The sequence below is a fragment of the Magallana gigas genome, chromosome 3, assembly GCF_963853765.1.
Source record: "Magallana gigas chromosome 3, xbMagGiga1.1, whole genome shotgun sequence".
NCBI lineage: Eukaryota > Metazoa > Mollusca > Bivalvia > Ostreida > Ostreidae > Magallana > Magallana gigas.
In genome coordinates this window covers 49,628,246-49,700,334 of record NC_088855.1, presented here as the reverse complement: position 1 = coordinate 49,700,334, position 72,089 = coordinate 49,628,246, and the positions used below count along the sequence as shown (strand labels likewise).

At 32.5% G+C, this 72,089-nt stretch overlaps 5 protein-coding genes across 10 annotated transcripts; 3 read left to right on the top strand and 2 right to left on the bottom strand.

The window, feature by feature from the left end:
• Positions 1–22,128: 22,128 nt before the first annotated feature.
• Positions 22,129–33,833, bottom strand: LOC105330455 (protein IMPACT-B). Of its 5 annotated transcripts, none has more exons than XM_066080162.1 (10): positions 33,688–33,833; positions 31,886–32,008; positions 31,304–31,356; positions 29,270–29,332; positions 28,987–29,087; positions 26,084–26,200; positions 25,833–25,927; positions 25,072–25,239; positions 23,857–23,991; positions 22,132–22,929 (listed from the first exon to the last, which is right to left on the bottom strand). In XM_066080162.1, exons 1-10 carry the CDS (start codon positions 33,715–33,717, stop codon positions 22,888–22,890), a joined length of 927 nt encoding a protein of 308 aa, XP_065936234.1. In that variant the 5' UTR covers positions 33,718–33,833; the 3' UTR covers positions 22,132–22,887. The 5 variants fall into 5 exon arrangements, with proteins under 5 accessions (XP_034339053.2, XP_034339052.2, XP_065936234.1 ...); XM_034483160.2 differs by having other exon boundaries at positions 22,134–22,929; positions 26,084–26,215; XM_034483159.2 differs by having other exon boundaries at positions 22,135–22,929; positions 26,084–26,215; positions 28,978–29,087.
• A 125-nt stretch (positions 33,834–33,958) lies between these two features.
• Positions 33,959–47,824, top strand: LOC105335891 (uncharacterized). Its single transcript, XM_034483158.2, has 14 exons — positions 33,959–34,091; positions 38,870–38,957; positions 41,419–41,636; positions 41,890–42,091; positions 42,325–42,474; positions 43,113–43,255; positions 43,426–43,657; positions 43,881–44,021; positions 44,140–44,286; positions 45,413–45,522; positions 46,011–46,209; positions 46,297–46,416; positions 46,815–46,985; positions 47,109–47,824. Exons 1-14 carry the CDS (start codon positions 34,089–34,091, stop codon positions 47,372–47,374), a joined length of 2,190 nt encoding a protein of 729 aa, XP_034339049.2. The 5' UTR covers positions 33,959–34,088; the 3' UTR covers positions 47,375–47,824.
• An 841-nt stretch (positions 47,825–48,665) lies between these two features.
• LOC105335898 (coiled-coil domain-containing protein 90B, mitochondrial) lies at positions 48,666–52,347 on the top strand. Of its 2 annotated transcripts, none has more exons than XM_011440044.4 (7): positions 48,666–48,919; positions 49,465–49,599; positions 49,739–49,842; positions 49,962–50,063; positions 50,540–50,653; positions 51,252–51,366; positions 51,697–52,347. In XM_011440044.4, exons 1-7 carry the CDS (start codon positions 48,694–48,696, stop codon positions 51,753–51,755), a joined length of 855 nt encoding a protein of 284 aa, XP_011438346.1. In that variant the 5' UTR covers positions 48,666–48,693; the 3' UTR covers positions 51,756–52,347. The 2 variants fall into 2 exon arrangements, with proteins under 2 accessions (XP_011438346.1, XP_065936233.1); XM_066080161.1 differs by having other exon boundaries at positions 48,785–48,927.
• On the bottom strand, positions 52,041–71,810 carry LOC105335915 (ubiquitin-conjugating enzyme E2 C). The gene is made up of 5 exons (XM_011440061.4): positions 71,616–71,810; positions 58,674–58,701; positions 55,304–55,390; positions 54,740–54,944; positions 52,041–52,852 (listed from the first exon to the last, which is right to left on the bottom strand). The coding sequence occupies exons 1-5, from the start codon at positions 71,717–71,719 to the stop codon at positions 52,734–52,736; spliced, it is 543 nt and encodes a 180-aa protein (XP_011438363.2). The 5' UTR covers positions 71,720–71,810; the 3' UTR covers positions 52,041–52,733.
• On the top strand, positions 63,384–69,570 carry LOC117684572 (uncharacterized). Its single transcript, XM_034457268.2, has 10 exons — positions 63,384–63,584; positions 64,521–64,652; positions 65,030–65,230; positions 65,663–65,909; positions 66,468–66,623; positions 66,749–66,971; positions 67,285–67,350; positions 67,760–67,828; positions 68,037–68,278; positions 68,967–69,570. The coding sequence occupies exons 1-10, from the start codon at positions 63,409–63,411 to the stop codon at positions 69,123–69,125; spliced, it is 1,671 nt and encodes a 556-aa protein (XP_034313159.2). The 5' UTR covers positions 63,384–63,408; the 3' UTR covers positions 69,126–69,570.
• Positions 71,811–72,089: the final 279 nt, after the last annotated feature.

Sequence of the window (72,089 nt, the reverse complement as noted above, 5' to 3'; positions counted from 1 at the left end):
TATCTGACTTCAATTACCGACTGCTTAATAATATATTGTGTAATAATGCATATTTATGTAAATGGAAGGTAGATGTGAAACCAGAGTGCAGGATGTGTAACAAGATGGAAACAAGTTATCATTTGATCTATGAATGTAAAAATGTGCTATTGATATGGAGGTTATTAAGTGAATTTCTTTCTTTTGATGTTAAATGGAAACATATTATTATAGGTTTTTACTTAGAAAACAATAGAAAAACTGCAACATTAAATTTTTTAATATCCTTAATAGCATTGAGAATATATAAGTATAAAATGTATTGTAGATTAGAAAAAATAGATGAAAACGAAGAAGGTCTTAAGACGCATATCAAATCATCTCTGTTAAATTACGCATCTGTTTTACGTTTGAAGTACAAATCTAGAGCAAGTTATATCACTGATTTTGCTCGTATGTTGTAAAATATTACTATATGTAAACTTATGTTATATAAAATTATACATTTATAGATAAAATATCTACTGAGAGGAAACCAGTCCTCCAGTAGCGCTGTCTATAGGGTATGTGAATGAACTGTAACGAAGAAGTGGTGATCCCTATAGACAGCATATTTCTACGTTTTCTGTTAGAATTCTTCAAATTTATTTAGTAGTACTTGAATTTACATATATGAGTTTTGTGATAAACCCAATTATTATTATTATTATTATTATTACCACTTTTTCCTTTTTTAAAGCAATATACATGTACCGTAAAATGTAACTTTAAAAAAAATATGTCTATCATTTCATAAAGATGTATGCATACGACCTAATTTAGATATTTTATATTATTACCAGCGCATGTTCTGTGGCTACTTTTGTCAATGCTAATACTATCATTATAATCGCATCTATTATATTTTGATTGTTAAAATTTTGTTTATATGTTGTATTTAATGACAAGAAAAAATAAAATCTACAAAAAAAAAAAAAAAAAAAAAAAATTTCTTGTAGTATAAAAAATACAATTTATATATGGTATGCTTCTATGAATAGACGAGTGTCTTTAAAGTCGAGAATCACAAAGCCTTGGTCGATCATTTCCTTTTCCTCTTCAGGACACTTGATTTTAAGAGGGGTATTGTAATTATTAGTTCCCATATTAATGAAGAAAAAAACCATTTATTTTACATTGAGAAATCTTTATCACTATTATTAAGAAATATTTATTACATGATTTCAAAGAAAGAATTGTGTAAGATCTCTACCTTATGAATCTAATTCAATAATGTACGACAAAATGATTAAACACGATTTTTTTTTAAATCTGATTTCAACAACAAAGGAAGCATCACATCATAGATGTTATAATTCTGTTGCATCTTGTATCTATGATGTCAGATACGGGCGTAAGTAAGTTATTTTACCAATATAAAAATCAGATTCTCTTAAAGGAGTTGAAACTTGCATAACATAACATAATTATATTGCATATTGACATAATTATCTTGCATGTAGACATTATTTTCTGCATGTTGACATAATTTATCTTACATGTACGTGTCGGAAATATGCCACCATACCATTCCTTAAAGAGCGCATGTTTATCCTTTATACGTTTCATTTCTGAGAATCAGTTTGGGTTGAATGCTTGGATTCTTTCTTATAAATGTGTTTTGTCGTAAGTGATTGTCCAAAGGCTAAGTAAAGAAAAAACCCTAGACAACCATTTAAAACAGTATGCACAATATTAAACAACTGAAATCCAGTGAACTGCGCCAAAAATGCAAACATCCATGTTGCGCCAGTAATATTAGAAAGCCGGAAATATGCTTCCATTTTTTGATCATCTTTCCACACTTGAATGTCTACCCTTTTAGGAATTCTACACATCATGGCCGCAAACATTAACATATTAAAACATATCAACAATCCCACAGGCAGAGCAAAAGTGTACAGAATCATATCGGAGTAAGTGATATAGCAGGTATGAATAGAATAGCCCAGGTTGTCTCCATTACTTGTTACATAACTAAAGGTTACGTTGATAGCTACCAATGATGAACATATAATCAAATTCACTATCAATCGATATAAAACCCTGGAGATGACTTTCAATTTCATAATGCAGAAAGACTTAAATGAATGAAACATTTGAAAAAAAGATAAACTTATCCAGCAAACAACAGAAAGCCAGCAAACATGTACTAACATACCAACCGAAATACACATGGTTTGACTCAAGACAAAAAGCTGAGATACAACGCGAGCTGTATTGGCCAAAAATAGAAACACTGCCAGAATTATGATGTTGACATCAGCACTTTGACTGCACGATTTACTTGCAAGAAAAGTAAAGATTGTTGCTAATGAACCGAAGGACGAAAGAGAAAGACAAACTAAGGAAAAAGAAGCCATCAAGTTATCATCAGATGCAGGTAGATTACTTTTGATAACTTTAGTAGCCTGAAGATACTGTTCTAAGCATATCAAAACACTGTGTTTGTCTAAGGACTCTTTGAAATAGTTTGAAGCTATGCACGTTTGATAATCCAAAAGACATACCGAAAAATTTGATACATGAAGTCTTGCATCTGCTGAATTTATTTTCACTTTGGGACAACGGTACCAGTCAGCTACTATAGACATCATATGGCTACTTGAACAATACGGGTGCCGTTGATCATGTCTGTAAGGCACCATACTGATACATTGATATAACTTCATCTCTTTCCCATCCATTGGATTAACAAAAAAACGATTATCGCAATGTATTTCAAATAACTTGCTACCATAACTATGAAAGCGTTGTCCTACAGGTGTTAATGACACATTTATATTATTTTCAAGTGGTTCCAAAATTGGAATTTCAAACAGATGGTAGCTGTTGAATATTTCTAGTAAGTGCTCGATCATTTGATCAATATTGTGAAGGTAGTCAAAAGAAAGTTCGATCACGACTGCTATGTAAACCCTATCTGATTCAGATGGAATCAAATATGAAATCCTACATACAAAACGATCCAAATTGTTGTGCCTAATGATGTCTGTCAATGACTCTTCAATACTTATTAAATAGATATCAATTGGAGGTAAATCTTTTTCATCAACGGGAGATATAATAAGATTCATTTCGTAATTGTTTTCGTTAACCATTTGGTGGACAAGACTGCAAGATCGGTTGTGATACATGTATTCCGCTTCGCAGTGAATATCCAGGCACATGTTCTGAAATTGAAAATCAAAGTCGCTTGATGAAATTTCTCTGAAACATTCATTCTGTTGTAATAATGACAGAATATACAAACAAATATTTTTTAGAGACACTTTATAGCATAGTATTGTTTATACAAGTGCCAGAGAAAGAGGAATATGTGTTTGTATCATTTGTCCTTATAAGTAAAGGCTTACATGACTAATTCCTGTGAAAAGACGATCTTAAGTGATAGAGAAGAATAACTATAAAATATTGGTGTTTAACTAAAACATATTGATATTTATACTACTATATTAAAATAATAGACTCAAATTTTTTGGCTTTAACACCGATTAATCGGAAGAGTACTGTCTTTTGTTTTATATATTCTAAACATCATTGGTACTTGAAGAGTACCAATTTGTTTTTATTTTTTCTCAATCAAGCTTCGCTTATTAATAATCAACGAAAATTCCTCCAAAATTCCGGAAATCATCTGAATTTTTTGAATTTTAAAATCTTGTGCATGCGCATTACATTCACGCTAAATCACGGGAGGCTCTTTATTTTGTCTCCACAATATCACATTTGCATGGATAAACTCAGAGACGATAAAACAAATGCGTGTAAATTTTCATTGGTTTTTTTTTTCTGTTCATCAAAGAAAATACGGGAGATAACTCTAACACAGTGCATTTACTATAAAAAAAAAAATCCCGAGAGTTTCGAATGTCAACATGGTGTGTAAAAAACGTTGTTAAAGAAATGTTGAATTCTGCAATGATATAGAATTAAACTTTTCGAAGAAAGGTATTTACAACTTCAAAATGGTTTGTTATGAACAATTTTACTGTTATTTTCAGTGCAACTTATCATTTTTTCCAAAATGGTTTTGGAGCAATTCTGCAATTTTCTGCTACATTACGGGTATATGGGAGGCATTTTAACTGTGGTGAAGGCCTTTCCCCACACGGAGTTACATTATTCCAACTCAGCAGAGTGTAGTGAAATGAATAGCATTATTGTAGGCTTAAAGCTCGGTTATGCAAATGTCAACAATATATACGGTGTGGCGATGTATCTATTTCGTTAATGTCCAATACCATATGCTATGTAAACACGTGCAAGCACGGATCAAAATCTAGTTGTATTTGAAAAATCGTGAAAAGTCAGTATTAAAGCATGTTGTTGTAACTGATGGATATATAACTTTTGTTGTTTTTTTTTTAAAGAAAACACATACCATTTTAGTATCCTTAATTTGATTTTTTTCACACTCTAAATCATTCTTCGTTATGGGTTCATCTGAAATCTTCTTCAAATCAATAAGTGCCGAAAAGGATGTCGGGATTTCATTGTTATGCAGTTCTTCTAAATTATACTGAATAGGAAGATTTGTGATTTGATGCTCACATAATGCACAGTATATGTTTTTGTACACATTTTCTCCTAAGAAGTATGGTAAGTTAAACTCCCTGCATGCTGTGGTGAGATAAGAACTAGCTCTTTTTCTCTGAATATTTAACTTGTTGCATTTACCGTGATTTGTATATGCAACACATGATTGGACAACATCCTTATAAGATGTGGTGGGATAAAATTCAATGTTGCAAATCGGTGACGCGGCAAAGACTAACTGATAGAAAACATCGGTGTCTTCCTCGGTAAAGAGAGCAGATCGAACACTGCATGACTTTTTCTTTTCCCAACCAACTAGTTTGGATTTTTGTTCAAAGTTGCATAATGCACATTTTACATTACGATAGGTCCTATGAGTAACCAAAGACGTAACTGGAGTATTAATTGATATGTTTTTAGAGGGTGGTGATATACATTCAACATCATTTGGACACGATTGCACCATCCAGTACGACGTCCCGGACCTGATTCCTTCTGGATTCCACATGGGCTCCATGCATGACATAAGCGGTTCATTCGCTTTAACGTTAACATTCCGTTGATATTCAATGAAGTCTGGAGTGTCCGTCTGTCTGTAGAACTTGGAGGGACAGCAGGTGGATCGTCTAACGCAGGAATCGTCGCATTCACACGGTGTACAGGCGGGTTGTTGGGTGAAAGTGTAGTTTCGTTTAAACATCGGCCCAAGACACATGTCTTGTTCTGGACACAAAATAAGGTATTTTATAATCATATCTCGTGAAGTGTCGTTGTTGAACCATGATGTCAAACGGAACGCCTCATCTATATCGGCTTCCGTTGGAAAATTATTATTCCCGTAAAAACCAAGAATTGGACCGAGTGACGAGATTAAGATCAGCATTCGAGATACTAAACATTGAAGATTAATCTGTCAATTAAAGAAAGAAATAATAAAATTGTAAATGAACAAAATATAAAACAACATGCAAAAGTCATACATTATCAGGTGATTGACATCACTTGACTCGATTCATGAAGGAGAAGCCTCTTTACGTTCACCGTTCGCGATGATTTCAAATATTTTCAAAACTAAAAACTAAATAATATATAAAAACTAGATAATGTATAAACACCGGATCAAAACGTGGCAGCTACATCTTTGTATTTAAGATTTCAAGCCCGAGAAAGAACAATCTTGTCCGACGCAGCGGACGGTCTGTGAAGAAGTGCTTAAAGATAACGCGAACGAGTTAACTTGCTAATTGGGGGTTGCTGTTAATTAAGTTGTACTAGTAAGATAATTCGTAGTGAAAGTTTGTAGGGAAGATTGGCCATGTAAAAGACCACATAAATAATCATGAATGTAAAAACTAATGGAAGTTAAATAAAAAAAATAAAATGGATAGAGAACAATTAAAAATAACAAAACCGATTAAGGAACGAGCTGAAAATTTGAATAATTAACATGATTAATAGTTTGTACATGGACCCAAAAGGATGAGATTGGTGATATTGCTACGAAAACAAATCAGTACTTAGTTGATGTTCATTTTGGTGAAGTCACTTAATATGTTGATGCCGTCGGGGCGGAATGACTTCAGTCTATGCATCAAAAATAAAGAAAAATTTTGGATGCATAGACTGAAGAGATGTTCACCATGCAGTGCGCGTGTGTAATCCTGATTTAAAAATAGATCAGCATTCCACCATATCAGAACGGTGAAAAGGGTGAGGGGGTCATCGCAACAAGTTGTAACATATTGCCTATTACTATTAAATGTACATGTAAGTAATAATTGTTGTTGGAATATCATTATAACAAGTGTGTCATCAGTTTGGATTAAAACAAATATATATTTATACAGCAAGAATGTTTACTGGAGGAACTAAATCACCAAAGCGGGTTTTGACCCGATTTTCGTTCAGTTGGGCGATTTCATTAATCTTGAAAAAGGGGTTATAACTCGCGGGTCTTACTAAATGTACATTTCTACATTTAACAACTACTTATCAAGTGTGTTTAATAATTCAATAGATCTCTTCCAAAGTACATGTATAATATACATGTATGTAGCTATTACAAAACAAATTTCAAGAAATTCATCTGACCCCCTCCCCATGAATCTCTGCCAATGGATGAGTTCATCAAGATCTCAGCCGTTGCGTGAATGGTAAAGCAGGACTTCGCGCCATAATGTCTCATTCATAGTTTTTGCGCGCCGATTAGTGGACGAGTCCGTTGGGATCATGCGAATACCACAGAGCACACCTTGCTCTGTAAATATCACAGGCACGTAGCATCGGGGGTTTGGGTGGGGGTGGGGGACTGCTTTCCCCCTCCCCACTTTTTTTTGCAGCAGGCACTTTTCTTAACTTTTATATAATAAATTGAAATATCATGGATTTGCCCCCCCCCCCCCCCACCTCCACTTTTGTAGGAGCATGTAATAAATGAAACTGCAAATAAGGAATTGAAGTTAGTTAGGTTTTTTTCATGAATTTGAGAATTCACCCTTTTTTAATTGCTTGTCAAGATGATTTTGATGAAGCTGCCCCACACACATTCAAAAACAAAACGTGTTTGTATACCCTTTCATATTTTATATGGTTGGAAATTTTTTAAAACGCCTTTCAGTTGATTTTGCATCTTAATATAACAAATACAATTTTTAAAAATCTATTTAATCTCCAGCTTTCAAGCTGCACTTATATGATATGTGTACATTCCTTAAAAAATTAATTAATAAAACAATTGAATTTCAAGTGATACTAGTATATATGTACATGTTCTAGATCGAAAAAAGACTGACATTTCGTCTTAAATTTGCACGTTCCGTTTATAAATTTATGATCAGCAGCAAAAATTAAAATTCATTACTGATAAGATAGCCTAATTGTTACATGCATGCTTCCATTGAATAATTTTGTTAAGTCAGGCAAGCTTTTTGGAAAGCTATTACTTGTAATAACCTAACTTTGTACAACATACAATGCATAACAACGACATGTCTAAATGTAAAATAATTTCATGCTAACATTGTCTACTACACAAATGTGTCTACTGTCATATAATGTTGAGATTTTTACCTTATGCTGTGACAAAACAATGTTGATGATAAATCATAATGAATATCATGTGTTTGATTAAGAAACTGCAGAACCTGTTAATAAATAATAAAGAAAGCTTGTCGGCAAAATTTACTACTTTCGTGAAAGCCAAAATAATAAAGTGGTTAAAAATCGAAAATACGGCATATGAGATTTATTTAGATGAGAATAAATATTTAATATTAGAAAAACATTTACTATTAGATTTACAGAAAGTTTTTAGAGGATATCCACCGTACGTACCCCTGACAAAAGAAATTACCTTGAAAAGACTAAAACAAACACAGAGGCAGATGGAGCTTAAGTTGACAAGATAGTTAGAAGGGTGATACTGCCCATTTATCAGGATTTGTGGCAAGAGACAAGCCAATATACATGTAATTAGTTTTAGCTCTGTTTAAGAATCATGCTATACATTTTTTTTCTGTGAGGCTATGCTACATTTGTACACATGTCGACTTATAAATATTATGAATTAAACGATATTTTGTTTTCCCTTGGACCGAAATGTCACACTTTCATTGGTTTAAACATAGCACGTGATTGCCTCATATATCTATATTTATTCGGTGAGAAATAATATTAGGCAATATGGCCGTTACTGGCCGACGCCTCGCTTACTCATTTCGACATTTCATAGTATTTAATACATAAACCGTATGCCGTAAGTCTTAAAGTATTTGGAGTAGTTGCCCTTAAACATTCTTTAAAATTAGAGTAGTTGCCCTTAGAATATTGAAGTCAAATTCTTTTGTCTGGAGCAAAACAAAATGGCAGCGTCGACTCTCTGCTGAGGAAAGGGAGAAAACATTTAAAATTGAATAGCAACAAAACATTGAAAGTAAAAATGGGTGAAGCAAAGAGTTTTAAAGAGTATTTGAAAGGTGAGGTTGAAAATTTTAAAGAGTTTAAATGAGTTATATTGGACGAAATGTTAGGCATCTTGTAAATGGCTTTGCGTAGATCATCACTGTTTGTGAATAAATATGGCATTTGATAGTCCTCGGGAAAACAAAACACTTATTTGGTTAGTTACTGACTCACTACGGAAATATATTTCCGTAGTGAGTCAGTAACTAACCTATTAAGTAATAATGTGACTCGATTCTAATGATCACTTAAGTCTTATATTAACGAATAAAATCATATACAGCAAAACAGCCAGTTTATTCGAACGTTAGTAGTGCGAACTCTTCATCTCGTTTTGTCGTTGTGCAAAAATAAACCATTTGCTCAAATACTGACAAATAGTTTTAAATAGCAGAAACATTTTGCCAGTGTAAATATTTGTTTTTGAAGATCCATTTTGTCTCTGTTTAAATTAAGAAAATGCTTAGATGATTAGGACTCTACTTTAAGCCCAGTAAGGTTTAATGAGTCGTGAAGAATAAAAATTATTATTTTAATGCAAGCAGTTATTAGTAGTTGTGCATATTATATTTTATACCTGATTTGTTAAAGGTATATGTGGCGTATTTGGAGTAAAATTTTTGACATGAGTTTTAGTAAAAATAGACATCATGCTCTTATAATTAGACGTTTCACAAACTCTAGGCCCGTATTGCATGTTCTTTCTTTAGTTATTTGCCTCTAAACTTTGCTACACGTCTGATGAATATTAATGTGATCGGCCATTTGTAACGCCTTTGTGCATGAGTGCGGGAAAGTCGAGAATTGAAAACACGATGGAAGAACAGTTTGTTTACAAGTTAGAAACACGTTTTTCATGTCTTAAATAAGATAATTCTTATATCAGATGATACCCAAAGAGTTACTATTCCGTTATTCATTAATGTAGAACGATATAAATTGCTAATTATGTGTAATAAAGATGAAACATTATTTTAGCATCAACGACACGGTAAAATGAGTGAATACCCCTTCTCCTGAGGGATGCATGTACTGAGCGTGTTTATTTATTCTTTATTCAAAAAATTCTCTAAACAAAAATTCGGTAAAATGAGTGAATACCTCCTCTCCTGAGGGGTGCATGTACTGAGAGTGTTTATTTATTCTTTATTCAAAAATTTCTCTAAACAAAAATCCACTTGTGATTCATAACTTATAAAGACATGGAACACATGGAGCACGTACGAACCTGACTGGCAAAACCCCTACAACTTCATGATAAAAACTTATTAAACTTAAGTTTAATTCGGCTTTAATTCCTATTCCATTAATCTATATGGTCTCCGATGACAATCTTCCCTTTCTTCCTATCCTTGTCAGTCTGTCTCTTTTTTTCTTTCTTGGCCAAATCTGTCAAACCTAACGGTATTACGGGTAAACCTATCTTTCTCGTCGTCGCCATTGCTGTGATAAACTTACCGTGGTATCACGTGGCCGATTTAAGGCGGGGTTTATTCAAATGCTGTATTTATTGTGGACGCGAAAATAATTATATAAATTATTTATTAATTTCTATATCTTTTTAACCCGATTGATATAAACTGCGTAATTTATTGTGAAGATATATCTTTATATAACATATTTAAATAAATAAATCAATCAAATATTTCTTACCATGAAAAAATACGCTACATATACCTTTAAATTATTGGTTAAAATTCTAGCCTGATAAAAAATAAAGCAAAAATTTCTCGAAAGAACAGTTACCCTTATTAGACAGGATTAAAAGTTAAATTAGATGGAATTTTAGTTGCAAATTGCAAAACTATAAATGTGAAAATTGTTAATAATGCATGCGTGGATGGAATGTTATACCTTTTCAATTCTTATTATTAATAATAGCTTATAATGCTTGTTTTCTAATCATTACAAAGAAGACCTCATTTATACTGTTGCATATCTCACTGTGTACTATATTTCAAGAGCTGTGTACTTTATGTCAAGAACATTGAAATAATGCATGAAATAAAATGAGGTATGTAAACCTTTTTTACAGAAACTCCATGTCATAATGTAGGTTTTTTTTCAATATTACCAAATTAATTAATATACTTTAAAGCTCAAAAACCCTCGCAATAAATATATTTATTCAATAGTATGTTTAAAATAAATATATTAAACGAAAGTCTTTTAACAAAAACTTATACCAGCTTTCCATAGTGGAAGACTTGCTATACAGATAGTTTTTTTTTCGAGAAAATGGTGGGATAAGGGTAAAGGCACTGGATAGATTGGGGTATAGTCCGAGATATTTTCGCCTTGTCGTAGTCCTATTTCTGAACTGGTCTTTGATTTTCGTTTATGTAAAATGTATGCCATGTATGGTTATTTTTTTTTAGCAATTTATGCCGTGTAATTTGCATATAATAGACGTACCAAGTTTAAGTAGTTAAAGGGGCATGGTCACGATTTTGGTCAAAAATTATTTTTCTGGTTTTTATTTTTACAATGCTTCAGAAAGGCATTTTTAATAGGCAACCGAAATTTGAGTGTCATTTGTTGAGTTATAAGCGAGTTACAGAACCTGAAATTCTTCGCTATGTAAACAAAGCGTTTGTTTACATTTTGAACGTTGAAGTAAAAATTCCAGTTTTAAACCTAAAACGAATGTGTTAAACGTTAGGAACTGCTTATCTATGCTTAAAATACAAAAAAGATAGATAAATAAGCTGGAAAAAGGTTTTTTAATGGTATATTGAACCTATGTAAACAAAAACAGGGCACGAACCTTGTTTACATGACAGAGAATTGTGAGCCCCGTATCTTGCTTATAACTCTACAAATGACTCTCAAATTTTATTTGATCATTAGAAATGCATTTCTTAAGCATTGTAAATAATAAAAACATAAAAATAAAATTTGACCAAAATTGTGACCATGCCCCTTTAATTCCTTAAAACGATTAAAGGGAAACATTTATAACTTACCATGTTGATAGAATCCTCAAAACCTGATTAATGACTGGATGTCCTATTTTTATACCGTAAATGATACAGAACCTTTCACTTCTACTTAATTGAAATGCGAGTACTGTGACTAATCTATCTTAAATTTGATTAATTCAATCTATTTTTTATTAATCTGATAGGGAAATTACAGACAATCCTGTCAATTTACCTGTTTACCAAATCCAAAATGAAATGTCATTATTAATTTAATGCTTAGTAGAATATTTTTTTCGCATAGTGTGCCATTAGCAGGTATAACCATAACATGATGGCATGAACTGATATCCAATTAGCATTTTTGGCACCGCTATGTAGTGTAATATATTTATTTTGGGTTAATTAAAAAGTCTACTCTAAACAAGTACTGAAATTATATATTCACTTTCGACACGATGTATTTTTATGATACCTTCTACTTCGTTTGCTTTGTTCTACAATACATACAAGTTTAAGCAATAAGGAATGTAATGTTCATCACTGAAGAGTTTTCATTACTGACAAGACATTAAATGACACAAATCAAAATGTTTTGAGAAAAATACAAATATAATTTAACTAATAATTTCCATAACTGATATTTACAAATCTGTTAACACGGATCAGTATTTGTAATGCCGTTAAGACGTATACTTCTGTGTATACATTAACTTAGTTAGTGTTGGCAAAACAACTTTACTGAAAAACTGATAAAATATAAACAGTTTTTACTGTATTATTTAGTGTAACAACACGTTGTCTTTTGCAAAAATTTAGATTAATATTCGAAAATCAAAATTTGTACAAAACATCTAAAATTTTGTAAAAGACAATATGACGAAAAGCCGCGTTGTAATTTGAATGCAATGAACATTTCTCTCTACATTTAACAAACTTACTTATGTTAGTATCAAAAAGATTTAGTTATATCTCAAAAAGTCTAATTCTTGCAAACAAAAAACAAAACAAATACAAACTACAGTCTATAAAAGTTTTTATTAATGAAAATTTTTCACATGCAATTCACATATCAAATGATTTACATTTAGACTGCAATTTTATACAACAAATTCAATGTTTACAATTAAAAAGTGTTTAAGTCAGATTAGTTTGTAAAGGAGCTATGAAAGAGACAGACAGACAATCACACTATGTACATATATAAAACTGCTACATAATTACATATACATGCATGTTATAGGTATAAATTGTAATTTATACTTGGTTCAGACATAGTATCAAATATTCATTTCAGTATTTGCTTAGAAATATCAACGGAATTTGAAACTAAACAGAAGATTGGAAAAGGGGCATAAAAATGCCGTGGACTAAATTATTGTAATACTGAATCTCACTGTTTTAATAATTATTCTTTTCAATTGTTCAGTGTTTCTTTTCAAAGAATGTGTCCAAAACTTTGGTGCAATTAATCTTTTTTTCAGTTTTATACACCGTTTATCTAAATATTATTTCATTTGAAAGCTTTATTTCTAATTGTATTTTAATTTGGCGTGGTTTTTTTTTCTTGTTTTTTTTTTTTTTTTTTTTTGTTGGTTTGTTTGTTTGGTTTTTTTTTAAATTTCAGATCAATTATATTTTTAAGTTGCTCTCCATCGTAAAACCATTTTTTTAACAATTATGAAAACGACGACAATTCTACCTTAAAAATAAAGCCGTATTATCAAGGAAAATCCTATTTTTATACCGGTTTTGTTGCTAAACTAAACAACTTGAATCTTATTAACTAGATTGAGACACAAAAATGAAATGAATACATCTCAATTTTATCATTTTGAACCGCAAACTTTTATCTATCTGAAAAATATTCAACGAAAGGCAAAACAAAATTAAATTCCTTAATCTATTTCCGCAGAGTGTATTAGGTAACCTCGTGATATTATGGCAAACTAAACAACGAGCGCTAACTCAATGGTCATTTTCTCGTATCTGATAACCTTCGTAAAAGTACATATGTTATCTTTCTTTCTTTTCTTTTCTTTTTCAGATAAGCTGTTAATACGACTCGATTATTGGACAAAAATAGTTCACAATAGAAATGCTTAGTATGAGGTTTTGTTTTATTTAACTTACCAAAAAAGCATTTTATAAATGCTCTCATATAAGGAATTAATTTAGCACCACAAACTAAAAACAAATATATATCTTCCACCAGCTGAAGCAATGAAGACGAACGATTTTAATAGGCATCCATATTTCCCTTGGTGTTGTGTTTACATTATTTTTAATATATTTTTCACGATAATCAATTATGTCTTTTTTTATAATTATGAAAGTATAAATTTTTAAATTTAGTAACACGTTTTCGACATAAATCTTGACCGTGCTAAATTGTGAACTGTAGGTATGAAATACCTCTAGACTAAATGTATGAAGTACATTCAATGAGAAGTGTTCAGACATTTTTATCATTCATTTTAAAAATGGGCTCGATCCATAATGAGTCAAAATTTATATTTTCCTCAAAGCATCTCAATTTATTGCTTATCATTAAACTATTAAAGCTTTTCCCTCATTAGTTAATGTGTATCTACAGTGCAGCGAGCCAATACATAATCTATATTAGCAGAGAGTGTTCGAATCTCACTGCATGCTTCCAATATTTGCACTTACTCCCCGTGTGACTCTGAATACAAGGGTTATCATAATAACAAATTGAAATCTAAAGATGATGATCAAACTATATGTTAATATCCTGATTGCTAATGGCAATTTGAAATTCAAAGAACATTTGTGCGCGGGTAAATAGTTTAATTTTTCAACCAAAATAACAATGGGTCAACAATAGTAAATACCCCCCCCCCCCTTCATCCCAGGATAATTGATATTGAATTTCACATTTACCGTATGATTATAAAATCATTTATTCGATTCAACACATTGTAAGTATTATTCATGAATTATTTTACACATCACTTTAAAGAAGGATGTGCGGCCATCTTTTACATTTGAAAAGAAAAATGTAAACATTTCTTAAACTGGTTTGTTTCTGTCCAAAACTGGCGAAAACTGTTGTCAAAAGATACAAAAGCAATAAATATGACATTAAAAATGTTGTTTCGTATGCATATTACGCATACAAGGGTAGACCAATGCATTTTTAAATCACTTTGAACTGCGCAGCTACAGACTTAAATTTAAGATTTAAAAATGTGAAAAACTATGAAAGGAAGTTATTATTATCCACTTTACAACCATTTGTTGAGAAAAAGGCCAAATCTTGCTTATTTAAGTTGTAACTTTGTCTCAGTGTTCTTTAAAAAAGTCTCAAAAACCATATATTTGCTCGAGATACTTTTGTCTGTGTTTATGGAGGTACATTAGAGCTATATTGTCATTGAAAAATATATGTATATTTTTTTTCTTTTAGGCAATTAATTTTTTGGACCCCAATCCTACTTCTAAAATATTACAGAGATGTCCGTCATATTCAGTCCAGATTGTTTTGAATCGATATTTATTCTTATCGATGAAAATATAACGTCAATGTGCCTTCATAGACACGGGAGTTCGAAGTATAATCTGCAGTTTTCTTATTCTAAAAATAAATCCCATGCCGATTGATAAAAAGGGTGCCCTATTTTGAGGCAAAGTTTTTACATTTATGTGCAAAATTCAACCTTTATCTCAACAAATGGTTGTAGAGAGGACACCAATGAACCCCCTTCATATTTTTGCAGATTTCTAAATTTTCAAAATAAGTCTAAAATTGTATAGATATATCTGTCACATTCAGTCCAGATTTTTTTGAATTGATATTTATTCTTATCGATGAAAATGTAACGTCAATGTGCCTCCTTAGACACAGGAGTTCTCAGTATAACCTGCAATTTTCTTGTTTTGAAAAAAATCTCATGCCGACTGATAAAAAAAGGTGCTCTATTTTGAGGCAAAGTTTTTACATATATGTGCAAAATTCACCCTTTTTCTCAACAAATGGTTGTAGAGAGGACACAAATGAACCCTCTTCATATTTTTTGCAGATTTCTAAATTTTCAAAATAAGTCTCTAGCTGCGCAGTTTGACACTATTTTAAGTGATTAAAAGGCATTGTCCTGTTCTTATATGCATAATTCGCATACAAAACAACGTGCAGAATCTCATGTTCAGTGCTTTTGTATCTTTTGGCAACAGTTTTGGTCAGTTTCGGGCAGAAACAAGCCAGTTCGAGAAATATATTCATTCTTATCCTCAAATGTAAAAAATGACCGCACATACCTCTTATAGAGTTTGGCTAATCAAAACAGAATAAACAAGACAACATGGCACATATAACAAATTTACAACATCATTACACATTTACTTTTTTCAATTTGTCAAACTTGCCTTAGGAGGTTGGATGGTCAACAAATTTAATCATCAGATCTGTCATAAACTTTTAAACATGATATTTTTGGCCACAAAGTATCATTAAGTAAAAATGAACCATTGGCCAAAAATGGCCAGACCAGCCCTCTTAACTGGTATAGTATAGTAGTATGTAGTAATAGTTCTCAATAACGTTCACTGCTCTCGACGGATTTCGATGCATGTGAACGAGATACAATTGATTTTATATTCGGCAGGGGGGCCCCAAAAGCAAGGTAAAGAAAAACACCCTGTCCACCATTAAAAAGAGTATGCAAGATTGAAAAGAATTGAAATCCAGTAAACTGATCCAAAAATCCAAATATCCATGTCGCTCCAGCGATTGTTGAGAGACGAAAGTATGCTCCTGTCCTTTCTTTATCCTTTGACTTTTGGACGTCTACTTTATTTGAAATTCTGAACACCGTTACAGCAAGCATAAATATATTGATACAGACGAGCAATCCAACAGGCAGAGTAAAGGTATACAAAATCATCTCGGGGTCAGCGATATAACAGGTAAGTACAGAATAGCCTAGATTCTCTCCATTACTTGTGACATAGCTTTGAATTACATTTGTAGCTACTAAAGATGAACATATAAATAGATTTACCATCAAGGAAGTTAGAACCCTGGGAATTACTTTTACTTTCGTCAAGTTAAAAGACGTAAAACTGTGAAATATTTGAAAAGAAGATAAACTCATCCAGCAGATGACAGAAAGCCAGCAAAAATGCACCAACATACCAACCCCTATGCACAAAGTTTGACTCCAGAGAAAATATTTAGATACGGTGTGAACTGTGTTCGCAAAAATAAGGATTGCTGCTAGAATTATAATATTGACATCTGCAATTCGACTGCATGGTCTATTGAAAATGAAATTAAATATTGTTGCGAGTGAACCAAGGGACGAAAGGGAAAGACAAGCTAGAGAAAGAGGGGCCATCAAGCTATCATCCGCTGCCCTGATAATACCCTTCGTAGCCTCAACAGCTTTTAAGTACTGGTCTAAGCATATATAAACACTGCGTTTATCTAAGGACTCTTTAAAATAATATGAGGCAAAGCATGCATCGTAATCGATTAGGCATACTGTGAAGTTCGATACACCAATCTTTGCATCTGCTGACTTTATTTTTACTTTTGGACAACGATACCAATCAGCTACTGTGGACATCATATGACCACTGAAACAATGAGAGTGCTGTGAATTATATCCGTCATATGCCAAATTCTCACTTTGATAAACTATCAATTCTTTTCCACTCATTGGATTTATGTATAAACGATTATTCAATGATTTCTCAAATAGTGCACTACCGTACACATGAAAGCTCTGTCCAACTAATGACAAAGAAAGATTAACTTCGCCTATCAATGGTTCAACAATTAACGCCAACTTCTGGTGGCTGTTGAAAATATCTATTAAGTGCTGGATCATATTATCTACATCGTGAAGATGTTGTATGGAAAGTTCTATTACTACAGCAAGAAAATTACCATCTGAATAATCTGATGGAACTAATGCTACCATTCTACATAAATAGTCGGTCAAATTGTACAGCTGTAATACGCCTTGCAAAGAATCCACGACACTCGTTGTATATATTTCCACTGATGTGTCATCAGCAGAAGTAACAACGAGATTTACCTCATAGTTCATTTCTTCTAACATTTTATGGATGAGGCTGCATGCGGAGTTTTGATAAATGTACTCCGCTTCACATTGAATATCAAGGCATTTATTCTGAAAGAAAATTGACCATAAGTGGATATTTGTCCGAACAAAACTACTACATAATATATGTACCAAACTATTGAATAAATAAAAATCAAATATACTTCAGTGTTCATAAAAGTATTTACTTGGTTAAAGATTTATAATCGTAGTCATTCACCCAATGTTCTGGAAGTGAATCAGTTCTAGTTTTAGACAACTAAATAAATGTGTTTAGGACGTTTAATTGAAAAATACAAATAAACAATATATTTCCAATTTTTTCCTGCAATGCTAAACAAGAATAGCTGAACTGCTCAGGACTTACCAATTTTCCGTCAAAAATCTGGTTTTCTTTACATCTACTGTTCTTTGTGCTTGGTGCTTCTACAACCTGTTGAAAATTCATAAGAGCTGAAAAAGGAGTAATGATGGAATCATCAAAAATTCCCCTGTCTCCGTACTGAATGTTTAGATCAAAAACATTAAACTCACACAGGGCACAGAAAACGTTTTTGTAGAGTTTACGATTAGAATAGTATGGTAGATAATTCTCCTGACACGCCTTCGTTAAATAAGATATATCAATCAGAATTCGCAGTTCGACGTCGTTGCAATTAACATCATATGTATAAGTAACGCATGGTTTGACTACATGCTCAGTCGATGTAGGAGGGTAAAATCCAACATTGCAAATCGGAGACTCAGAAATGACGGACTGATAAAGAGTACTGATATCCTCGGGGGACATGAGATCAGATCTCATAATACAAATCTTTTTCTTCTCCCAAGTTACAAGATTAGGTACCTCTTCTTGGTTGCACAATGCACATTGCATGTTACGATAGGTTTGATTGGTAGCCAAAGAAGTTACAGGGGTAGAGCTCGAAACATTTACAGAGGGTGGTGAGATACAAATAACTTCATTAGGACACGTTTCCACCATCCAGTACGACTTTCCAGTCTTGATTCCTATTGGGTTCCAAAGCGGCTCCGCGCATGACAAAGGCACATCATTCTCTGTAACGTTTACATTATGTTGGTATTCAATGAAGTCTGGAGTGTCCGTCTGTCTGTAGAACTTGGAGGGACAGCAGGTGGATCGTCTAACGCAGGAATCGTCGCACTCACAAGGTGTACAGGCAGGCTGTTGCGTGAAAGTGTAGTTTCGTTTAAACATCGGCCCCAGACACATGTCCTGTTCTGGACACAGGATAAGGTAATCTGTAAGGATAAATTTTACAGTTTCGTTGCTGATCCATGAGGTCAAACGAAATGCTTCATCAAAATCTGTGACAGTCGGCCATTCGTCACTTGAAGGCAAGTCAAAGCCGTAAGTTGAGAAAGGCAAAATAAATATGAACAAGTACTTCTGCAAAAAAAAGAAAGTTCAACCAAATGACTTCTGTAATGTATGTGATGGTAGAGTTGTCGTCTTGAAATCACAAATTTTGAAGAAGAAAACACACTTCTACACTTACCATTTTTCTTCACAGAGTATTATTTGTTATTTGAAACATGTTCCAATGGGCATTGGAAACGACCAACATGTTGTAGTATTTATATTAAAGAGGGTTTAATGTCTCCGAACTGGGCGGAGCAATGCTTTATAGATATGAACAACATCGATGATTTCTGTGATACCATTTTCATAATATGTCTGATATGAATTTATTCAAATGAGCAATATACCGAGACACTGTGCATATATTAGCTTTTGAATATAACAATATACTTCTTGATTCCTTTTTTATTTATTAATAAATTTATTCTATTTCAAAATTTATTATCGTGGTCAATTGACTATGTGTTTTGTGCAATGTTAAACTCGTTAAACAACATCTTCGCTAGCCAAGGGATTTCGGACCACTTTGCTCCCCATTTGTTTATGGGGAGCAAAGTGGACCGATAACCCTTGGCTAGCGAAGATGGTTAAACAAAGAATGTCATGTATTTTAAAATCATGCAGATTCCTTTGCCTCTTCAATAGATAAAGAGTAGCACGTATTGCTTTACGTGAAAGGAATTTTAGACATTAGACATTTAGACAAAATCGTTCTATCTTGATTCTGTATTGTTTTTATATTTCCCCGCTAAATTATTGTACAGTATCTACTGGTGTGCGTAGTACCACTTTTTTCTCAAGTTGTTATTTTCTTAATATTGTATGAAATTATTCATGAAAACAAATATACTTAAATGCATTGTTTTCAGTAATTGACTTCTGACCTTGTTCGAATTAATAACAGTTTGGATAGAGAATTTTTTTTATAAATAATGTATATAGTATCTGTGATACGAATAGTTAAGCATCAATGTGTTTTGAAAGTATGTACAGTTTTACTCGGTAGATGTAAATGTCTAAAGCTAAAAGTGATAGCATTCCGTTGAGTGGACAATGGCAGTATTCTTTTAAGTCCTTAAAATTGATAATTAGTAAACGGTTATCACGTATGATGGTAAACCCTGACCCTACATTTAAACAAATTAAAAGCCTTTTATCTTATGTCTAAAGTTTGGTTAAAATTGGCCAAGTAATTCTAGCTAAGAAGATGGTTATTTGAGAAGTTAACAACAGCAACGACAAACAATTTTTTCTCAGAAAAGTTCATTTGGGCCTTACTTTGACTTAGGTGAACTAAAACTAGTGTAGTTGTCTTGCCTAGATTGTTAAACCATAATTATTCACCCAATTGTCTACGGACTTACCCGGATTTTCCCCCCGATTGCGACAAAGAGCACACAGCGGGTGTGACCGGTCAGCAGAGGATGCTCACTCCTCCTGGGCACCTGATCCTACCTCTATCTTTTTGGAGGTCCGTGTTGCTCTGCTTTGAATTTGTATTTCGTTCTATGGATTTTTGAGATGGTAGACAGTTTGTTATTGTCATTTTTTCATCTAGATAAAACTAAAGAACACATATATATGGCGATTTACTAGTATTTCTGAAAAAATACAATTCCATTTTCATAAGGCATTGGCTTTGTCTCATTATAATCCCGATCTTCAAAGAGTGATTTTTCCTGTAATTGGCAATAATCTCTGCTCTCATTTCTCTCTTTGATTTGCTTAGATTGAACGTCTTTGTAAATAATAACTGATAATTACGAGGATTGTTCGGATGTTATCGAGACATTTCTTTAGAAAAATAGATAAACCCTTGGAAATTCACCACAAAGATTATTAAGGTGGGAGCTTTTCTTGCCCATTACATTATTTGATCGACCCTGGTAAGCTGCTATTAAGTCCCTGTGTTTGCATTTTAGTTATAGTATTAGTCAAAAAGCCTGATAAACTATGGCTCTTGGTCCCTTTTTATCGTAGTTTTTGTTAGTTATCGAGACATTTCTTTAGAAAAATAGATAAACCCTTAGAAATTCACCACAAAGATTATTAAGGTGAGAGCTTTTCTTGCCCATTACATTATTTGATCGACCCTGGTAAGCTGCTATTAAGTCCCTGAGTTTGCATTTTAGTTATAGTATTAGTCAAAAAGCCTGATAAACTATGGCTCTTGGTCCCTTTTTATCGTAGTTTTTGTTTTAGCAGTAGCTTTGACTGAAAATGTCTTCTTCCGAGAGGTTAACATCTTATACATTGTACATTCGTTGCTCCGCCTTGACGTTAAAATTCAAAATGTCCTCGTCATGAGATCTCTATGGCTTGACAAGTATACGCATATCTCAGTATATATCAACTTAAACACAAGGGAACCTTCACAAAAGTAAGTCGCCAAAAGAGCAAAATGAGCAGACATAGTTTGATTTATTTTATTATTATCTTTGGGTATAAAAGTAGAAGTTTAGGTTTTCTAATCTCTGAGTAAATATGTCTGCGCCGGGTACCCCAACCATCTCATTTATGTACCGTCAAGAACAAAATAGTACAATTTTTAAATAATACTTTGGTTAATTATTTGTTGGGGTTTGTTTAATGTCTATGACAATTTTCAATAAAATCCGTCACTTAGTGTAGACAGGAAAATATATGGGTTACCTGAGTAATTTCCAATCGACCGTCGTATACTAAGTATTCAGATCTGCAAAATTTATTACGACTGTCATCATTAGGGGTTCATCGAAAGGTGGTGAAAATTCTTTTGAAAAATAACACAGAAAGTACGCATAATATTTGTGAAAATATAGGGGCATGCAAGTCTGTAACTGCTAGGATCAAATACAGGTCACTATTGGGGGGTGTTGTCTAATTATCATTTTCTTGGAAATAATCATAAGGAAATAAAGAAATTAATACTAAATAGCTATCTAGTGTGAAGAAGTAACATTTCCAAGTTTATTTATATGCAAAAAAAAAATGAAATTCCGATATTTTCTTTGTCATTAAATTCGTGGGTTTTATTTAATATCATATTTGAAGTTTTTTTTAACAACGACCTCCTGGATTGGGAAAGAGGCTGAAATAGCGTTTAAAAAGATGTTTAGAGAAACCCTCTGAGTGGAGAAGAGTCTTAAATATTTCTTGATTTTTTTTTTTTTGAAAACACGACCCTTGAGGGATAAAAAATGTACAAAAATTTCGATGAAAATATGTTATATTTTATAGGTAGTATTTTCAGAGAAGAATTTAAATAATTAAATCGTCAAATGTCTACTGGTAACAAATGACAATATAGGCAAACAATGAAAGAGGAACTAGCTAGGTGACCTGATATATTCCTCACACAGGGGTCAAGCCCGTTTTAACATTAATTTCAATGTAACCATTTTATACATGCAAATTCTGCATTTAATTCACTCAGTCAACTCATGAACATTGCGTCATAAATCATAATGAACAACAGTACAAATTCAACAATTCATTCGTAATATACTGTGATAAATTAAGATAACATATTCATCTTCTATCTTTTGATAAATACCCTATTAATTTCAATACAGATCCTTGATGAATTTATTTTTAACAGATCGGTCTTGAATACAAACTCGAAACCTGCCAGTATTCATTCACCATATTCTTGATAAAAATAAGATAGATTCTTGGAAAATCCAGATTTGATATTCATTCATTATATCATTAATAATGCATGTTCAACAAGTAAATCATTTATCATGGGTCCTCAGATAAGTTCCATAATAAATGTATCAATTTTACCGAACACAATCTTAGATTTTGCTTCATTGTTAAATTCAATATAATGTAAAAATGCATAGCATAAAGAGTATGTAGATCAATTTAACAAATAAATATAAGTGATAAAAATTCTCATCATAATAAAATCAAAGATTTCTTTTAAATGAAAGACATATCAATATTTTACCCCCAGTTTTCATACGACAAAGAGAACAAATAATTCACAAAACTAACTTCTCCTCTTATTGCTTTTAGGGCCTTTTTTCTCATTCTGGAAAGGAAAAAAAATGAGTTTCTTAAAAGTCTGAAATAATACTGTCTTAAAACAATTTTAAATAGGATTTGGTGCCTATCAGTAAATTGATTAACACAACAAATTATGATACATACATGTAACAAAGTGTGAGGGTACAATTTGAAATGTAATGAGATCTCTGTCTCAAAATGCATACATAATGTCTAATAACTCTTTAACTAGTTAGCCTTGGAGTGTAGATGATTATGATGTTTCATATGCAAATTGTTTCACAACAGCATGGCCAATGCAAAAAAATATCATTGAAAATAACCCAATGGTAACCACATGCCTCAACATGCATATAGTTATATTTACATCTCCCTAGTATTATTCCCTCTAATTCTTACGGAAACTTATAGTTAATTCATAGCTCTATAGAAACAACCAGACTGAAATCTACACGCCCCATTTATCGATTGGTCGAAATCTACAGCGGCTGAAACTGACAAGAAAATGACAGGACAGATATCGACACGCCCTGTTTATCGATTGGTCCAAACCTATTGCGACCTAGGAAAAATCACGGACTGCACAAGATAATCATGACGATGTCAGACTCAAAGTCTCACAGGAGACGATTTGGCTGTTTCTTTTTGCTAACTTACTTACGTACATCAACAGTAATTTAGTGAATTTTACTTACTTTTCCTAATCAATTATCAAATAGCTTAATAAAGAAAGATGTTAATATAAACAATAAAATGCTTTCTTTGATGATTCATTCGGGTTATGAAGGTAGGGATCATTGCAGAAAAGATTTACAAAAAAATAGCAGGTTATGTATTTTTTCTGCAATGTCACTACCTTCATATCCCGAATGAATCATCAAAGGAAGCATTTTATTGTTTAAATGTATAAACCATATGTAAAATCATTAACAGGATAAATACTGCTGCTAACCTTTGACTGGATATACCCATGTTCATCCAACAGCTGCCTGGCACAGTTATTTATATGCTTAAAGCGATCAGGACCCAGATGAACTCCTCCATACCAACGAGTGACCACCACAATTACGTTGCATGCATCTACAATCTGTAAATTCAAAATCACCCATCCATTAATATCAGCAAAATGGAGGGAATAGGTGCCAATTTCACAATGAATTGCTTTCTTTGACAGTCCATGTCTTTATGAATGTAGCTGTTATTGGAAAAAAAATATGAAACCAAAGTCAGTAGTTTTTCTAAATTTTTTCAATGATTGCTTTTGTTCAATTAAGAAGTACATGATTGTATATTACAATGTTAGAAGATCCATTGGAATATATTTACATCTACCAAGTATTATTTCCTCGATTTTTTACAGAAACTTTTAGTTAATTTATAGCTCTATAGAAACAGCCAAACTGAAATCCACACGCCCCATTTATTGATTGGTCGAAATCTACAACGGCTGGAACTGACAAAAAATTGACAGGACTAAAATTGACATGCCTGTATATCGATTGGTCGAAGCCAACAGCGACCTAAGAAAATTCACAGACTGCACGAAATAATCATGATGATGTCTGTGTGATGTCCTGTTTCACAGGAGACGATTTGGCTGTTTCTTTTAGCTAACGTTCTTATGTACATTAACAGTAATTTAGTGAATTTTACTAACTTTCATAATCAATTTATTATTTAGTTAAAAGAAAGATGCTAATATAAATAATGAAATGCTTTCTTTGATGATTCATGCTGGTTATAAAGGTAGCGATCATTGCAGAAAAAAATTACATAACACGCTAACGCGGGTTATGTATTTTTTCTGAAATGTCGCTACCTTCATATCCCAAATGAATCCCAAGAAAGCATTTTATTGTTTAAATAAACTTGGTTGGTTGAGACCAAATCCTGTGAAGCTCTAAGGGTCACCTCGAAGTCTTGATCTGATTCACTTACCAACTAAGTTCATAAAACTGTGAACTTTTTAACATTTATTTTATACTTTATTTGTTTTATTTCCATTGAGACAGATAAAATTTACTATACTAGTACTATATTTATAAGTCTGATGTAATATTGTGATTCTGTTTTGTCAGATGTTTTGTGAACACAATCAGATTTTCTTCAGAATTAGTTAAGAATGGCTAAGTATATAATTGTTAGGTTTGTTTATGGCACAAATTACCTGCATCAGGTGTAACATCCGAGAGCCGGCCTGTGTTTCCCCGTCATCCTCACATCCTTGGTAGAAAACATCTTGTTTGTCTTTGGAAGATATTCTGTATGCGTATATATTGTGTGTAGCTGCGGCAATCTTCTTACTTTGACACAAAGAGTCCAGAACTAATTTTACCTAAATATAAAAAATCATCTGGATGAACTACCATATTGTATAAAACAATTAGATTTTCAACAAGGATATTTATGAATTATTGGAAAACAAATTTATACTAAAATTTTTGTTAAATAGAGTTCAGAGTAAGTTTCATGTAAATCTAAAATGTTCACGCTAAAATACAGATATATTTTAGCTGAAATAATTAGATACATTAGAAATTTAAATTTACATAAGGTTTCCAGCATTTCAAATCAGCCCTATCTGCCTAAAATTAGTGAAAAATTCAATTAAATTACTCAAGTAAAAAAAACAGTAACAATGTGAACAAAAAAATTAAAAATAAATGAAATTCAAAGTAATATTTTAATGTATGGAGAAATCTGCGGTAAGGAGGAGATCAGAGAAATATCAAATCGGGAAGTTATTTTTTCTGATAGACTGCTGGCATATGCTGGATGACATGCTGCAGTACATGTGCCGGTATTTACAATCCTTCCCACTTGCATTATGAAGCAAATTGGTAATTTCTTTTTTAAATCCTTGAAAAAAAACCAGACTATATGGTATTGTTTTTTTTTAAACAAAAAGTATTTGTAAAGGAACATTACTTGTTTAGTGTGAGATATGGAGGCTATGTGACCTTGAAACACACTTTTTCTGTCAACAAAACTTTCTCCATGATGAATCTCAGGACAGTTTACATCTGCAATGTAAATAAAATCTTGGACATGACAAAAACACTGTAATTTTACATTTTACTTTAAGTCTAGACATATTGGATTACTCATGAAATGAACTCTTAGTTCATTTATTTCCAAAAAAAAAATCCTAATTTTTTTTTTTGCAAAACTGAGCTTACCATCACTGCTGTTTTCCTGCTCTTCAAATTGGCACTTGTCAGGTTTCTCCTGTACGTTTAGGAAATCGATGTCTAAAATTTCATCTTCCTCTTCTGTTTTTCCGTCTAGCATATGCTCTTGAATAACAGCTTCTAAAAATGGGACAGCTTGTTTAAACGAATTGTTCTTTTTTTAACATAACATACATATAAAATAGATTTACAAAGATTAATATAGACATGGGGTGTGGGCTGATTCATATCCACATGAAGTGAATGGCAGTGGTTGTGGGGGGAGGGAGGGTGTTGAAGTTCACATAATGAATCATCCAGTTAAAAGTTGCCTGATACAACAATTTTTACTAAGAATAAACAAAAGGACAAGAACTCAAAAGAATGTTCATAAGTGCATTATGACTACATTAATATATTTTAGACCTAACAAGAGAAAAGCTGTCAATGTGACAGCAAACTGGGTTCTCTATCCATAATCCATTTATCAACCCTGAATTGATAAACACTACCTATCCAGAGAAATGGGATACTCTATATGTCAAATTTTTGCCCAAAAAGAACAAAGTTCATCAGCTGGTATTTTTTAAATAAATTATCAGAAATCAAAATCCTAGCAACATGCACACCTCTGATATACTGGTATGTACACTTGATTTGCAAAACAACGACCCCCTATCTTGAAAACTGTTGAAGAAGTTCTCCGTACAATAAGGGTACCAGTATCCTAGATGCAATATTTTGCCCAAAAAATGACCAGATGGTATTTTTTTCATATATTATCAGAATTCAAAATCCTAGCAATATGCACACTTCTGAAATATGTACAATTGATCTGCAAAAAAACCAGCTTCCTATATTAAAAATTGTTGGAGGAGATATTCGTACGAAAACCAAGTTAAAAATTCCTTTATTCGGGGCCATGAATTTTAGAATGCTTTAAAGTAATTACATTTTAAAATGCTTAATATATCTATATTGCCTACACTCTCTCCAAAACAGGCATTCAACAAGCTCTTGACCCCCATTTAAAGTGATGTCAAATTGAGTATAGGTATTGGGATTACTTTTCTCATGATTTAATATATCAAGAAACTGTTTCATTTTCTACATAATTCCTTTAAAGCAATAAAGTACACCAAAAGGTTTTAACAAATCAATAAGAGGTAAAGAAGCTTTCATTTTTAGTGATGTCTTTATTCATTGTGAATTATAATGATGAGTTAGACAAGTTGTCTGTTAAATGCATGGAAATACAGAAAAAAAATTTAAAGAACTGAACCATGCACTTCACTGTATTCCTGAAAGTTTGTACACAGAACTGAAAACACTACATTTATCTCTTGGGTTAAATTGGGTCTTTTTAAAAAAAAAAAAAGATCAACAAAAGCAAATGTGAAAAGGTGTTTAAGGACACACAAAACATTCCTGAGTTTAGATAATTTTCTTTGATAGATTTTTCATTATTTATTTGATGCCCAAAATTTTAGTGTACATTAAGAGTCTATATATGGAGATAAAATATTTCAAATTTTCCTTATAATAGCATGCAAAATGCTACTGAATGTCTATGAATAAAGTCACAGTAAACATTTTCAATTGAAATTGATATTTTAAATAGAAAAATATCATACAACATTGTCATGAAAATTTAATTATGGCATTATGTAGTTGAAATCTTCTCAATGAGGAGATAAAAAAAAATGAGGAAAATAATGGAAGTCAGACTGGTTGTGTCTGTCTTTAATATATAAATTTATATCTTGCTAATCTGTGCAATTGATGAACAGATTGCCAAATCTATATCACTTCTATGATATTGCATGGCAATTCCTAATGATTCATACAACAAATAAACAGGGAGTAGAGTTTATAATAGTTAATTTTAAAAAGTTTCTATGGAGTGTATATCACACTGTTGACTTTATCATCTCACAATATCCATTATTAACCAAAGAAAATAGATTTACTGCACTATCATTACCTTTCTTTTAACGTTGTAATAACTGACTTTGCAACATCTACTCTGTCACATTCCAGCAATACATTGACAATAAAGGAGTTGTTTACAGCTAAAATATTATTTGCAATGGCTTTTATAAAGATAATGAATTCTCCTTTCTCATTTGAACAACAGAGTGGGCAGGGGCTATCATGAAAGCTATATTAATAATCCGAAATTGGACATATTTCATCTTCTTTTATACTTGTTCCCTTTATTCTCACGTTAACAAAGCAAAACTACCTTTGAGAGTTAAGCTAATTGAAAAAAAATCAAAGGCAACCGAAGCTATCTATTTTACTCATAATCCAAAAATAAACTTTGTACCTAATGCATTAAATGCCTTTGGGGAAACTAAGTACCCGTTATGAACCTCTGATTCTACAGTGTGCACACGATTTTTCTCAAGTATCAACATACAATCATCTAGCAATACATTGACAATAAAGGAGTTGTTTACAGCTAAAATATTATTTGCAATGGCTTTTATAAAGATAATGAATTCTCCTTTCTCATTTGAACAACAGAGTGGGCAGGGCTATCATGAAAGCTATATCAATAATCCGAAATTGGACATATTTCATCTTCTTTTATACTTGTTCCCTTTATTCTCACGTTAACAAAACAAAACTACCTTTGAGAGTTAACTAATCGAAAAAAATTAAAGGCAACTGAAGCTATCTATTTTACTCATAATCCAAAAATAAACTATGTACCTAATGCATTAAATGCCTTTGGGGAAACTAAGTACCCGTTATGAACCTCTGATTCTACAGTGTGCACACAATTTTTCTCAAGTATCAACATACAACAGAGAACAATTCAAACAAAATCTATTGTAGCTTGGAACATTCTCTTAAAAATATTCTACATAACAGTTTGTTATATACATTATACATACCTGAGTTACCTGCTGTAGTGTCTGCTTTTACATGTAGTTCATTTCTTTCTTGCAGAAACTCTCTTATTTTCTCAACCCATAAATATATGATACTCTCTCCAATATTTTCACTAAAAACAATTATTAACATGCACATTTATTTGTAAAGAATTTTTCGAATTTTGGTAATAAAGTTAAAGAAATTAGCTGATTGAATTCTCTTTTAATAAACATATTACATTTCCATTTATACACTTTTGCAATAATATTATGCCACAAGAAATGGTAATCTAAACAGTTTTAAGAACTATACCAATAAATATCTGCTAATGAACCTTCCAAGTTTGTTTTCTCATCTCTTAGTAACCAGGGTGCACTAAAACATGAAACATTCGAATGTGCATAACTATCTTAGTCATAAAATTCTGTATGTCCAGGCATTAACAAAACATGACTAATGAGTCATAACTCATCAAATCAGCATTACAGTATCAAATTCAAAATATCTTGACAATTATTAGTATAGTAGATCTTGCACAAAAAAGTTGAAAATTCTGCTAATATTTATCCACATATTTTCATGGTAAATACTAATCCCCTTTTGTTGTTTTAGTATTTGTGAGAATATTTTTCTCTATTCCTGCTTAAAAATCCCCCTTTTGTGGCCCTTCTTTTTTCCAGGAAATAATGGTTTGATCAACTTTAATCTGCATGACATGTGCTTTCATATAAGTTTCAGTTTTTTTGGCTGAATGCTTTTCTAGAAGATTTTTAAAGATTATCTTCTATATCTTCCTTTGTATAAATTTGACATATCTCCCACTATGGCCCCACCCTACCCCTAGGAACCATGAATTGAACAAACTTGAATCTACACTATAACTAAAGATGCTTCCACACAAATTTAGGCCTGTTTGGCCAACAGGTTTTGAGAAAGGAATCTTAACAGAATTTCTCTATATATCAATATGTAAAACTTCATCCCATTGTGGCTCCACCCTACCCCTGGAGATCATAATTTGAACACACTTGAACACATAAGGATGCTTCCACACAAATTTGAGCTTTTCAATCTGATTGGTTTTTTGAGAAGAAGATTTAAGGTGGAATAACACATCGTCAAAAAATGGCTGACCTCTGATCGAAACAACATTTTGTTTTTTTAAAAGGATTTTATCGACAGCAATTTATAACTTGCCTTATAGCCAGTGGATAAAGTGTCGGGCTTGTGTTCCTTACATACCGAGTTCGAATCCCGCAGGGGCTTTTGTTGTTACTTACTGAATTGATTTTTTTAGATATTCATTTTTTATCCCCAAAATGCAAATTTTTCGCTTATGGTATTTGACATATATATAGTTTATTTATCATTATATCTTTCATAATCAAATAATTTAGAGTTGAGTGACTTTTTCCAGGTGTGTTATTCCACCTTAAAAAGATTTTCTCTATATATTGTTATGTAAAACATCATCCCCACATTGTGGCCCCACCCTACCCCCTGGGACCATGATTTGAACAAACTTGAATGTACTCAACATGAGGAGCGCTTCCACACAAATTTGAGTTTTCCTGGCTCATTGGGTTTTGAGAGAAAGATTTTAAAATACTGAATCTAAACTACCAGGTACCTTAATTAGGTTAAGATTTTCTGACCATATGGTTATTGAGAAAATTTTTAAAGATTTTCTCTTTACCACTATTTTCCTCTGTAAAACCCATTCTGGACCCACCCTTAACCTACAACCATGATTTGAACAAACTTGAACTGACACTACCTGAGAATGCTTTCACAGAAATATGAGCTTTTCTGGCCAAATGGTTTTTCAGAAAAATTTTGAAGAATACCAATAAACTTCCAATGATTCTAAACTATCTCCTCTTTATTCATTTGAATAAACTTGAATCCCCTTCACCCAATGATGCTTTGTGCCAAGTTTGGTTGAAATCATTCCAGGGCCTCTGGAGTAGAAGATGAAAATGTAAAAAGTTTACAACAATGATAAAAGACAACAGACAATCTTGATCAGAAAAGCTCACTTGAGCCTTCGGGCTCAGGTGGGCTAACAACCAAAATATTTTGATGTCATAAAACACATTTCCTGTATATTTTGCACAAAGAACTTAAGTAGTATCCTTGACTATATGTATTATTAAAACTGCATGATAAACTAATTTTGATGAGCTTTTAATTATTGAATAGATTGCATATACTTGTAAAAGATTAAATGAGATCTCAGATTGAAAGTTTTAATATTTGCCTTTAACTAAAATCCAACTCAATAGAGCCTAATGGTATTTGTTGTGATTTAGAATTATATTGAATATGGCATAATTTGGTTTTTACCTCAGGATGTATTGAGGAGGTGCAGTCTTTGGATAATCTGGAGGAAAGGAAACCTGGGGTATACAATAACATTATGTCAATGTATTGCTTTCATTGAATTTTTTCAATGCAAAGAAAAGTGAAAATGAAATTTAATTCTTTTAAACTTTTTTTTTTGTTGCATAAACTGCATATTTTAAAATTTGTCCACATTGCTGATGGAATTTTCTCTTTGTTCAAAAGTGTTAATATCCCCAATTCATGATTTTTTAGCAAGTACAGTCTTGCAAATGGCCATGAGTCAACTATTAATATTTTTAATAGGTTTCCAATACAGCTGGTGTTATCTGTATTCTTGTTTGGTATGATAATTCAAAAGACCATTGCAAAATTGGATGGGAAAATGTTTTGTAATGTAAGAGTTACTTGCATGTGTTAAAATATTTTAAAATGCTTCTGAAATAACTCATTATTGTTAAAGTTCAAACTGAATTGGGGGGGGGGGGGGTGTGTGTAAATGCAGCTTTATCCATGAATGTAATACAAATTTCTGATGTACTATTGGTGAAAAATGCTTATGGGGTGGGTTCTTTTTATACAAACCTCCATCAAAATAGCATTTTTCAATTTTTCATCTGAAATTCTTATGTGGTATTTTCTTGATTCACTGTCAACAACTTCCCAATCATCACCGTATATAGCAGCAAGTGCCTCAATTTCTTCTTCCTGAAATCAAAGGTGTTCTTGTGTACAAGATATTGAATAAGCAGCTTTTGATGCAAATTGTACATTAAACATTTCAATAAGATTTTGCAATTTAAAAAGCTAAATGTATGCAAAAAAAATCTATAGATTTAACAAACCAATAAAAAAACTCAACCTGGGCAAAGTTTTGTTTTAATTTCCATTATTAGGGTCAAACTAACAAAATATGCATTTATTTTATTGTGGATAGGATCCTACGAAAGACGAATAGTGCCACATAAAAAAATATCTCGTTATTACGAGTTAATTTTCTCGTTATAACGAGAAAAGATCTCGTTATTACGAGTTAATTATCTCGTTATAACGAGAAAAGATCTCGTTATTACGAGTTAATAATCTCGTAATTACGAGAAAAGATCTCGTAATTACGAGTTAATTTTCTCGTAATTACGAGAAAAGATCTCGTTATTACGAGTTAATTTTCTCGTAATTACGAGAAACGATCTCGTTATTACGAGAAAAGATCGTTCCAAATTGCTCGTTTCATTATTCTATTCTCTTTATGTCAAGTGTATGAACTACTGCAATGTCTTTAATTATACACATACTTAGCATAATCATCTCTTAGTAGCATAAACAGAATTTGATATAAAATCGGACCAATCAGTTTTAACGAAATTTCAGAAGAAGGAGCAAAGCAGGTTGATTGATGAATTGATTGAACTATTTATTGATTAGAAGGATACATGTAATTTGTTTTCAGACTCCAAAATGTTGATATACAAAATCAATTATTTTCGATATACATATAGGTTGTGTATAAACACAATTCAGGTAAATCCTGTATATCAATGATTGAAACTACATAGTCATTAAAGTCAACTGTAACAATAGAATTGTGTTTTTATGACAAGGGCTACCTGGTATTTACTTCGGAGTGGAATTATAATATATAAGATGACATGAGAATTACATGAAGTTCTTTCCACTAACTCATATTAGTTAAATGTCAAATCCGATCATTTTATTTAAAAATTAATGAATAATGTCCGTTGTTATTTAAACATTAATCAGAATTGAATTAACGTTTATGGAAAGAAAAAGAGTGAACCAGTCGACTTGGAGGTGTTTTCAGAAATGCACCATTTATATAAATCTTTTTTCGTAATAACAAGATCTTTTCTCGTTATAACGAGATAATTAACTCGTAATAACGAGAAAAGATCTCGTAACTACGAGATAATTAACTCGTAATAACGAGATCTTTTCTCGTTATAACGAGATAATTAACTCGTAATAACGAGAAAAGATCTCGTAATTACGAGATAAATATATTTTTTTATGTGGCCCTATTCCTCTTTCGCAGGATCCTGATATACATTAACAAAACATCAGAGTTAACAAGCTAGCTAGGGTTTAGAGTAAAAATACCCAGCATTAGGGCCAGCAATGCTGACATTACGCACATAAACGAAGCTCTATGGACCAAAGGGAAGGGGGATGAGAAAAGCCTAGCATTTAATACTGCTTATACTAATAAGCTACATTAAAAGCTGTATAGAGATTCTGAGGCGCGGGTTCGACCGTCACCCTTCCTCTCATCTCGTTTCACAGTGTATTTTCTCTTTCACTTTCCATTCTTTGAAAAACGTTACAGTATGCTGATGTGTAGTTGCTTGAAATTATGATTCAGTCATTACCTGGAGTGTTTGATTTTCATCAGCAGACATTCTACTCCAGCTCACCTGAAATAGGTGATGTAAAAAGGGTTAAAATATTAAAACAAGAAATAAAATCAAGGTAAACACGCCATCTTATCTAAAACCGGACGTAATGAGGGAAGAAAACATGTAGACCCGTGTATAAAAAAAATTCCGGTGCACGCAATGAAAGTATTTGCAGAATGTTTTTTCTTTCCTTTAAAGATCGACCAACTGATTTAATATGTAAATTTATCTTTACAATAAGGGAAATTTTTACATTTTAACTTTTTATCAGGTTTTAAATTTCCGTCCCCTTTATTACACACAAATATAGGTTTGAGGTTTAATTTCATTAGGTTACTTCCAGTATAGTCACGCGGATTGTGATAACAACAACAATGGTTTGTAAAATTTCTTGTTTAGATTGTTAGACTGTTTGATGTTTCATAAAGATAGACAGTGATCAAATGTTTGAAATTTACTTCTAAACTTAGTGCGTTAATATGTAAACGACATGAACGGTGGGACGAGCGCAGATTTTTTGTTAAATAAAGAAAGAAACGTGACTGTAGACGGTATCGGGTTCGTTCGCCCTATCCACCTGTTCGCCTTAGTCCGTTCGCTCTAGGTCCGTTCGCTCTAATTATCGTTCGCCCAAATTATCGTTCGCCCTAAACCTCGTTCGCCCCTTGTTTATTAATAAACCACATTATAAGTTATTTCATTTACCTTAATAACTGAAAACTTATTAACTTTGATTATTTATTCGTATATTCTATGTTTTTCCTTCATCAAAAGTGACGTACTTGGTATAATTGTAAGATTTTATTGCCGTAAATTGTCGATAACCGTCTTCTTGTTTTTATAATGATCCGCTTGGTGTTTTTTTTAAACAATTAAAGAAATTGAGACCTTAATTGGCTTATTGAGAAGCTTAGCAGATGATTATCACCTATTCTACAATGTATCTTGGAAGAATTTACGTAACGCAATCCTTTGATCTCTAAATGAGATACATAACGCCATATATCTTGAGTAAATTAAGTTTGATAGCTATATATATGTATACGTATTATTGATAAATAACATAAGACATTATGTGAATTATATAGCTTGAACAATCATAAATTTGTGTATAATTCTACATGTAGTAGTAGTTTATTGGCGTATATATTACATACATTGTCATAGCATAGGAAAACTACACCTGGTTCTATTTGAATTCGTAATTTCATTCAAAGCTCCATTATTTTTCCAGAGCAATCATAACGGGCGGGTGCACAATAAGTCTGCATGCTTATTTATAACTTTGTGTGGGGAGACAAGCATGTAGCGGTATATCCTTTTTAAAGTTATATACAGCAACTGTACATGTTGTTTTTTTAATTGTAACTTTGCAAAGACTGTTCCTGATATATAGGTCCCTCGTCGAAAACCACAATTTTCATAATTATAATACGGTTATATTATGAGGTAAAATTTATTATAATATCAAAATAAATACATAAGAAAATTAGATTTAGTAACATTAAAAAATAAAATAAATAAATTCACAAGTTTTCGTAACGATATAATAATGCCACCGTAAGTCAAATGGTCATTATCTATAGAAGTGGTATCATTTTCATTAATTGATATATATCTTCATAATGTTTAAATTGATCAGAATACACAAGAAATATATAAATTAATCCTATATAAAAATAAGGCTAACGGACCCAGTGCGAACGGCGTCAAGAGCGAACGGACCTAGGGCGAACGGAAACTAGAGCGAACGGCGTCAAGGGCGAGCGCATTTTAGGGCGAACGAACAGCCAATCACTGTAGACACAGCGTAGTACAGAGGCGTGTTCAGCAGAGCAAGCGCTCGAGCTGAGGCTCGCCAAAATTTATGTTGCATATATGGCAAGAATACAGTACACTTTCCCAGTGCAGCAATTCTGTAACCCAGTTACATACCCTTCCTAATTTAAACTTCAACCATGCTTGAAATTCTGTACTAACTAACACATGTCTCTATACTAATCTCTAGTCGGAAACAGGGTTACATTAGGCTTACGAGGGTAACAGATCCTTGTTTCTATATACAGCTATGTTCTGAAACAGGGTTACAAGGGTTACGCGAAATAAATTGTATGTATTGTAATGTAAATGTCTTTACACTTTAACTTGCAAAAAAAACCTGTACACCATGAGTAAATAAAATAAAGTGCATTACAGTTATTTGTACATATGTCATCAATTGTATAAAGCCTACACATTATACTTGTGATCATTTCTTAGAGGTAGTTACAAGAAATATTTTGTCCTTAAAATTATCTACCAAAAAATGACGTAACAATGCACTGGCAAGAAAAGGTACTTGGCGAGAATTGCATGGTTACACGCCAGTATATTTATTGATTTGAATTACAATTCCCAATTGACCAAAAATGTTTCCAATTCAAAAGTCACAGGCCACTTGTATAAACGAAGAAAAATCCCTGGACTAGTATCATTGTATAAAAATTTATCAATAACCATTAGAGTTAATTAAATTAATTTGCAGGGGTCAAAATTACCAGGAAAATACTTGCTAAACTTGAGTTAAAAATTAAAATTACAAGTTAAAGGGAACTGTGGTCGCTAACTTATGCGAGTAACAAAATAAGGGTCTTTTCCTTTTAGATTTCGAAGCTTATGTTAAAAATACTGTAGATAATGAAACATAAGTTCATGTGTTTTTAATTTACCGGTAATTGTTCGTGATCAGACAATTTTCTCCTAAACATTAAGCCACCGTGATTTCAGCTCTATGTATTCATAATATCCGTGTATGTCGCCATTACAGATGATATTAATAGATATAGATGTTTACAGTATTTACTACAGAAAATAAGTTTTTTTATGAAATTATTACTATGAGATGAAAAAATGCTAGTGAAAGTTTAATTTTGTGAGTAAAAAAAATATTCCAATAGATAAAAGAACAAGGGACGTTATTGGCCAAAAAATGCCGTGTTTTAAAATCTAATGATACCTACCATTTTCAAAAGCCAAGAATAAACAAAACTCAATGGTATATGATTTATTCATATAACTTTAGTGTAAGTATGATACATTTTACGTTAAACACGGCGCCTTTTTAAAACGAAACGTCGACATTTTACGAAGCCTTTAACGCGGCGTCATAAACATGACGGACAGGCTAAACTGGATTTTAACACAACCAAACATTTCTCTTATTTTTTTTATGTTTTATTTTTTGGTATTAATATTTATTTCCAAACTTTCCATTCCCTTTGTTTAGAATAAGAATTTCGTTTTAACTAACCCGACATAGTTAGGGAATCAGTACTGCAGATAAATACTCGAAAGCCAGTAGAGGTAAATGAATATATTATTTACATCCACCAAGTATGATTCCCTCTATTTTATTACGAAAATGGATTGTACATTCATAGCTCTGTTGAAATTGACAGAACTGAAGTATAAACGATCTAGTTCTTACTAGTTTATCGATCGGTCGAAACCTTCAGCAACTTAAAAAAAATCCCGGACTACACGAAATAATCATGGTGATGTCAGAATCAAATTCCAATAGCAGACGATTTGGCTGTTTCTTATACTTAACGCACTGATGTACGTAACAATTATTTTGTTAATTTTTCTGACTTTATTCAACCAATTTATTAATTTGTTGATAGAAAGATGTAAATGTACCTCTATTTTGAGATGGTCCCTAAAAAAACCAGACGGTCGATTTTCATGAACCTTCGCATATAAACTAGAGTTGGTTTAAATTACATATGGTTAAAAAATAAAGAGTTATGCTATTGTAGTTTTTTTGCAAAAAAACCCAAATCGGCCTCCTTGAAATATAAGCGCGGCGGTCAGGCGCGGAACCCTTTTCCTCGATAAATTGAAGCAATGCCCACGAAGTTACAGGTGAATATTCAGCAATTGCGAACTTGTCTATTTAATCAGCCGACCATCGGTACTAGTCGAAAGTAAGAAAAGATCACAGAAGACGAAGACAATATGACAATATGTCTAACGTCTGTTCTGGTTTTACGATTGATTAAACTACTTCGATCACATATGACGGATACAAATGGACTTAAACATAAACTGTTTACTTAAAGAAGAAATTATTAGTGCTTTGATCAATCCTTTCAATATGTCGGCGATTATTTTCTGTTATGATCTCAACAAAAATCCAATGTAAAAATTTTACATAATCGTTTACATCTAAATAGTGTGTGTGTGTTGTAATTTTATTTATTTATCAATTTATTTATTTTTCGGTTGCAATTTCTATTTCTTTTTTCCGTTTGGCTTCTCTTACGTATACAAAAAATTATTTTAGATTTTTATTAGATAAACCCTCTTTCACCGGTAAAAACCACGTATTACGCCGAGTAACAGTCCGTGTCGGATCGCGTTGTTTGAATTACGTTGTTTTTTTTTTTTTTTATAATAAAATGTGCAATATTTTAATCCTTTTTGCTAAAATTCACATTGTTCACAGTTATTAACCGTCACCATTTTCAGTATATGAATTTGTTATGATACAGAAAATGAGTATGTTAAATATAAAAGTGGTTAATGCATGTGAAAGGTTTTAATTTTAGCAAAGATTATTCATATTTCTATATATTATAACGATTTTTGGAGATCATTCCATGTTTAGCGTACACTAGTGACGTCATAATGAAAAATGACGTCATTTTGGTGCCTGTAGAATTTAGCCAGTATCGAACTTAGTACAATGCACCACATCAAAAAACAAAACTAAGACGTTGAAAATATGATAAATTTTGCGGCCAAATACGGCTAATAACGTCCCTTGTTCTTTGCGAGCAGTCAAAAAAGTTAATTTTGATCCCAGTGATTTGTTTTAATTCCAGATTTTTTAAACTGTAATGTTCTTCTCTTTTACTTTTCAAAATCATAAAAGTTCCCCATTTATTTATTTGGGGGGGGGGGGACAAAAAAGGGGTAATAGTACAGGTTCATTTTTTTAAAAAATATGTGACATTTGATAGGAGAAAGGGGCTGAAATTAGAACCTAATTCACTCATGATGACAAAACTAATTATGACATATCTTTTAAACTGAAGTGACATTATTGTGCAATAAATCTAGAAACCTTAATAAAAGTCAAATATTTTATCCTACTAAATGGTTTATCTTTCAGATTAAAACTCTGTTGACCTTGACTCTAGTTTTGACCATCAAGTGTGAGGATATCAAGCATGTACATTTGTTATTCATGAACCACCTTGGTAAGTTATACACAGAGGCACCTACCTCCCTGATGTTACAAATCTTTCTCATAATGAAAATGAATATCATTTACCAAATAATAGTTAATACACAAGGTACCCATCTCTGCCATCTTGGATTTATTTCAAACTGTCACATCAAGTGAAATTTTTGCTTAAAATTCATCAGTAAAAATATTTTGCGATCCTCTCCTTCTCCCGGTCAGTCATTCAACATCTAAGCTTACAACCAATTCAACCAGAATGGTGCATTACACCTGTCATTTATAAACATCACCCCTCAGTCTACATCAACTGTATTAGATATGCGAAAAAAGGCTAAAGGGTGGACGGAAGTTGACATGATAACATCATACTTTTGGTAACCCCTTCCAAATACATGTATAGCACTGATACAAATATTTAAAAGGTATTAATTTTGAATTTGATCAAATACAAGATAAAACTAAGGAAAGGGATACTATAGACTGTCAATTATAACTTTTTTTTGCACAAAGTTTATATAAACATGATTATAAATGTATATATTTTGAAATATTGAAACAAACACATTTTGCAAGGAAATCTCTTTAACATATAGGTGACAACTTGCGTTCACACTTTAGACATTTATTGCATATCTGCATGAGTTAAAGTTTTTGAAGCAGGTGCCCTTTGATAGACAAATCTTAGTTATTATTGGTTCAGTCTTTACCAACTTGTATGGATGGAGTGTCTTATAGTACTTATGCACTTGACAGGCTTAGATGATGAATCCATAGGTGTGTTCATATACAATATCATATTGTATCATACAGTATGATATATCTTATGTTATTTATCATTTGACACTATATAAATAGTGCCTGTTTGGGAGGGTGACAGTTGAAATTGACACCCTGAGAAAACCATTGTCAACCGACGCGAAGCGGAGGTTGACAATGGTTTTCGAGGGGTGTCAATTTGAACTGTTATCCTCCCAAACAGGCACTATCTATTTTATTATACCGAATGTCTTAATTTTAGGGAAATTATTACTGCTTTTACATAGAAATGAGGTGATTTCTACGGCGAACCGTACGCGCATGTAACAATTCGTTGTGTTACCCGTTGCTAAGTGTGTTGCTAACGCTGAGGGTAATAGTACGGATTATCAACTGCGTATAAACCAATCAGATTTCAGTATTTAACATGAAAGTATAATAAAATATCATATTGTATCATACAATACAGTGTAAAATTTTCAAATAACATGATTATCATACAACTCTATACCATATGATATTATATGATATATTGTGTCATACCACACTACAATATTTAATATTTTAAAAGAAAGGCCAATAAAAAATTACAAAGAATTTTGCCATAGCTTTTTTACTTACGTGTCCTCCACACTGACCACACACCTGGGAAAAGTTCTGCATACAAGCTCATTCTACTAAATTATTTAAAGATATCGATTTCTAGCATGTGTTTGACTTGAAAATGACAGAAAAAATTTCAATGTTGGGGAAGAAACAAACTTTTTTTAAATTTTACCCCTATTAATGAAAATAAAAGTCCCTACAGTATTCAAACTTGGGACCTGCGAGTCGGTAAGTTGAAGCCACATCCATTGCACCACAGGGATAGACATAAAAATTTTGCGATACAAACTGTTTTACAATGCGCTAAAATCACCATGTTGTGACGTACTAGCTAGCTGTCATAAAAGTAGACGTAAGGGGTTTGAGGATCCTTGACACATAATTTTGTAGAAATAATTAAAGAATTGTTTCAAACAATTTTGAATCAATAAAGTTAATATATTCCTTTATTTATTTCTAAGAATTATTTAAAATCTAATCTTGTAAAAATGAGGTCCAAATTTATGTTATGTCAACAATAATTAATCCACTTAAAAATATGTCAAAAGTATAAATATCTCTATAAATTCGACTTAAAACCAAATAATATTAGAACCTAAAGTATTGTCATTATATTCTATGTACCAAATAATGACATGATATATTGTTTTGTTGAACAGAAATCAGTTACTAAAGACAGATAGTTCTCTCTAATACTGACTAAAAATGTTGAAGTCCCCAGACGTCACAGTGCAATGAGAAGTTCCAGATGTATTTATTTAACTCAGGGAAAAAGCCGATACATATAATGTGAAAATGCTCAATGGTTGCCAGTTATAAGTAAAAAAATTATTTGCACATTTGTGTCATCTTGATGTGTATTTTGATCGACACCATGCTCCGTGGTCACAAAACATATTGTTATTTTAATAAACCAGGTAACAAAAATGCCTTTTCATCAAATGGACTGAAACTCCATGCATAGTCTCTTGTGCCTTTTTTCTGTCTTTGTGTAGACATTTTTTACTTATTTTAATGAATGAAATACTGACATGTAAATGTAACTGTACAGTTGTTGAATGAAACAATGACTTGTAACTGTACAGTTGTCATATCTTTTTTTCATTTGAAAGATGTGGGATATGATGGGTTGCTACCTGAGGAGCTCGGCTTTGTGAACAATGTGATAAACAAGTATTTTGTTGAGTACTTCCCTCGCTCAATCAATACTTCCGCTACCCTGAGAGAGTTGGGTTACTATGAGAAGCAGATTTATACGACCCACCCCTGGCTGGTCAGGCTGTACCTACACTGTCCCCCCAACCTGGTCCTATCAGGGATAAAACTACAGGTACTGTGTAATATATATTGTTCATGTACCTCATCTTCTAGTTCATTGTTAGGATGTCCGGTATTGTTTTCTAGATTTTTTTCCAGTTTGTTCCCTGATTATTTGATTAAGGTACTTTGACATACATTTCTAATGTCTCGACCAAACTTCAAAATTCAGTTTCTAAGTACTCTTGGTTATGGTACATTTTGATATTCTTCATCACTTATGTCCAAATTATGTTTTCAATGAAATGGTCTTTCGTTTCACGTAGTGTCCTAATGAGACAGAAAAGGCAAAGTTCATAGCTGCAGCAAGACGCGGGGACATCACCTGGCACGCAGGGCCTATGAACATGTACATGGAGACCATGGACCCTATGATGGTGGGTTTTGGTGTGCAGCTCAGTATAGACTTAGACAAGGAGCTGGGAATCAAAAGGAAATACAGGACGCTCAGTCAACGAGATGTTCCGGGTGAGTCCCATACTCGTCCATCAATGCAGTGTTTTTATTTTGTCTATCTTTTCTCCAATAATCAATTTGTGTTAACAGGAATTTTTGCAGATTTTATAAATTTCAGAAACATGAACATGATTCAAATCAATAATATGGTCTAGTTTTAATATCAAGGTGATTATTTAACATAGTTTATAAAAACAAACCTTGAACTCTGTATATTTTCATTTTTCTCTGGTTGTAATTTTCAGCAATGACCCAGGCTGTCTTGCCAATCTTGACAGACCTGGGAATAGAGGCTGTTAGTGTAGGTGTCAACACTGTAACAGCCCCTCCTGCTGTCCCTCCCATCTTTAACTGGAAATTTAAAAACAGCTCTGTCATTGGAATCTGGCACCCAGGTAGATTTTAGTTTTAATATTATCCCTGCATTTAATGGCACTTATCGCAGAAGAAAGAGACTTTGCTATAGAAAACACAAAAATTGTTTTAAAAAGATGATATATGAATGGTACATGTATTAAATTACATGTATATTTGTTTCCTGATCTTGCTATTTATTTTTTCAGATTCAAGTATAAAAGCCACAATTTATTATTTGTAAATTGTATCAAAGTAATTGAAAGAGTTTTCAAGATAATGAAAAAAAAAAAAGAACATGGTAGTGCCTAAATTATATTCTTAATGATAAGTGCTGTAAATTCCTAAATAAACATGAGGAATTAATTTCTGTGTAAAATCGCAAGAAGCATTTTAACCCTCACAGATTTTAAAGTTTCGCATTTATTTTTCAGACAGTTTTAAACAATAGGAAACACATGTAATAACAAAATATTGGGGATTGCTATTTTATGTTTTTGCAATTTGATACAAAACAGTGGAGTCGTAGTATTTAGTACTTTTGAAAATAAGAAATTTACAGTGTTAAGCATATATATATAGAATAACTCGGATGAAATTTGTTTAGCCTTTGTTAAAATGGGCTACAACATTTTGCTGTGATAAATATAAATTCTTCTTCATCGTATATCACTTACAGGTGGTTACCCTGAGAACCCTGGCCCCAACCCAGCAAAGCCTTATGGCCTGTCTCGGAGGGATTGTGCCACGTTTCCAGGCTTTGATCATGCTCTCTGCTTTGCATTCAGAACAGACAACTCTGGACCACCAATGGATTATGAGGTAGGTTTCTTCCTTTGATTCATAAAAATAGAGAAAATTTAGAATTCACATAGAAAACTTGTACTTCCGATTGAAGATTTCCAGGTACCTGAATTACTCTTGAGTTCTCTAGACTGATTTCTTTTTTAACCTCTATAACAACTGGTATATGTCTGATTTTGATTTTGTAGGAGGTCCTTGGCTATTATGAGATAGCGAGATCCCAGTTTCCTGGAGCAGATGTTCAGTCCTCCTCCCTAGAGGCTTTTGTTGAGGCCTTGATGCCATACAAGTCCAAGCTTCCTGTGATTACAAAGGAGTTTGGAGATACCTGGATACAGGGATCCGCATCTGATCCACGTAAAGTGGCAGAGATGAGGGCAGTGTTCCGAGCCAGGACCAAATGTCTACAGAGTGAATCCGGTTTGTGTGTCATTTTTGACTGTTTCTTTACCCCATATGTTATAGTACAATGCAGCACACTTACCGTAGATGCATGTACAAATATACCTACCGGTACATAATTATGATATGTTATAATCAATAATGTAACAAATGTGACATACTGCCGGTACCTGGTACTTTACTTATAGAATGTTATGGCATTCATGATTGTCATGTTTTGTGTGTGTATTTAATACAATAGGCTGCTCTCTGTCGGATCCTAGATTTTACAATGCCAGCGTTTTTTTCCTGAAACATGGTGAACACACCTGGGGACTTAGCAGTGTGTTTGACAGTCATCACTGGAGCAATGATGCATTTTATCCAATCATGAGTAATCTAAGTAAGTTGGATCACTACATTAGTGTACATTAACTTTAATGTACATGTACCTTGACCAGACAAAACTACCAGTATCTACAATGTACATTTTATCTATCTGCATATTTACTTACAAATAGGCTATGGTTTTGTGAATGGCACACTGTCTTGGCAAGAACAGCGTAACTTTACAAACCTGGGACTGGAGGCTCTGGGAAATCATACCCTGGCCACAGAGATTGTCCACCAGCTAGGACTGATCCAGGCCAAAAAGCCCAATATGTCAGGTGAGAACCAAATATGCCAGTTTATACCAGACATGTCTAGTAAAAGCCAAATATGACAGGTCAGGACCAAACATGTCTGTTGAGAGTTAAAACTTTTCAGGTGAGAATTAGTTACCAGTACTCTTTCATGTGTTAAAGGTTAAATGAATGGGCAATGATACCCTGGTATACAGCTGTATTTATAAAAAGACCTAGCAGTTATATCTCTGCTCTACCCACCTTTGCCTTACCTTTTAACCCTCCCACATCTTGTAGGAGATTTCTGCAAAGATCTAAAATCTTACACCAATCTCGATCTGCATGTGATACTAAATTCTCTTGCAACTTATGATTCTTGGCATGCTTATTGCAACAATTATGAAAGGTTTGGTTTTCTGTGATTTTTACTCCAAAATATCCATATAAGAGCTGTCTACTGTAATTATAGTGTGGCATGTTTTTGTTTAGTTTACTTTCTATGATTACTTCCGGTTTTGACTAAGTGATGTTTATGCAAAATCTCTCCCTAAATCAAGTTGGTAAAAGGGATTCTCCTACTTAATAGTAACTTAGAAAGGTTAATAGGTACATGTATGCCTATCCTGAAAAATTGCAATACTGATTACATCATCTTACCCTTAATAAGTTTCTGTCAAAGTAGCTTTGACAGTAGTTAAACTGTGCATCTCATATATATGACTTATACTTTTTTTCTGAATTTGAATTGAAATGATGTTGAGCTTTTGATAAAGTAAGAAACCTTTAACCGGGTCATTTGCACATTTCACATTCAAATATGACTCACATAGATCCTCTTAAAATAGTAACAGTCTTTATATTCTATATTAAGATTTCATATATTTTAACTGAAATCTGCTCGGAATTAGATTTTTGTGATTAGGTTATTTTCCATTACAAAATATGTTTTATTGATTTCTTTTCCCAATCCAGTGCTAAATTATTTTTTATAATGAAAATTTTTAATGAATGCAGTGTTGATATAAATAAAAAAAAAATAGGTTTTGACCAATGCAGAGTTAGATTAATTTATTGATTCCATCAGCAAATAAACAAAATAAAAACTGTAGCAAAATGTACTTTTTATGTCATATTTTCAAAAACATTTTAAATATTAATTTTTTAACAGGATTTGACAATGTTGGTACACCTTCAGAGATACAGAAATGTTCCAATGGTTTTGAATTTCAATTTGATAGCAAGGGTTCTTTAATACATTTGAAAGACCCTGCAAGTCAGGTAAGTTCTCAAAATTTTTCAATGCTTTCAAAGTGAAAATAATAATATCAGAAGAGAATTTTTTTTATTTTTATTTTTTTTTTTGGGGGGGGGGGGGGGGGGGCATTACCATTACTTTGATCTACTTGAGCAGTTAAATAGCCAAATATGAAGTTATGTTCCTATGTATGCACATTAGATAATCTGAAAATCAAAACTGTTTGAAAACATGTTTTTATCATGGTTGTCTCTAAAAATTGAAGTAGAAGGTAGAAATAAAAAAAGTAGAAGGGGGTCTTGGGGTCTTGCTTATAGCTACATTGTGTTGAAATTCAATAATAGCTGGGTAATTAAGGCATTATAGGCGGGCGAATTCCCCCGCCTCACGGGTCTTGGAGACAACCCTGTTTTATGAAAACTGGAGAAAACAGCATGGAGAAAATAAAAGTTGCATATTGCTTTACAGTATGTGAGGTACATGTACAATAGCTTTAAAATGTTTTTCACAGAATGTATGGGCAGACAACACCCACCCTCTAGGGGCATTTGTATACCAAACACTTAACCAGACAGATTTTGACTTCTTTAACCGGAATTATCCATACTCCCCACGCTTTCAGCTGGGCATAGGAAAGCCCAACATATCGGAGGCTAATGCCACAAGTGGATACTGGGATGTCTCCATGCAGGATTTGTTTAAGAGTAAAGGTAATCAGGATTTCACAAAACAGAAACACTGTGGTTTTTCTTTATCAGAAAGGAAGAGATTAGCATGAGTATTTTGTTCTTTTGTAGAGGGATGTAGTTTTATTCTCCATCTTCAAATGTCCGATCCGACCAGTATGTCAAATTATGGCGCTCCAGCAGTGATCTACGTCAAATACACAGGGAATGTTGTCTCCAAACAAATGTCTAGTAATGTAGATTATACACATTTTATGAATAATAAATTTACACTAGTCTAACTAAAGATAAAATTTCATGGCACTCTTGATAACTACAACCCAGAGACTTTTAAAATGATTTTTGAACAATGAAAAATAGAGCTAATAGAGCCTTTTAATTGACTGCATACATGTATTTCAACTATTTTATATTTATTGATATGATCATGTGAAAATGTTGCATTTTAACAGTAATTTTTAAAATTAAAATAGTTTACTTAGTCTAGTACCTCCATGTATATCTTCTCAAGATCTAAGTTTATATTGGCCCAATGCCTGAATGTGTTATTTCAAATGCCAATGTTTATATAATTCTTTTTTTTTATTTGAATGTATAAAAACTAAAATTTTGTATTTGGAATATTGTAGGCATTGATGTTGAACTCCAGTGGTTTCAGAAACCACCAACTCGAATGCCAGAGTCGATTTACTTCATGTTTCGTCCAATCAGCAATCCCAAACTGAGTTGGAAACTCCACAAAGTTGGACAGTTTATTGATCCTCTTAATGTCATTCTAAACGGGAGCCAGATTCTGCATGGTGAGAATAGCTGATTATATTTTCATGATTTTAGTTAAATTGTTTCCTACATCTTTCATAAAACAGGTAAGCTTGAAATGGGAATGTCTATTAACTAGTGGCTTCCATTATACTATTTTTCAGCGGTAGACAAAGGTGTGTATTACACAGACAGTAGAAACCAAGGTCTATCCATCGAGTCGCCTGATGTGGCCGTCGTCAATGTGCTGACCCCAGGAAGCCGTCCCAGTGTTATTCCTGTCCCTCTTAAGCCGATCAAGGCTGTGGATGGAATGGCATTCAACCTGTTCAACAATGTCTGGGATGTCAACTTCATTTTCTGGTATCCCTTCGAAAAGAGAGACGTCAACCAAAAGTTTCGCTTTAAACTTAACATAACTCCTGCTTGAGTGCTGCGTACTGCTCTTGTGATATATTTAATTCTGTGATATTTGCTGTAATTCCATTTTATATGTGTGTGGATGGGAGGATGGATGTAACAATAACATTTTGATGTAAGGGACAAATTATGTATGATTCGATCACCAGAATGCAAGTAAAATTGATAAATTAAATTATGACATCTGTCACTGTTGCTTAATAAAAATATGCAATATGAAAAATAATTTTAGAAACCTGGCAGAGTAATTGAATGTTTTGTAGGCTTGTGAAAGAATAATGTCATGCTGATTGTGTGCAGTATGTACTAAATGGCTGCATAGAGTCTGTTTGTTTAAAATTGTTATTCCATTTTTATATGAATTTGTACACTACAATGATGCATGTTGAGTTTTGTTTACCCGGTATATTGTACAAAATTCCTATTCTTCATTGTTAATTATTAAATGATTATAACTCTCCCTTTTGATTTTTTGTTGATTTAATGTTATATGATTGACAAGTGCAGTGTTGGAAAATGCCTCACTTTTGGAGTAAGGAACTTTTTATTGTGCAATATTCTTAGTTTCCTTCCAAATTAACAATTGTTCTCATATATACATAAAGATGCATACTATTTGCCTAAACTATATAAAAAGCTAATGTGCAGTGGCTATGTGAAACGCATTGTTAACACTATGTGCGGAGAGGGACCCGATTATCAAAATCAGGGACTTGTATACTAAGTACATGCATTATATTAGCCCCTGTTGAAATTTATTCACTCTAATTAAAATTAGCTTCTTCAATTTATTTTTTGTTATACAGCATAACAATAATAAAGTGTAGGGGCATACTTTTATTAGGTAGAGTGAAATTTATCAAGACATGAATTTGCAAAATTCATTTGTCTTGTATCGATATATTTTAATGTCAAAACTCAAAAATACGACTTTGCAAATTCCTAAATATAACTTTTCATAATAATAAAAAAATTTTGCAGTTACCTAATAATGCTTTTTTTATTTCTTTATCATGATTTTCTATCTCCTAATAATAACTTTTTATTTTCAGCAATTTAGCGACCAATTTGTTTTTTTATGACTTTCTTTCTAGTATTAATTAGGACATTTTTAACCATTACTAAACCTATGACTTTTATCTTGAATTAATGACATTTTACTGGGTGGTTCAACTCATTCAATTAGACATCAGAAGGCTTTCATATCATTTCAACCTTCCTCAACAAACGGAAACGTCCACTGCCTGTGGATTGTGACGCGAATAATTCAACGTAAGACTTAACTGACTTTCATTTAGTCTGTTTTACTTTCACTTTAATCTGTGAGTGATGGCTGGTATCAGAAGAATTGCGTATCGCTTCACAACTATTACAAAGACGATGAAACCCATATCTTCAGAACTGCTTTCATGTCAGTTATGTTTGTTTAATGATTTAAAACAGTTCTCAAAATCAAGTGGACCGCTAAAAGTTTTAGAATCGACGAGGAGAGTCGATAAACTTGTGGTACCTACAGACTATAGTAATGTATCGGCTTGTACATCTTCTGGCAATGGTACGTCCGTAAGTACTGTCACTAATTGTCACTAATCAAATGATTTTACATTTGATATTTTAAACAGGAATTCAGGTGTAATTCAAAAGCGTTAGAAAATGATAATCAATACAGTGATCATTGCATCATGTTTCCTTAAGGTGATATCATGGAACATCTGTCGATATTCATGTAGATAACAGTACATGTTAAAATACCTTTACCGGTTTAGAATTTTAAAATTTAACAATATTTTTCCAAAAAATAAGTTTAAAATTTGGAAAGGTAAAAAAATTAAAATTCCCAGTGGTATTCAAACTCATGACCTACAGGTTCGTAGTGAACGCTCTAACCCATTGCGCTAGCCTGTTAGGTGACAATATTTAGTAAAAAAATATCTATAACATTATACTTGTTTTTATTGTTTATTTCGATAAACAATATGTCACAATATGGAGATGTCCCATACTACCTTAATCAGCATAGTTTCATCCACAGGGATTTTGATTATATTGATATTTATTTAATTACGTTTTGAACTCAAAGTATTTCTTTCTTTGTAACAGCACCAGTGCGATTATATTGCACTTCTAAACCTCCTGATGTGTCCGAGATCCGGAACATAAACCCTTTAGGAAACATACAGTCAAAGGTATATTACTTTGATACCCTGGCAGTGGTACAAAAGCTGATGAAGGAGGGTTAGTTACCTACATGTATCATTTTTGTTTACTGCTTTTGGAGGAAATGTGAAACAATTCACTTTGAAGCACAACAGCATATACACTGACATGAACATTACATTAATTCGCAGTTTTTTAAAATTTAATCATTTTGCAGGTTTTGATGAGAAACAGGCCATGGCTATTAAGGACATTGTACAAGAGGTTCTTCATTCCTCAATAGATCACCAAACCAAAGTCCTCGTTACAAAAGCCCAGCTGGTAGGTACTTGGAGTATATTGATAATTGATACAAGCGACAGGTGGATACATGAAATGCAAATATTTACACTACTGGTTAATAACCCGGTAATAAAAAATGAATTATATTTGTTTTTTAGGAGATTACAACCCAACAAATGATGACCCACTTAAACTCTGTCAAAAAAGATTTGGTGATATTGGAGAAGAGCGAGTTTTCCATGCTGAGAAGTGAAACAGAGGTTTGTTTAAAGCTGCTTGGGCTGATTTTTTAGCTATTAACAAATAATCTTCCATACAAACTAATTATCTTTAAAAAGTTATAGACTTTCACCTATTTACAGCAGCAAAATTGGTCTCTTTTCAAAGATAGAAACATTTGAAGTAAATAAAAAAGTGAAAGCTGTTAATGTGACAGCAAACTGAATTTTTAAAATATGATGCTTATCTCTATGGTGCATGGCATCAATTCAGTTTTCTTCTGCCATACAATATATATTTAGACAAAAAAGAATGTACCGGTACCTTATATGCTTAGTTAGAAAGAAAATTTTTATGACTTATTCAGCTTGTTTTTAGTTAAATACTTGAGTTCCAGGAAATTTTAGAATTTTTCAAATACACATTTCTAGATAGAATTTGAATAATATTTAAAATGTCTTGTCTATTATGTTCACATCTGTTTATAATTACATCTACATGTATTATCATTCTTTAGAAACAGACTATGGAAATACAGCAACTTAAAAAGGCACTTGAAAATGAACTAGATAAACTTAAGGGCCATGTAAGACTGGATATCAACTTGGAAAAGAGCAGGGCAATTGAAGCAGTAAGAAATCACAATAGAATAGTTTCTTTGAAAAAAAATAATTTATTGTTAATGTATAGGATTATTTAGTATTATTAGAAGAAAAGGTAGGATCTGATAATGGTCCATAAGCTAATGTGAAATTCAGAATGTACCAGTACATGTATTTAATAATCACTTGCTTGTACTTTGTTATTTGTCAGTTAGTTATTTGTCTGTGCTGACAACAAATAGATGTACTGCAGTTTGAAGAAATAATGTACCTTCAGGGAGAGAGAAAGGAGAGAGAGAGTTTTTACTTTTAAAAGAATAAATTTTAATACAAATGCAATTGTCCAGTTATTCAGCAACATGTACATACATGTACTGGTATTTAATTGCACAACTTCAGAATATGATCTATAAAAGCTTCCTTCATGTAAATATGATGAGGCCACGAATTATTGATGGGAGCTAGAAAAAAAATTTTGAGTTGGCCCCCACAATCAAAAAGCAAATGCATGAAAGGCTGTTGGTTACTGATCATGTTTTTTGGGATGCTAGTTGAATAATTTGGTTTAGTTCACTTAAACAACATAATGTTCATGTACATATCCATACATGTATTCATATTTTTTAGCATGCAGAAAATGAAAAGAACCTTCAGATGCTGCGCAATAAAATTGAAACCGACGTAGCCAATGTTCGGACATTATTTGAATCCTACAAAAATGATGTTTTTAGGTACTCAATAGGTATGTTTTCTGAGATTATGTGCATTGAAAATAAGTTCCAGCAAGGGTGTGTTATATTGTTGTGCATAAATTCATTTGCACCGATGTCATTTTACATGTACATTGTATTGGCATTTGCCATTGTGCCAGTTTATACATTAACATTTCTCTTATTACATCAGTTCATTATTCTAAAATGTCAAAAAAGATAAGCACAAAGAAAAGTAGATTGATAGCCATTAATTCCATCACTATCTGTAATCTGTAATGAAAAACAAGCGTTTGGCATATTTGATATATCAAGATGTATTTGATTTCTACGATGTTTATAAAAATTTCATTTTATTCCAGCCACTGCCCTCACAGCTGGAGCTACAGTGTTAGCAGTGCTTCGTTTACTGATTCATTGACCAATGGATGAAGTTAATACTTCTCCAAACGAGGTGTCGGACCTTTTAAGAAAACCTTCATGAATAAATTTGGAATTTCAAGCTACAACATAGAAACAATTTTAATAACTACTGAATGTATAAAGGAAAAACTGGGTTAGACAGTTTTTAATTTATAAAAGAAGCAACTTATAAAACAAAATGGCAAACTGCTTTAACCCTAGTTTTTGTGAGTATAAATACTGTAGCTATAAAAATAATTCAATTTACATGTAGTTTTGAATTGTCACACATAATAAACACAGATTTGTTTAATTAAATTTATTGAAATAACATTTTTCAATAAAGGATTCCAATTATTCTGTTGGAATATTTGACAACTGTTTTCCAAAGATTAGGCATATGAGTACATTCTTTTTTACAAGTTATCAAACCTATCATATAGATTTAATAAACACCAAAAGTAGTAGAAAAGATAGAAAAAGTTAGGGAGATTCAAAGAACGATGTTAAGTAAGATGTACAACAGTAATGAAAAAAATTAAAATAAATACAAAATGCAAACATCATACACATTCTACGCACACATACACAATGACGCACACCCTATATCATTCTCCACAAAAAGTTAATGTGTCAGATTAAAATATGTGTTAATGAAAATAAAAAAAATATACAATTGTTCTATTGTGAATTGTTTCTTAATCTGACAAAAATTGTTTGTGATGGGAGTCAAGAGAAATGCATACAGAATTTAAATATATATAAAAGAATATGGTCATTTAAATATGATATTTAAACAGATCTGGCTAAATAGTTTTGGTAAGAAAAAAGGTTCTTTTTTCCTCTACTACCTCCAGTGGGTTAAGTACACACGTTTTTGTCAGTTCACTCCTATCTCTATTATAATGTGATACAAGCATAAACTTATGCTCTTTTGATGCATGTCTCAGACATGCTAGATGAAGATATTGCACGGAAGTGTCCATTATTTCTCTGGCTACGACTGTTTACTGCGGACATCTTTTTCGTATTTCTCCAGCAACACAGACTTGTAGGTTTCTTGGTTTGGCCACAAGGCGGCAGCATCACCATTCAATGGACTGTCATTGTTTGGCTCTGTTGATTTAAAGTTTACAATATTAAAAAGGATACTAAAGTTGCTGTTGAAATTTATGTAGCATTTTAATCAAATTTATTTTAACAACCCAATTAATGTATTACAACATACGTATACATGTACCGGTACATCTCTAAATTATAAGCATATATCGATTGCTTTTTATTTTTAAACAATTTGTAAAATATATTTCTATTATTTGCAAAACACTTCTATACCAGTGATATGGTAGCTGCCTCATGACGGCAATGCTAATGGGTGTGGACCAGTGTAACACTGTTTAGTTAGTGGGTTATCTCTCCTTAATACAGTCAGGAAACATTGTTCCACCTACTAGTGATTATCATGAGTAATGCTTCTAAAAGATGCATGCTTACTGGATTTTAGCATGTATGTTAACTCTACTACTTTTCGCATAAGTCTATCGAGTTTAAACTCAGTCTTCCACCAACTGCTTTTAGAAAATATAGCTCTTCATCAATATATAGTTATGTATGTTGCTTTTATAAATAACGGTTTTGGAGGCCATTGTGGTCCAAAAATCTCGCGACTTGAATTGGCAGGGCTGTCACAGCACTTTTTGGTACGGGGCCAGGTCCCTCTCCATTGGGAAAATTATCGACATTTTTTCTCAAATTGGGAAAATTTAAGATACTTTAATATGTCATTAAATGACTTCTGTATTTAGTAAATCTGTTGTTCATTTCTTAATTAAAGTTTTACAGCTAGCTCATGCACATGATGTTCTCAGGAACCAAGATTTTCATAATTATGAAAAGGACATTTTTTTTTTTTTTATACTTTATTTCATAGATTAAATATTTGCAATATCTTAGAAGCAAAATTCTGTGTATGTTACTGACATCTTGTGTATTTACGGGTATTAGTAAAACCCTGTGACTCAATTACAGCCGTAATGCAGAAGACTTGTTAACGATGTCTAAATTATTTCATGATAATCTAAGCATTTACTTGGAAGGCTTATTATCTAATTACAAGATATCAACCAATGCTACTAGCTGTCATCACAATAATTTATAACCATCCTTTATAAATTTCTGAGCACTTTCAAATGCATCACCGGTAATGCCCTGCTGTATAACAGAAGACTGTATAACGGACCCAAAAGTTGGGCTTTTTATTCACCACAGGGGTTGAGTCCAGTTGTGAGAACCTTTAATTAAAATAATCATCCCAATTGCGTGATTATTTGAGATATAATTAAGCCAGCTTTAATCAATTACAGCAAATGTACTGACCAAAAAGCAAACAGCTCTTGCAAATCTCCCAAGTTGTTAATACATGTAATTACTGGTAATGCAATTGGGAATTTTTATCCTAAAATTGGGAAAATCCGCGGCTTTTTGCCATTGGGAATGGGTCCGATATCCGGTTCAAATTTGAGGGGAGTGATGGCCCTGATTGGGGGCATACTGTTTACTGCTTATGAATGATTGGATTTCAAGCATGTGTTTTACATTGAACGATGACCAAATTCATTTCCCATGATTACATTAGTTACAAGAAATGTCAATATCCTCGCCAAGGAATAGGAAGTTTTGCAACACTGCATGATTTGTGATAAGCACGTAAACATCATTTTTGATATTGAAAAAGAGCATACTATTAATAACCAGTTCTTAAAGTTACTTCTCTTATTTTTTAACTTTTATTGCATATGTTGATAATGATTAAGTCTTTTTTTAAATTTTAGTTGATACCCTTTTAATTTCTAATCAGAGACCCTATAGCTCTACATATATACATGTTTTAAAATCTATGCAAAAAAGACTGTAATGCTACCTCTTGTTGGTTCTAAATCTACCTTTTTTTCACCACTGGAGTTTAATATGTATGCTTTTAACACAACACTAATATTATTTTACCTCCAAGAAGACTCTGAATGGACAGCAGGATGGTGCGGACATCGTACAGGGCGGACCACTTCTCTTTCAGGATGTCCAGACAGATGTTACCACTCTGGTCAACATTTGGGTGGTAGCATGGGGAGTCAAACTTTACAGTAGGGGCTTGGTACGGGTAACCACTTGGAAACTCAAGGGTCAATTTGTAGGTTAATCCTTCATATACCTAGGTAGCAATAGCAGTATGACAAAGACAAATTACAAGGATGAGACAGATTAGAAAATAAATATTTTTGATGTAAATTTTTTATGAGGAGTCTACTTTATACAAATAAATTCCATAGATGATAGATGTCAGAATCAATAGTACTTCTGTATTGAATAGATACAATGATTCTTATTTTACCAGCTTTATTTACTCTAGAGGTCTTAATGGCTATCAAAATATTCTGTGAAAAACTTAGGAATACATTATGAATTTTTACTCAATAAATTCTAAAACCTGGCAGGTTGTACAATAATCCCTGTCAGATAATTGGATGAACTACACTTCAGCTTAATGATAAAAAAAACATTTTTTCTTACCGTTCCTGTTGGTCCTGTCAAGGTTGCAATCCATTTAAAAAGGTTGTCTCCATCAGGAAAAGCAGATATGCCTGGATCACCTTTAGTCTGAAAATTATATTATCACTTGTTTTGTACTTTAACAAATTTAAAATCAGTAAAACAGATTTTTTGGATTTTTATTTAGGAATAAAGGAGGGTTGGCCGGGAAATACCAGTGCTGGGAATTACCGGTGGTAATTACCGGTATTTCCCGCCCCGGTAAATACTACTGCTTTCCACTAAACTGGGAAATACAAATTTATAATCTTCATTTCTTTAGTTTGTTCAATGTAAAACTTATGTTTAGGATAAAAGATATTAACAATAAGCATCCAAAACCAATTTATCATACTTTCCCATTTCAGTGTCACTTTATGAATCTTAAATTCACCAGATATCACCTATTCCAAAAGACTTCTATAATAGCTGCTAATGTACAAATTTTAGTCCAGTTTTTTTTACTTCAAGTTTTGTGTTTTACAGATTTATAATTCAAAGCAGAAAATAAACTGTTATAATTAGTGCAGGTGTAACAAGTAAAAATTTAATAATCACACATGTTGTTTTAATAAATAATTGACAGTTGACAGTTTTGTGCTCCTGTTTTGGGCAGATATATACTGGTACTATGAGTGGGGCTGATTGGCTTCTTCGGTGTGTTCCCGTTTTGCACACATTTGATAATTGGGTACAGAAAAATAGGTGTGGTTTGTGTTGTGATAGCAATTATAGTCTGCTTTCGGTCAAATATTTTACCTGGATTTTTACCTGTGTTTTATCAGTGCCTGAACGATAAAACAAGAAGAATACAGATATTTTGTTGTGTTTTAGGTCTAATAACTATCACCATTTTTTTTTCGTTTGATAAAATAAAGATAATGATATTATATTTAAAAAGTCTGATAAAAATATAATGATTAGATTAGATGAATTGACTTTTACATTTTTGTCTATTTACCTTAAATATAAAACCAAATGAATTAAGAATTATTGCTGGTCCAAAGCCTATTGGAAGCTGATTCAATGGATAATTATATGATGAAGGGGAAAACTACATGTACAAAGACAGTCACATGGGGTACTCAGTGTCTCTTTTTACAATTGCAAATTATGTAAAACGCATGTTTATAATTGATTGTTTGGTATCAACAGAAAGAATAATATGAAAGAAAACAGATCTTTATCACAAAATATTTCAATGTTTGAAGTAGCTACCTTGACAGTAGTTCTTATGACATCACCGCTTTAGTATATGGCGGGTCACTTTCTAGTTTTTCAAATCAGAGGTTAAATACATAAAAAATCTGACAAAAATAAATTAAATATTTTAATATTGATGCGAGATACCTCAAACTGAAAAAGGTTGAAAATGCATGAATTAGGTCTACATTTGATAGGTTTTGTGAAATAATCTTTACAGTTTTTGAAGCATGCATATAAAATTGCCTATTTATCATCATACAGTTTGTCTAATTTCTTCAATTATTCAAGATATAACACAACATAAATGAAAAATATTTAGCAGCGTTTTCACAAGACACATTTCTTCCATTTATGTCAGCAAAAGCAATTATAATTAAATATTAACATATAGATATTTTCTCTTCAAACTTTTAGCATGTACATGTACTTCCTATAGGCATTAAGTTAAACAAAGGCGCTACATATTCAACATTTTTGCAATAATCTTTCTTTTTAAAAAAAAATAATGAAATTGTTCATGACCAAATTGATGCTTGAAATCAAATTCTTGAATATGGATGTCAATTATTATGTAAATGTGCTTTTATGCAAGTTATATAATTTGTAACATAAAATACATGTTAATTTCAATTGCGAGTAGATATGTATTTTTTCTTTTATTGTCAATTGCCCTCGCGGGAATTGTGATATAGACTATAGCAATTAAGCAATTATCTCACCTGGTCAAATTCCCGTTTCGCACACATTTTTTCGATTCCTAATTTTCAAATGTGTGCAAAACGGGAACAAACCGCTTCTTCTTAGGTGTGTTGCATACTGAGGTAGTGACACAGTCACACTTTATTTTTCACAATTTTCTTGCCCCATTTTCACATTCACCAAATAACCAGAAAATGGAACCTTTGATATCATGTTTATGATAACTGTGTAGATGCACCTATACCTGATTAAAGCCTTAAAAACAAATTACAATGGTGTATGAATGAACCATGTTTTGAGTATTCATAAGAAGATAACCAATGCATTACTGACCTGTCAAAACTTGTTAAAATCAAGAACATTATAAAATGTCATATACCGGTAGCTGACAAGGTGTACTATTGTCTACATCCCTACAGATTTGATTAAGACTAATGTCTAAGAGCTCTTTATACTATAAAGAACTCTTCATTCCACTAAAAGTTAATTTTCTTTAATCATATCTCTTGATATGTCATTACTCATACATATAAAAACACCTAAAATCTACATTCTCTGTTCAAGCATTCATTTCTTATCATTATCAATATGCTGTCATTTTAAATCTTTTTAACAAAGGATAAGAGAGCGTGTCCATTTTTTGTTGCATATCCGGTGGTCAGTACAGCTCTCAAATGTCATCATGAAGAATTCACTTTTCAATGCTTGGGCAATATTAATTGTATTTTACATCACAAGTCATTTGGGCAACAAAGTATATCAATCAGAGAAGACCAAAGGAAGGGTTTAATTGACCCTTTTTGGGACTGGGTCCTGTACCCTTTCAATTGGGAATTTGTCAAAATATTGCTTTTTTGGGAAAATAGTTTAACAAATAAGGCTCAATGCAAATTAGCAAAAAAACCAAAAATTCTATACAGTTTTTTTGATTTTCATTTGCATATTACGCGTTTAATCATTAAATTAATGCTTTAATCATAGTAAACCATACTTTTATAACAGAACACTCTAATATTTTAATTGACACATATAAGGATGTTTCACTCGAGTCAGTATAGCATCAAAATCAGCATCCTATCTTTTATAAAACAATACGAAACAGTTATTTTTGGAATTTTTAATTAGATTTTGAATAAAACAGTCAATTTTCAATTGGAAGTGGGTCCTTTTACAGGACCCGCATGCTAGGGATATTATGCCCTGACAGGCCTCTGAATTTTTATCAATAAGCCGTTATAAATAGGCTATACTATAGGGGAATTCCAAAGAGAGAGATATATACCCTATCTATCTATCTATAATGATATACACACGTAGATAGTGTACATTTCTCGATCTCTCTCTCTCTCTCTCATCCCCTACATTTAACGGCTTATTGGCGGCCCGTGAGAAGACAGAGAGAAATGATTGCGAAAAAAAATATCATGATTGTTACATTGTTACTTACCAATAAAGTCATGAGTTCTTGTTGAAGTCTGAAAAAAAAATTGAGCTTGTTTAATAAAAAATCAACTTGTAGACATGAAATAGATAACTGTTATAATTTTAAAAAATCATTATCATTAAATTGGAAAAAAGTTAATGGCAAATTACATGTTTTTATCATAGGAGCCATGTGAAATTTTCATATATGGCAAGAATACAGTACAGTTTCCCAGTGCAGCAATTCTGTAACCCAGTTACAAACGAAACCAAACCAATATGATATTTACCCTTCCTAATTTTAACTTCAACCATGCTTGAAATTCTGTATATACTAACTAACCCATGTCTCTATACTAATCTCTGGTCTGAAACAGGGTTACGAGGGTTACAGACCCTTGTTTCAATATAACGAGGGTTACAAACCCTTGTTTCTATACTAAGCTCTGTTCTGAAACAGGGTTACAAGGGTTACAAGGGTTACAGACTCTTGTTTCAATATAACGAGGGTTACAGACCCTTGTTTCTATACTAAGCTCTGTTCTGAAACAGGGTTACAAGGGTTACGAGGGTTACAGACCCTTGTTTCTATATAAATCTCTGTTCTGAAACAGGGTTACAAGGGTTACGAGGGTTACAGACCCTTGTTTCAATATAACGAGGGTTACAGACCCTTGTGTCTATATAAATCTCTGTTTTGAAAAAGGGTTACAATAGAAACAAGGGTTACAGACCCTTGTTTCTATACTAAGCTCTGTTCTGAAACAGGGTTACAAGGGTTTCGAGGGTTACAGACCCTTGTTTCTATATAAATCTCTGTTCTGAAACAGGGTAAACAGAGGTATCGAACACAAGATAACAGACTTTAAATTAGGCTATCATTTATAATTTGTGCAATTAAAATTAAAAAATTAATATAACTGTTCATAATAATAATTGTTAAATAAATTAAGTTTATTTCCTTACATCTTCAATCAAAACTCAATAAAATATTTAATGCACTTTCTCAATTCTTTTAAAAATGAAAATACAGGTGTTGTGTATACATGTATTTGTTGCGAGTTGCATGGTCAGCAGAACAAAAGCGGGTATTCTCTTAAGGTGTGAAATTGGTTGACCCTCAGAAGCATTACCTGAATTTACCTGTGAAGGAGATGTACACATAATAGCTTTTAACTTGCTAAATGAAAGAATGCTAATCCATTTTATATGAACTAACACGGGTTTGTATATTACGGATTCGTTGAGCAGAACAAAGCAGAGATGAAGAAGACAATGTAAAGGTGTGAAAATTATTTCATCAAAAGCATTACGTGAATTATCTTGTGATGGAGATGTACACATCAATGGCTTTCAACTTGCAAGATGAAAGATATTCAGAGAACTTCATAGACTTATCCTCTGTACAATTTGCATCTATCATCATTGTCACCAGTCTGTGAGATAGGTCACAACAAACCTGGAGCCATTAATGCAATATATCTTAAGGTAAGGAAAATTAGATTTTTTTTTCATCACATATTATAAAACTAATTTTTATCCAACGATTAAAAATATTTATAATGCCCTGCTGTTTTCAGTAAAGGGTTCTGGCCGGTTGCATTGACATGCAATTATTAGCTTCAATTTTTTTTTAAATATGATAAATACAAATACAAATATTTTATTGGCACAAACTCAATTACAATAATTGGCAATTAAGGCCCAATGGATATATAGGAACATCATTGTATGTTTACAATAACTACATGCATGTACAGTATATATATTTTTACTGATCTATATATATCAGTTTAACATTTCCTTAGACTAATTGATATCTGTGTTCAAAAGTTAATGAATTTATTAATAACAGTAACTTTTAGAATAGTATGTATTTCACTATTTAAACATACATGTAAATGTATCTTTCTTTGTGCAAGTTATTGGCAATATTTATTTTAATTATCTTTTAAAAATTACTAAAATACCTGTTCCTTAGATGAGAATAGGCTTTACATTGAAAAAGAAAATGAGTTTCATCTTCAATTGCAGCAGTTTTACAAGCATTACAATATCTTTCATTCCTAAATGTGGCATTAAATCTACCACTTTCTATTGCAAGTTTATGTGCACTTAATCTTATTCTACTAATAGAGGATCTCTATAATGTATATCAACATAAGGACTTCTTTTTCTCATATATAATTTTTGAAAAAATGAAAGTTTTTCTGAACTAAAAATTTTTGATGATTGCTCATATATCTACTTGGATACAGTTGGTCAATTGCAATGATCATCTTTGCTTTATGTTTGGTAAAAAGTGTTGAATTGTGCTTTTATAATTACTAATGTTTGAGAATCCCAAATTATCTAGGATGCCATAAATTTTCTTAGTCCAGGAATTGGAATTGATCAATCCCAGATATAATTTAAATGCCAAAGAATAAGACGTTATCAAGTGATTCCAATATTTAATGCTTGAGAATGAGATTTTAGACCAAAGTGGTAACCTGTTTAATTCTGCCAAACAACCAGCATTAGATGCTTTGCAATGTAATCCAAGAAATTTTACATCAAATTTTTCGATAAGTGAAATATCTTTCAATGAGAGATCCACTCCCCATATTTCACAACAGTAAAGAAGTAGAATCAAAAAGTTTTTCTAAGAGCTTACATGGATTATCAATACCAATTAAAAAAATTATATTTATCATTCCTTTAACTATTAAGTCACCAGATCTAAATATAACATTGGTCCCAATCTTCATAAGATAATATTGCACAGTGAAAACTTTAAAAATGCTAATTTAACACTGTATAATGTCCAGATAAATTACACAGCCTCCATTAAAAAAAAAAGTTGCTGATTGGCTTGATCAATCCATTCAAGAGACAAATTAAATATTTCTTACAGACAATTTGATTACCGATAACTACCCTAGCTAGTAACATGGCATAAACTTAAGGTTTTTTTTTATTTTTTTTAATTTTTATATTTTTTGCTTTTGAATAATTCTTTCCATGCATATATCTTATAAACAAGAATGCTGATCAGGAATATAAATGGATTTAGGTAAGCTTAGATTAAGAGAAATAATTGAAATCAATTTAGTACTGGGTAATTTGAAAGTAACCAGTAACACAGAAAGAGCAAAGGATACTAATTTAATGAAATTATTTCTTCTTTCAGTGAGATTAAATGTAAATATTTAATGTATCTGGAAATAATTAATTCATTATATATATATAAGCATCTTTTACAAAGACTGCATGAATATAAGTACCGGTAATGTTCAAATTTTACAAAATTTTATGTGCACTTGTATTTACTTAGTACAAACAAATGATTCTAACAAAGTCAAAAAATGTAATTGTATATGAACCTAATTATGTAATACTCGCTTGTTACTAATTATAGAAATTTTTCTTAAAAATAAACATAATATATAAACAACTAGCATTTCATCGAAGAAACTACAATATGGCATATATTATCAAGGTCCAAATTATGATGACCTACTGAATATAAACTGGTATGAATCAGTGTTTAACTATTGTAATAACATCAATGATGTAAATCAAAACTTTATATCTTATATATATTGTATTACGTCATTTGTTATAAACAAACACCAAACAAACTACAATACGCCCTACTGATAAGGCCTGTACAACAGAAATTCTACAGAAAATGAGGCAAAGAAAACCAATATACACAAAAAAGCAAAAATTACAAAAACATCCAAATTTAATACATTGGCAGAAATTTCAAAAGTTACTTAACATGCTTAATGAAGTTTTCGATTTGGTGCGAAAGAGCAGGAGAGGGTATAAAGCAACTGCACGGTTTCATAACTTGTTGATAAGTCCTTCCAACAGAAGAGTGGTAGGTTATAGTAAAAAAATTCTCCCCCACCCCCTTTCAAAACTCATAATGGAAGAAAACTGATTCATCGCATTGATATTGCTCAAAAACTAAATACACTGTACTTTCTTTTTTTAAGTATTTATCATATTGAAATGAATCAAACTTGCCTGAACATGCATGATCCTGGACCTCCAAAATATGACTTTCCTAATTTTGAATACATATACATGTATGTAAGTGATCAGGGTATTCTTGATCAGTAAGTATACTAATTGGCAATTCTAAAGCATGTGGACTTGATGATATACCTCCCACTGAGCGCACGTGTAAATTCTGTATCTTGGACGAAATAGAGGACGAATTCTCAAACTGCTCTTACATCTTATAAACCAGCAAACTGAACTCCTAGAGTTCAATATAGTTTGGCATGTTGTTTTGTAAAGAGGTTTCAAAAATTCTCTAGTACCTGTAGTCTTGGGGTCAAATGATTGGTATAAAATGACTTTTTTCCACCAAAAAACCTCCTTCCTCAAACTACTCCTACATTTTCAACAATAGACAATTAAATCATCTCTTGGAATATGTTTTGGGGTGTTTTAGGGCTATAAAATGACGCGCAATAAGGTTGCGGAAATTTCAGTTTTGTCAATTTTGGGGGTTATTTACGTGACTGAAAGATGATCTACAAACACAAAATGTTAAAATTATTAAAAAATTTAAAATTCACATGCAAGCTAGCGAATGGTTCAACTCCAGATTGTACAGAAATGTCAATATATAAATAAAGGTGTATCTCATTTTTTATAAAATTTATAATTTTAAAAAACTACTAGAAATAGCATGTAGCCTCCTAAAACCAATAGTAATTCAATCCATTTATTTTAAGATTCCACCAGCTTCCAACCCATTCATGTGGATACCAGGATGGCCTGGCTGCCCACCCCAAGGAATGGCCAGACAGTTTGCCGAACCTCCTGGCCTTAATCCTTTATCAAGGTTCATAGAGTTGGCACACACACAACTAAGAGACAACTTTGTCCCAGCCCTGCTCTCTTTGAGTTGCATGCTGATGATGGCAAACTACAGGTAATTAAAAACTTGAGAATGTGTAAATCTAGTAATGACAGCTTTTTCATCTTATAAGATATCAGGTTTAATAAAGTCAACCTTAAACCTTAAAACAGAAAAAATATTGTTGTACATTAAGTCAGGATTTACATTTATTCGTATATGATTTGTTACTGTCTGTTGACAGATTTATTATAAAGTGTGTGGGGGGGGGGTGTCAAGGACACAAGCATTTGCTTTAATTGTTAAGATCAAAGATGGTGTCTGTAAAACAATAACAGGTTTTATCCAGAGATGTGTGTTAATCTTATCTGAAGCAAACCAGATAAATATATTAAAGAAGATACATGAAACATTGAAATGCTTGATTTGGAAATGTGGCTTTTACATTCAATGACAATAATTTTTCGTAAAGGGGCATGGTGACGATTTTGGTCAAAAATTATTTTATCAATTTTGATTTTTGTACTACGCTTCGAAAGGCATTTTAATAGGCAACCAACATTTAAGTGTCATTCTGAAAGTTACAAAGCTTACATTTCTTTGCTATGTAAACAAAGCTTTAACTTTTTAATGTTGAAGTTAAAATTCCAGTTTTACACCTAAAATCAATGTGTCAAACATAAGGACCTGTTTTTTTATGTTCAAATTTATTAAGAAGATATGCAAATTAGCTTGAAAATGATTTTCTAGATTTTATACAGGTATATTGAACATATAATGTAAACAAAAACAGGGCATATGAGCTTTGACAAAAACTGTGAGCCATGTATCCTGCTTATAATTCTACAACTGACTTTCAAATTTCATTTGAATATTGGGAATGCATTCCTAAAGCATTGTAAGTAAACAGAAAAAATAGAATTTGACCAAAATCAAGACCATGCCCCTTAAGACAATATGGTATACATTTACTGTATGCAATTGACTAAAACTTTTTTTCGTCCTTCGCAGAGACATCTTGGCCAAGTTGGGACATTTTAACCTCCCCCTTCTATTTGGACCACCTAAAGTAGGAAAGACTTTGGTTGCACAGTGTGCAGGACTCTTCAGTGGGCTTTCCTTGGATGAATCCATCACCAGCAGGTAATTAGAAAAACCTTTTACACATCTGACTCTAACAATATATGATATAAAACAGAATGACCTAATAATCACTAATAATCACAAAAACTTGGAACATGATTTTTTTTCTACTTTGTTATAGTTATTGCTGGTAACTAGTTCTTAAAAAAATATATATAAAAAAACCAAAGACAAAAAAATACCGGTAGTAAAATGTTGATTAGGATTTTTTATCCTTTAGTTTTCAATTGTAGCTGGTAAAGTGATAAGTACATGGATATATCCAACTTCCATGCCATTATTACTTGATGCATTAACCATTGAGGTCGTTCAAGTATTTATTCAAGCTTTTGTTTTGAATGTAACCTTAAATATTGACTTCAATGTATCATTTTCAGAGATACCCTAACCTATCTGACGGATGCTTTTGCTAAGTCCACCCTTCCCTTTGTATGGGATGACCCTACTTCAGTAGCAGATGTCAAACAGGTTGCTGTGGACTTGGCCAATGGTGCAGCAAGGGGAAAATCGGGAGGACACCAGTTCCCTCAGACAGCGTGCCTTGTGACAGCCAACTTCGACATCCATCAGATGGAAAAGTAAGCATGTCCTATCTGTCAAAAACTACTATTTTTTTTCAATGAATGACAATAATTTATAGAGATTATTTGAAATTTGGGAGGGCTTTAAAAAATAGTTGATACTGTATAGTGTTGGTAAATAGTTATAATGATTGGCCAGTCCTATTCAAGATATTATGCATCATAAGTACCGGTAAATAAAAACTGTCGCCCAAATACAATAAAATGATGAACCATAACTTTCCTAAAAAATGTCAGCATTTTGCTAAGGCCTTCAATGGTTTTCAAAAATAAGGCTCCTGCCTTCCATGGAATAAACAGTTTTGAAGGTTTATATCATAGTTGAACAAAAAACAAGAAAATGATGTAAAACATTGGCCAGGTAAATTGTTATTGGGACAATTTTAATACCGGTAATCTCTTACTAATGAAATACTTTTAATTTTGAAGGTATCACTCCAGGCTGTTCGTCATAGTCTTTTTAAGACCCAAGGCCAACCCCCAACCAGGCACCTTTGCAGTTCTTACTAAGGCAGCAATTGCAGCCTCCTCTGCTTTCATTTCCCTTAAGTTGATGGCCAGCGAAATTGAAGCGGAGGAGATTGCAAACGTAACATCGGGATTGCTGTCTTATCTGGAAGGACTGGACATCAGAGTTGCAGAGGGCATTGCTCTCCCTCTGATTATTTGCAAAAAGGTAATGAAAAACCTGTTGAATTGATATAAAAAATTTTAATTTGTATTCCAGTTAATTTATATAAAATCTACAAGATAACATTATGCTTATATAGGCCAGGATAGGTTTTTGAGTTTTGGGTGGACGCTAAACAAAGAAAAAAATTGCAATGGCCTTAGCTGCATACATAACAAGTGATTTTCCTCAAATTGAAATATGTGTTTACATATTTTGTTGTGTTATTTCCTTTAACGTACTTCGAAGCTTAATCTTTTTATCATAATGTCAAAAACACAATGGCAATGCTCACCTACCATACACTGGAAAAATCATTTGAAAGAACATTTTCCCTTTCCAAATCGAAGTATTTTTATCTGTATTTTGTTACTTACTTTTAATTTTATGAGTGATATAGGAAAAAATTCATAAAAAAAAGTATAAATACACTGTATTTCATTAGATAAGGCAAAACCACAGGCAGTGAAAATTAAAGTCGGCCTCATTAAAAGCTGAACATGAGAAAATATATACCAGTACTAGTAATAGACAGAAAATTAATGCATTAATTTTTTTATTTAGATGCTGGAGGTTACAGAGAAAGGGCATTTGTGGCAGCAAGTCAGGGCATATGTGAAGGATGTGTTGCTGCCCTACCACGAAAATACAACTTTGAACCACCAACCATCCAAAGCAGCAAATCGAATGTTGAAAGAACTTGGAGGGTTGTGCCAACATGTGAGTTCATGTCTTTATTAATAAATATTAAAAGGTCATAAAATACACTTTAAAAGTAATGATTATATCTGCCATATTTATCCAAACATATCCACCTTCTCTTACATTATATTTCAATTTTCTAGGAGAAAAAAGACATCCTCAGATGTTTGGAGGACTCCGTCCTGCTGGACAAGGCCAGAGCAGCAGCAGCTTTGAACATTGCAGTTTCTGAAGTGGTTGCTGTCCTAAAAAACACGCCTGGGGCAGAGATCAACAAATCAGGGAGGATTATGGGGAAAGTGAGGAAAGTCGCGAAAATCCCCATGAGTGTTTTATCTGAAGACACCATTCGATGCCTTACCTCAGGTAATTCCTAACAGAGATTCATTGTTTGCTTTATAGTGTGATATATTACATCAAGGTCAGCTTGTAATTTAAAAGAGATACACAAACCATATTATAGAGCAGTCTCAATTTTCCTTATGATGATCTTATAAGAAGTAGTGTACACTTAAGTTTCATGCATTTGTTCTTATGATGAGCTCCTTCAGAGGAATTATATTTTATTGAATAGAAAATAATTTTGAGATTTTTCATACAACTCCTCGATATTGCACATTTTTTTACTAAAAGCAAAGCATGTACAAGTCATTGATATCCATTTTTTTTGTTTTTGTAGAATCTGACGATGAAGTGGAAGAAACCAGAGTTAGGGAAACAACCTTCCCAGAGATCCAGGACAATGGTAACATGATTTGAAATTATAATCATTTGTCTCAATCAAGTGTTTTTGCAATTGATTCATGACTTAAAAAAGAAACCCAATTGTTCAGTTATCTAGTGTGGTACTCTGTTCAGAATAGACCCCAATCTTTTACTCTTAGTTCAGAGGGCTGGAGAATAGTGTCCGTTTTTAGGTTATATTTACCTTCTCTCAGTATGATATATGGCATTATGCTCAAATTTGAAAGCATAAATATTCGACTTTTTCACTTTTCTCAATATTAGTTTATGGTCATATTGTCAGATGTGAAAGTTTAAGGTAGATCTGATGGTTAATTTGTTGACCATCAATCCTCCTTAATGTGCTGCTCTTTTTTTGACTAAAAACAGAGTGTACAGATCATTGATATCCATTTTTTTTGTTTTTGTAGAATCTGACGTTGAAGTTGAAGAAACCTGCAGAGTGAGGGAAACAACCTTCCCAGAGATCGAGGACAATGGTAACATGATTTGAAATTATAATTATATACAGTTGGGCTCAAAATTAAATCATCAAGACAATTCTTTTAAATGGAATGATAACAATGCAAATTGATTAGAGACACCAAATCTAGTAGTGACACTTTAATATTGAAGTAACATGAGCTATTGATCTTCATAATAGTTAAACTCTGAAGAAAATTTAACGAATATAATAATTCTCTGTAGTAGATACCCCGGACACGGAACAGGATTCCTTTGACATGGGTGACCTTCCTCCACCACCACCACCTCTACCATCACTAAATGGGTCAATCTCCAATGACTTTCCACCCCCACCATTCATTGAAATGATGGGGAATATGTCAGTGGACATGGGCACCCCAATAGAAGAAGGACATCAAGCAGATGAGCCCCTCCCCTCCCCACCCAGACTGCCTCTGGAGTCTGTTCAGAGGGTACCGATGAGTGTAAGTATGCTAATGCTTCCACTAACATAATGAATGTTTAGATCAATTTGATGTGAGAGATCACTATTTAATGAAAACACATTCTAAAAGCTTAATTATACAATATTTCCATTTCAACTGTCTTTGTTAGTGATAACATTACAAATCAATTTTGAAGCCTATAGCCCAATAATTTTATAAAAGATGAGCAACACAAAATGGGCATGTCCTATAATATAAGCAAGAATTTGTATTGGCTGCGCCGCATAGTAATACTTTGCATGTGCTACATAAAATCATAGTGCTTTTGAAATGTTGTTTTAAAGTGAAGAACTTGGAAATATAACCAAGTAATGAGGTGTCATTATTATGAGGTGATAGTTTTGGTTAAAGCATGGTCGAATCTAGCATAAAGTCCTTCAGGCTTAATTTATTGGATTTGACCACACTCTGGACTTAACTTGTCACCCCAAAGAATGATTTCTTATTCCATACATAAGTATATAATAAAGCAGATCGAGTTTAATTGGCATATCAGAAAATGTTGTTATCCATTTTATTCATTTTAGTCTTGTACTCAGTATAGTTATAAAAATATAGGAATGTGTGTATATGGGGAATTCACTACGTGAAAAACGTAGGATTTGATTTAAATGCTGATTTAGATGAGAGTGTGCCAAATTAGTAAAGTATGGTTTCTTTTTTTAAGGACCTTTGTGCCACTTGTGGAAAGAAAGGGAGAAGAGGCCTCCTTTGGCTTTGCTGTGATGGATGCCAGCAGTGGTACCATCGGAGTTGTGCAGGGATCTCCGTACAGGCGTACAAAACCATCGGAGGAAATCCCTGGAACTGCAGACATTGCCACTGAGTGTTGCCCCTTATTCTGGAATTATGACCTCTTGTGAAAAATTCTGTTTGTAACCATCAAAAAAGTTATGATTTTTTTTAGATTTACTAAATGAATTAACATGAACAGATCATTATCAGAATACATATCATATTAACCGCTTATGATTCTGTTCATGTTGATTGGATTTAATATTGTTGATGTTCATTTTTTATTTACAGTTCACTATGTACGAGTTATTGTTACTCGTAATGTTAACATGTGTATGTCAACAATCATTTATCTATATTTCAGTTATTGTTGATTGGAAGAGCATTTATTATATTTAAAATGTATTTTAAACAATTCTATTTATTCAACAATTTTAATTTAACTGATTCTGTTGTGTTTGTATGTTATGTGGCATGCCGAGCAATTATGTATAATAAAATATACAGCACATGTTTCTTCTTTGATACAATTATTTCTATTGTATTTTGTCACATGTAGGGTGCAATGATAGTTAATGGATAAAAGATATCAACAAAAAGCTGACTGCAAAACACTTTGACATATCAATCTTTAAAAGTGGGCAAAAGGAGACTCAAAGTGGTTGTATCAAAGAATTCTGATGAAAAAAGATATCAATTATAGACACTTTTGATTAACCATCTATACACAGTATACTAATACTGAAGAAACATAAAAACAATGGAGAAAGGTCACAGCAGAACAAGGACTCATTGAATTTAACCATTTAGCAATTATTTATATATAAATGCAATGAAAAGTAATGAAATTTTAAGCAGGTATTTTTTTTTTTAATATTGGAATCTAAAATATTGAAGAGATAAAGTAGAGACACTAATTAAAATTCATGTTGGATTCTTTTTTATAACAGTTTGAATTTTACTTCATGAAAAAGAAAATTTAGAAGAGTCAAAGAATATTTATAGAGATTAATCAATGAAAGTGATATGAACTCAGATGATGATATAATTATGAAATGTTATCTTTGTTGAAAATTAAATATTTTCAATTTGTCAACAAAAAAAAATATGTAGTATATGTTAATTAACATTCCAAGTTTATGGAAATTTTCGCTACCACATATTTGTTTGAAATTCAAATCATACAAATCGGATGCTACACATAGACTTTACTGTAAAATGCTAAGTGAAATGAAATGAAATGGACAGTATGAATCAAAAGTTAGTAACTCTTTCAATGGTTCAGATAGATACAATTCAATAAGATACCATGGTCTGCTATAATCCCTGTAACCCTGTCTTAGAGCATAGATATGTATAGAAAAAAAGGTCTGTTACCCTCATAACCCTTGTAATCCTGTCTAATAGCATAGCTTAGTATATAAACAAGGGTCTGTAACCCTCGTAACCCTTGTAACCCTGTTTCAGAACAGAGCTTACTATAGAAACAAGGGTCTGTAACCCTCGTAACCCTTGTAACCCTGTTTCAGAACAGAGCTTAGTATATGAACAAGGGTCTGTAACCCTCGTAACCCTTGTAACCCTGTTTCAGAACAGAGCCTACTATAGAAATAAGGGTCTGTAACCCTCGTAACCCTTGTAACCCTGTTTCAGAACAGAGATTTATATAGACACAAGGGTCTGTAACCCTCGTAACCCTTGTAACCCTGTTTCAGAACAGAGCTTAGTATATGAACAAGGGTCTGTAACCCTCGTAACCCTTGTAACCCTGTTTCAGAACAGAGCTTACTATAGAAATAAGGGTCTGTAACCCTCGTAACCCTTGTAACCCTGTTTCAGAACAGAGATTTATATAGACACAAGGGTCTGTAACCCTCGTAACCCTTGTAACCTTGTTTCAGAACAGAGATTTATATAGAAATAAGGGTCTGTAACCCTCGTAACCCTTGTAACCCTGTTTCAGAACAGAGCTTACTATAGAAACAAGGGTCTGTAACCCTCGTAACCCTTGTAACCCTGTTTCAGAACAGAGCTTAGTATATAAATAAGGGTCTGTAACCCTTGTAACCCTGTTTCAGAACAGAGCTTACTATAGAAACAAGGGTCTGTAACCCTCGTAACCCTTGTAACCCTGTTTCAGAACAGAGCTTAGTATAGAAACGAGGGTCTGTAACCCTTGTAACCCTGTTTCAGAACAGAGATTTATATAGAAACAAGGGTCTGTTACCCTCGTAACCCTTGGAACTCTGTTTCGGAGATTTTCTCTAAAACAATGGTCTTCCCTCTCTTATACAAATTTGTATAAGTTTTTCTTAAATGATTTACCTTATCTAAGATATACCTGATTCTTTTTTGACTCTACATAAGGATCATCATTTCTCATCCTTGTGTAACCGGGTTACAAAATTGCCGCACTGGGAAACTGTACTGGATTTGAGACATATCTAGAAATTTTATTAATTTGCTTTCACCATGTTCATTGGTAATATTTTGCCTGTTTCTCACTTATTTCAATATTTCAACAAACTGATAACATTTATCTTTTACACCGTTTTATGAAAATCGTTGTTATATGACATACCGTTTGCTGACCGAGTGGTTATCTCGAGCTTGATTTGAAGAGCTGGACATGTCCTTGCTCCTTCCTGTTGTTTGGGCAGCAGGGTTAGTATTCTGTGTTGCCATTTTGTTTACAAGCTCCAGAAAGATGTTCCAACTTGCCTTCGTTTTAAAATTCGTGTAAATATTCTACAGCCAATGAATTGCCAGGAAGTAGGTTTTAACCAATAGAATTCAGCGTTGCATTTTTTCTCATCGGAACCCCTCTTGAGAGTAACTGCAGATGGCGGGCGGATCTATGATTATTAAGCCACCCCCTCCGTTTTAGAGAGAATCTAAACGTACATTATAACTTAACTATGCGCAATCATGGAAAAATAGTTTGTTATGACCATCTTTTCTGTTCTATTACGTTAACATTGAAATTACACCAGAGATATGAATGACATTTTTTCATACCTACATTGTGTATCTATCTATAACTGTTAGTCATATA

Excerpts from the sequence above, each read along its gene's own strand:
- LOC105330455 (XM_034483159.2), bottom strand. The coding sequence starts at position 33,717 with ATGTCTGCTGATGAAAATCAAACACTCCAG. Across the intron at positions 32,009-33,687 it reads ATGAAAATCAAACACTCCAG|GAAGAAGAAATTGAGGCACT; the intron begins GTAATGACTGAA and ends CTTTGATTTCAG. Across the intron at positions 25,928-26,083 it reads GCAGGAAAACAGCAGTGATG|ATGTAAACTGTCCTGAGATT; the intron begins GTAAGCTCAGTT and ends TTTACATTGCAG.
- LOC105335891 (XM_034483158.2), top strand. Across the intron at positions 42,092-42,324 it reads CAGTCAACGAGATGTTCCGG|CAATGACCCAGGCTGTCTTG; the intron begins GTGAGTCCCATA and ends TGTAATTTTCAG. Across the intron at positions 46,417-46,814 it reads TGTCTCCAAACAAATGTCTA|GCATTGATGTTGAACTCCAG; the intron begins GTAATGTAGATT and ends GGAATATTGTAG.
- LOC105335898 (XM_011440044.4), top strand. The coding sequence starts at position 48,694 with ATGGCTGGTATCAGAAGAATTGCGTATCGCTTCACAACTATTACAAAG. Across the intron at positions 48,920-49,464 it reads TTGTACATCTTCTGGCAATG|CACCAGTGCGATTATATTGC; the intron begins GTACGTCCGTAA and ends TCTTTGTAACAG. Across the intron at positions 49,843-49,961 it reads TCGTTACAAAAGCCCAGCTG|GAGATTACAACCCAACAAAT; the intron begins GTAGGTACTTGG and ends TTTGTTTTTTAG.
- LOC117684572 (XM_034457268.2), top strand. The coding sequence starts at position 63,409 with ATGTGGATACCAGGATGGCCTGGCTGCCCACCCCAAGGAATGGCCAGA. Across the intron at positions 66,624-66,748 it reads TTGGAGGGTTGTGCCAACAT|GAGAAAAAAGACATCCTCAG; the intron begins GTGAGTTCATGT and ends TCAATTTTCTAG. Across the intron at positions 66,972-67,284 it reads CATTCGATGCCTTACCTCAG|AATCTGACGATGAAGTGGAA; the intron begins GTAATTCCTAAC and ends TTGTTTTTGTAG.
- LOC105335915 (XM_011440061.4), bottom strand. The coding sequence starts at position 71,719 with ATGGCAACACAGAATACTAACCCTGCTGCCCAAACAACAGGAAGGAGC. Across the intron at positions 58,702-71,615 it reads AACCACTCGGTCAGCAAACG|ACTTCAACAAGAACTCATGA; the intron begins GTATGTCATATA and ends TTTTTTTTTCAG. Across the intron at positions 54,945-55,303 it reads TGACAGGACCAACAGGAACG|GTATATGAAGGATTAACCTA; the intron begins GTAAGAAAAAAT and ends ATTGCTACCTAG.